Genomic DNA, 61,917 nt, shown 5'->3' with positions numbered 1-61,917 from the left:
AAAGAGGCTGGTTTGCCCTCCCTGGGCTGAGCCGTCAACCAGGGATCGTAAACCGAGGAAGTTTAGGGGTTTTTATGGTTTCTTTCTATTGAGCCCCGAAGTTCAGTCCAGTTTAACTCTTGGGGTTTCTTTATTGTTTTATTTTTCTCCGGCCACGCGAATGAAACCCGACAGAATGCAAAAACTAGGAAGCAGCCAGACGGTCTTCCAAACGTGAGAAGGGCGCCCAGAGAAAGTGCAGCTTAAAACCCCGGGTGGCATCGCGGAGGAGGGAATCTCTTGCCCAGGTTGGCAGGAGCCTTAAGGCTGGGGAACTTGGCTTCCGGGCTTTCAGCTGGCCTGGCAAAGTGGGAGAAATCCCATTTTCCGGTGCGGCTCCAAAGGAAGAAAAGCCAGGTCCCTGAACTAGACAGGCAGCTGATGGAACAGGCTAGGTAGGATGCAGGCTTTCCTTCCGGTAAACAGAGATAGCTCTCAACATTTGTGATAGTTCTCAACATTTGTTGTGACACATTTGAGTTTTGCCCCATTTTATCGCTGTTCCTTGCCACAGTCTTAAGTGAATCTGACTTCTTTCCCGTGCATTTTGGCTTGTCAAAATCGAAACATCCACCCGTTTTTAATGCCTCTTGCTGCTGCTGTGTGCGGGTGCCTCAATTTCCCCTTTCCTTGCTGTTTTTTCTCCAGGTAGCCAAGAGGGTGGGCCGCGTGTTGTATATGGCCAGCTTCCGCTGGCTTTCCCACGCCACCCGCCCGCCCTGCGGCCCACGGATTGCAACCCGCCTCCCGCGGAGCTTCGCCCACCCTCCACCGGAAGGCAGCTTTTGAAGTAATACCAAAGACGAAGCGATCCAGCGTCTGAACTCCGCTCCATGTTATTTTTTATTTTTTGGATGATACCGCACAGCCAGTCCTGTGGACTACCTTCTTTCTTTTTCTTTGACTTTCTGTTTCTATCTTTGGTGTGCATCGGTGTTGCTTTTATTGCTTGTTCCCATCCTGCCCTTTCTAGGCATTTGCTCCTTAGAAGTCCATCAGCAGCAGATTACCTGCCCAGGGAGTTGTTAGGAAAAAGATAGACAGAAACAGGTAGGATATTGTACTTGGGGGGATTCCCCAGTGCTTCCCTTCTGGATGTGTGTGTGTGTGGTGTTTGAGACTGAGACTGTGTGTCTTGGTGCCCTCTGAGGTTGCTGCCTTGCAGACATTTCATTACCCAAGTAGGTAACCTCATTAGTGCATGGATGAGGTTACCCAGTTGGGTAACGAAACGTCTGCAAGAAAACCAAACTCTGAGAGCACCAGGGGCTTGAGTTCAATCCTGAGCTACATTCTCCTCTGTGTCTTTGTGTGTGCGCATACAACACAGAGATATGCTCCATTTTAATTGGCTTTTGTGCACAAAGAATGCAGGGTTTGGTTTTTTTAAAAAAAGGCAGGGCAGCCTGGGTGAGGATATGGAATTTCACATATTCCCTGGTATCCACACCCAGGAGTTAACATGGAGCCTTTGCAGCTCTCAAATTTGTGTGTGTGTTTTTGTGTGTGTGTGTGTGTGTGTGAGAGAGAGAGAGAGAGAGAGAGAGAGAGAGAGAGAGTGTCTTGGTATCCTCTGAGGTTGTTGCCTTGGAGATGTTTCATTACCCAACTAGGTAACCTCTTTAGTGCATGGATGACGTTACCTAGTTGGATAACGAAACGTCTGCAAGAAAACCAAACTCGGAGAGCACAGGGACTTGAGTTCAACCCTGAGCTACATTCTCTGTGTGTGTCTGTGTGCGCATACAACACAGAGATATGCTCCATTTTAATTGGCTTTTGTGCACAAAGAACGCAGGGTTTGGTTTTTAAAAAAGGCAGGGCAGCCTGGGTGAGGATATGGAATTTCACATTTTCCCTGGTATCCACACCCAGGAGTTAACATGGAGCCCTTGCCAGCTCTCAGCAACATTTGTGTGTGTGTTTTTGTGTGTATGAGAGAGAGAGAGAGTGTGTGTGTCTTGGTATCCTCTGAGGTTGTTGCCTTGGAGATGTTTCATTACCCAACTAGGTAACCTCTTTAGTGCATGGATGACGTTACCTAGTTGGATAATGAAACGTCTGCAAGAAAACCAAACTCGGAGAGCACCAGGGGACTTGAGTTCAACCCTGAGCTACATTCTCTGTGTGTGTCTGTGTGCGCATACAACACAGAGATATGCTCCATTTTAATTGGCTTTTGTGCACAAAGAACGCAGGGTTTGGTTTTTTAAAAAAGGCAGGGCAGCCTGGTGAGGATATGGAATTTCACATTTTCCCTGGTATCCACACCCAGGAGTTAACATGGAGCCCTTGCCAGCTCTCAGCCAACATTTGTGTGTGTGTTTTTGTGTGTATGAGAGAGAGAGAGTGTGTGTGTCTTGGTATCCTCTGAGGTTGTTGCCTTGGAGATGTTTCATTACCCAACTAGGTAACCTCTTTAGTGCATGGATGACGTTACCTAGTTGGATAATGAAACGTCTGCAAGAAAACCAAACTCGGAGAGCACCAGGGACTTGAGTTCAACCCTGAGCTACATTCTCTGTGTGTGTCTGTGTGCGCATACAACACAGAGATATGCTCCATTTTAATTGGCTTTTGTGCGCAAAGAACGCAGGGTTTGGTTTTTTTAAAAAAGGCAGGGCAGCCTGGGTGAGGATATGGAATTTCACATTTTCCCTGGTATCCACACCCAGGAGTTAACATGGAGCCTTTGCCAGCTCTCAACCAACATTTGTGTGTGTGTTTTTGTGTGTGTGTGTGTGTGAGAGAGAGAGAGAGAGAGAGAGAGAGAGAGTGTCTTGGTATCCTCTGAGGTTGTTGCCTTGGAGATGTTTCATTACCAACTAGGTAACCTCTTTAGTGCATGGATGACGTTACCTAGTTGGATAATGAAACGTCTGCAAGAAAACCAAACTCGGAGAGCACCAGGGACTTGAGTTCAACCCTGAGCTACATTCTCTGTGTGTGTCTGTGTGCGCATACAACGCAGAGATATGCTCCATTTTAATTGGCTTTTGTGCACAAAGAATGCAGGGTTTGGTTTTTAAAAAAGGCAGGGCAGCCTGGGTGAGGATATGGAATTTCACATTTTCCCTGGTATCCACACCCAGGAGTTAACATGGAGCCCTTGCCAGCTCTCAGCCAACATTTGTGTGTGTGTTTTTGTGTGTATGAGAGAGAGAGAGTGTGTGTGTCTTGGTATCCTCTGAGGTTGTTGCCTTGGAGATGTTTCATTACCCAACTAGGTAACCTCTTTAGTGCATGGATGACGTTACCTAGTTGGATAATGAAACGTCTGCAAGAAAACCAAACTCGGAGAGCACCAGGGACTTGAGTTCAACCCTGAGCTACATTCTCTGTGTGTGTCTGTGTGCGCATACAACACAGAGATATGCTCCATTTTAATTGGCTTTTGTGCGCAAAGAACGCAGGGTTTGGTTTTTTTAAAAAAGGCAGGGCAGCCTGGGTGAGGATATGGAATTTCACATTTTCCCTGGTATCCACACCCAGGAGTTAACATGGAGCCCTTGCCAGCTCTCAGCCAACATTTGTGTGTGTGTTTTTGTGTGTATGAGAGAGAGAGAGTGTGTGTGTCTTGGTATCCTCTGAGGTTGTTGCCTTGGAGATGTTTCATTACCCAACTCGGTAACCTCCTTAGTGCATGGATGACGTTACCTAGTTGGATAATGAAACGTCTGCAAGAAAACCAAACTCGGAGAGCACCAGGGACTTGAGTTCAACCCTGAGCTACATTCTTTGTGTGTGTCTGTGTGCGCATACAACACAGAGATATGCTCCATTTTAATTGGCTTTTGTGCACAAAGAACGCAAGGTTTGGTTTTTAAAAAAGGCAGGGCAGCCTGGGTGAGGATATGGAATTTCACATTTTCCCTGGTATCCACACCCAGGAGTTAACATGGAGCCCTTGCCAGCTCTCAACCAACTTGTGTTTGTGTGTGTGTCTGTGTCTGTGTGTGTGTTTGTGTGCTTGGCCACTTGGGTGGAAAAAAGAATGCAGGGGCTAAACTTTTAAAACACCCCTGCAGTCTTTTTTTCTCCCTCCCTTAGTGCATTTTGAACAGAAACCACAGTTAAGCCAAGATAGCTCAGTAGGACCTTAGCTTCATGTCAAAGTATCCATCACTTTAAAATTAAGGCTTTCCAGCAAAGCAATTGAAATAATAAAAATGAAGAGTTCACTCAGTTTATAAAAACAGGTACGGGTCGGGGTGCGTCCTTCACAACTTAGATTCCTGGGGACAGGGAACATTAAAGTTGGGGGAGAGGGCGGTGGGTACACACAGCCCAGGTTACTTGGTCTGAGCCAGCTTAGACCAAAGCGGGTAAGTATGGGATGGTACCGGCTGTGGGAACCCCACCAGACGGCAAAGGACACGGAGAACAGGTAAGAACAGGTAAGTTGGGGGTGGAGGGTACAGGTGCTGGGAAGGAGGAGGGGGGACAGGCAGGCCAGGGGCTTAGAGAGGCAGACTCAGCCCTCCAACCACCTGGCCTGCCTGCCCCTCCCAATCTTCCCAGCACCTGCATTTCCCTCCCTCCTCTTGGCCCCCCCATCTTTGGCCCCAAGGGGTGCCCGAGGTAGGGAGGGGCAGGCCCTGGGTGCCCCCCCCAGGCCTGCCAGGGTGGATGGGGCATCTTCCCAGGGCTCCCCTCCTCTTCCCCTCCCTCCCTCCACCCCAGGAGGGCTGCTGGGGGCTAGGCGGAGGTGGGGGGAGCCCTGGAAGGAGGTTGGAGGCTGACGGGGTGGCTCCTTGCCAGGGCTCCTTGCCAACGCCCCTTCCTCTCCCCTTCCCAACTCCCCTGGTGCCACGGGTGCAGGCACGGGCAAAGGAGGGAATGGGAGGCCCTGGGGTGAAGGGGGGGGGCATCGGCAGGCACAAACTCCTCCCTTTAAATGTTGGGGAGAGCCTGCCCATTCCTCCCCCCTCCCGGGCCTCCCTTTCCCTCCTGAGTCTTTGCCACCCACGGGGTCCCTGCCAGATGGCACCAAGGGAGCTGGGAAGGGAAGAGATGGGGTGTTCGGCAAGGAGACCCCCCCCCCAGCCTCCAACCTCCTTCCAGGGCTCTCCCCACCTCCGCCTAGCCCCCAGCAGCCCTCCTGGGGTGGAGGGAGGGAGGGGAAGAGGAGGGGAGCCCTGGGAAGATGCCCCATCCACCCTGGCAGGCCTGGGGGGGGCACCCAGGGCCTGCCCCTCCCTACCTCGGGCACCCCTTGAGGCCAAAGATGGGGAGGGGAACCAAGAGGAGGGAGGGAAATGGGGGGGGAGGGTGGGGTGGGGGGAGGGTGGGGGGGGGGGAGGGTGGGCGGGTGGGAGGGGAAAGAAAGAGGCGGGATGCTGCACTTTTCACAATCTTTATTAGAGGTCAAGAAAACAAGAAGTACACCCCCCCTCTGGTTCCCCACCCCTCCCACCCACACCCTCCCCCCTCCCCACCCACCCCACCCCCCCTCCCCCCAACCCACCCCCCCTCCCCCCACCTCCCTCCCCCACCCCTTTGGCTTCAATCCTGGCCTAGAGGGGGCCTTGGGGGGGGGAGAGGAGATCCTGGGAGGAGGGGGGAAGTTCCCCCCCCTCCCAGGACCTCCCCTCCCCCCCCAAGGCCCCCCCTAGGCCAGGATTGAAGCCAAGGGCATTGGTGGGGGCTGAGGGAGGCTCAGGAGGGGGGGCGCAGAGAGAGCAGCTTGCCAATGTCTTTGGCTTGAAGTGGGCAAAATGCCCCCCCCCCCAGAGCCAAGGACCTTGGCAGCCGCCCTGCCCCGGCCTCTCAGCCTCCCCCAGCTCCCACCAAGACCCTCGACTTCAACCGTGGCGCAAGAGGAGCTGGCGAGAGAGGCCCTAGGATGCCTGAGGCTGCCCCAGGGGGCTTGGATGCCCCAGACCTCCCCAGGGCCTCCTCGCCAGCCCCCCTTGGACCAGGGCTGGCCCCTGACCCTTTTTCCACCCCCCTCCAGCCTTCCAGGGCAGGACCCACCATGCACAGAGCTTGCGCCCTCTGTGCAGCCCTTGCTACAAGTAGGCATGCACAAGTGTATTATTGAAATTAAGTGCCGAGGTCTTGGAGCCAAGAAGCCCCTGTTTTGGACACATTGTGCATGTCTTAGACCAAGGGAGGAACTGCAGACTTACCTCAAGACACACCTGTTTTCTGGCTCACCTGCCCAGTTGCTGGGGAGATTGGTGCAGGGTTGAGGTTCTACAACAACTTTTCTCAACTTTGACAAGTTTTAAGTTGGGTAGACTTTCAACTAAGGCTGAAGTCCACCCATCTTTAAGCCTGCCAAGGCTGAGACCTACCGGAGACCCCCAAGGCTTCAGGGCTGAGGTGCACCCATTTCTGGGGGGTGGGTGGGAATGGCTTAAAGAACTTCAATTCCTGTACATTTGTAGCTGTGGGGATTTGCAATCTCACAGCTCAAAGGAACCCAAGTTCTGCGCATCCCAAATAAGTGGACCTCAGCCCCAAAACGTCTAAGTGTGGAGAATGACACACCCCAACATGGATGATCTTATTTCCCAGAATTATCCAGCTACGTTGCCAAGCATTCTGGGGGCCAAAGCTCTATTAGAAATTCTATGTTGGACTTTAAAATTCCCAGAATACAGACATAAACTGGAGAAGTCTGGGTTCCACCCGTTTACCTTCCATCTGTTTGCCCTCCCATCTAGATGGGAAGTTAACTTCATTCCCCGTAACTCTACACCCCAAGGTTGCAGAGTTCTGGGAATTGAAGGTTTCGCATTCAGATGTCGCGCTTCCTTGGTGTAAGAATTTTTAGCAGAATCCTGTGGAAGCCCACCTAGAAGACCTGGGACTTCTACCTCCAAGATTGAACTTCAATTCCCAGAATTCTCCAGTCTGCGTGCTGGAGAACACCAGAGATTGAATGGCACCCATCTGGTATTGTAGGAACTAGGGTATCCTATGCCCTCTGTGATGGAAGACTCCCAAGTCCCAGAATTCTGGACCCAGAATTCAGAAGAATTGGAGACCCATCGTCCACAGGACATTGACCTGTCTCCTGGATTGGTGGAGTGCAAGCTCCAGAATTCCTAACAGAATTAAGAGTTAGAGACTCACCACTTACCTTTCATGGGATTTGTCTCCCAGATTGGCAGAATCCCCAAGTCCTAGAATTCAGAACTGGGATGCCCCACCAAGACAGCATGATTAGCAAACTTCAGTTTCCAGAATTCTCCAGTCCATGTGCTGGAGACTGCTGGAAATTAAGTCGCAGGAGCTAAATTAAATTAATTCCGGGAGTTAAAACCCATCCCTTTGAAATTTGCATCTTTCAATGGGCAAGCTTTAATTCCCAAAGTGTTTTAAAACTGATTTCTGAGAACTGAAGTCCAGCCTTCAAAGAGCCGTTTGGCTTTCCGAAAGCAAGAGTTCAGTTCTTGACATACCTGGTGGGTTTACATGACCCGGGAGATCAGGGTTTCTCCCCCTTAGCAAGATGTGTGGGTTTCAACACTCAAGAGGTCTGGAATTTGAAGTCCACGCATCTTCAAGTTAAGGTTAAAAAACCCTGATCCAAGTTCTTCTGACACCTCAACTTTGTCCTACAACCCGAATCTACACAATCCTACCAGACATCCGTAGTCTTTAACCAAGGCAAAAGCTAACAGCCGTTATGCCTTCACCCGCCCATCCAGTTTAAAAAGCTAGAGCAGCCATGTTTTCAGATTTATGGGGACTCTGCATTTCAAGCATATCTCCGTAAACCACAAAACGTGGTTCTTTAGCCAAGCTGAAGACATAAGACTCCTTCACCTACCTTGCAAATTACAGAGATATCCTGGCTAAGTTGGGGGAATCCCCTCCCGACCAATGCTATCTCCTTATCCTAGATCTGTTCTGTCAGGTGACCTCAAAAAACAAGTGTGTGGGTCTCAGTTCCCGGTGGGCACCACAGGTGGGGTGAAAAAAGGTCGCAATGCAGTGGGTCGCAATGCAGTGAAAGCTGCAGGGCAAAACGTTTCTCCATCGGGATGCAGCCGTTTTGCCCGCTGCAGTTTCAGTGCAAAGAGATCCAGGCCTTTGAAAGAAAACGACAACAGGCTGTTTTTACAAGCCGAGAACCAACGCAAACCTTCCCTTCCCATACAGAAATAAACATTGGGGGGAATTGGGGGTGGTGGTGGATTCAAAGCATGCACTGTGCTGTCCCGTCCAGCTCTTCCTGCTGGGTTTGGTCCAAAAAAGAGCCAAGTCTTTAAAAAAAATCTGTAAAAGTGTTCCGGCTGCAACTGCGGTGGGAAGTTGATCTTCATCTCCGCGTCTCCAGAAGAGGAAGGGGCAGCATTGAAGGCCGGCCTCTTTTTTCTTTTCTGTTTTGAGATGTTTTTAAGAACCCACATTATTCTAAAGAGGCAGTTTTTGCAGCCATGGGGCACAGGCTTTTTAAGGCTGCCCTGCCGGCTGACCAATTTTCTGGCCTGTCCCTCCAGTGCACAAATTCGGCTTCTCAGCCAGCTGGAACAATGCAGCCCCTTCCTCAGATACCCCAACCCTCCAGTCTGTCCATCCGTCAGTCTGCATTGGAAAAATCCAAGTCTTCCACCAGGTCCTCTCCTCCTTGTGCCAGCTGTTGCAACTCTGCCCGAGGTTTCCTCCGTTGAGGCGCGGCCTTCTCGCCTGCTGGAGAAGGAAAGAAAGACTTGGTGTCAATCCAACCTCATTGGGGACAAGGGGGGGCAGAAAGGGCAGCTGGGTGCTAATTAATGTATTGTCTGCAAGGGGGGGGCATAAGACGGGAGAGATGGGTAAAATATAAATTTTAATAAGCTGCAGAGCTGGGAGGGAAGCGGTACAAAATTGGAGCCCTTAAATTTTGGATTCTGCAAATAATTTTCTGGAAATTAATAAGAAAGAGAACGCAAAGGCACAATTGCCTGCATATGTCCCTCTGGAGGGGTACTCTTTGGGAGTTTGGGGGCCGAGGGTGGGGGTGTTCACTGCGACACCCCCTACGCCTCTCCCACCGGCCTTGATCCTGCTTTGAGACCCTCCACTGAGCCCCTGGGGGGCTTCAGGGGCTGGTGTCCCTGGCCCAGCCCTCCCACGCACAGGCAGTCCTCGACCTATAACCGTTCATTTAATGACCAAAGTTACAATGGCACTGAAAGAAGTGATTGAAACGCAAATGAGCCACGGTGAGTTGTCCTAGAGCCAGCTACACCTGTTCTGTTTGTGTTTTTTCCTAGCAGTTCAAGAGAGAAGATGGCGGTCTAAGATTGAAAGGCCATTAGGGAAAGGATGGCTCTGCGGGAGAGCAGGACAGGCTGTGGTGGGTCTCGGAAACTCTGCAATCCCCTTTTGCTGCACACGGAAAGCGGCCAGGAAGCCTCTTAATTCTTACCGTCTGAATCGCTCCGATTCTCCTCATCTTCTTCCTCGTCGTCCCCTTCATCTTCTCCTTCCTCCTCTTCTTCCTCACTGCTGCTCATGGAGACACGGTCCGCAGCCACCTCCTTCCCTTTCTCTGCAGCCAGAAAACAAAAACAAGAACGGACGTGACGTAAGGTCCCTCTGTGCATTCACGGGGAATGTAAAACAGTTCTTCTGCAACCAAGGGACGAAAACAAGCTTTTTATTATTATTTTTATTCCTGGACTTTTTAATCAAGAGAAAAGAGCTAAAAACAAAAGCGAAGGGCATGATTTATTGCAACCTGAAGTTTGCTTAGAAGACAGTGTCTAAACGTGTGCAGGAAGTCCTCAAGTTATGTCGACACGCTCCTAATTCAGATTGAAAGTATCAGCTTCTTCCTCCAGTGCCAGGCACAGGAAGAAGCTGGGGATTTGCACCGATTAAATAAAAAGAGGCTGTTTTTTTTTCAGAATGCCATTTTTTAAACTGGATCTAGAGAGACAGGTTTGGTTGTTGCTTTTTTAAAGTAAACAAAAATGAGTCTTTTTTAAAATAACAATTTAAAGCAATACAAGTTTCATTTTGTTGTTGCAATTTATACACCCCCTTTCTATCCTAGGTGGAGACGGTCTAAGTGTTATAAATGAAATGAAAATAAATGAGAAAAAAAACCTAGAAAAATAAAAACCATTAAAGTGTGTGAATTTATTTTCTGCTTTCCCTTATATCCCCTATTTCAGCTGAACAATCCTCCCAAAGCAGGAGAAAATGTAGAAGGAACTAGAAAAATCAAAATCCAATAAATGCTGTTTCAAAATAAACAAAAAAACTCTCTGGTTTCCTGGCTGGGCTGAGGTTTTTGTTTTGCAATTCTCCGGCTGCTGCATCGTGTTTTATGCCTCATCGTGTTTTGCATTTACGTTTATTTTTGCTCTGAGCAGACTCATATATGGAGATGGACAGCTATATAAATCAAAATAATCAATAAACCTCTGGCAAAGTTCCCATAGGGCAGAGCTGGGCAACAGTGGCCCTTTTATGATCTGGGGACTTCAACTCCCAGAATTCCTGGGCCTGCCAAAGGAAGGAAGGAAGGGAGAGAGAGAGAGAAAGGGAGAGAGGAAGGGAAGAATGTAGTAAGAAAGAGAAGGAAGAAGAGGAAGGAAGGAAGAGAAGGGGAGGGAGAGAAGAAGGAAGAGAAGGAGAGAGAGAGAAAGAGGGAGGGAGAATGAAGGGGAGGGAGAAAAGAACATAGGAAGGAAAAGAGAGAAAGAGAAGGAAGGAAAAAAGTGAGGAGAGAAAAGGAGAGGAAGGGAAGAATGTAGGAAGAAACAAGGTAGAAGAAAAAAGAGGAAGAGAGGAAGGGGAGAGAGAAAAGAACAGAAAAAGAAGACAAGGAAGGAAGGAGGGAAAGAAGGAAGAGAGAAAGACAAGGAAGGAAAAAGAAATAGGAAGAAAAAGAGAAAGGAGAGAGGAAGGGAAGAACGTAGGAAGAAAGAGAAGGAAGAAGAGGAAGGGAGAGGGAGTCAGAGGAGAGAAAGGGAAGGGAAAAAGAACGGAGAAGACGACAAGGAAGGAAGGAGGGAGGGAAGGAAGGAAGGAATAAAGGAAGAGAAAGAAAGGAGAGAGAAAAAAGAGGGAGAAAGGGAATGAAGGGGAGGGAAAAAAGAACATAGGAAGAGAAAGAAAAGGAAGGAAAAAAGAGAGAAATAGGGAGAGAGAGAGAGAAAGGAGGAGAGAGGAAGGGAAGAATGTAGGAAGAAAGAGAAGGAAGAAGAGGAATGGAGAGGAAGGAAGAGGAAGGGAGAGGAAGAGTCAGAGAAAGGGAAGGAGAGAAAGGGAGGGAAAAAGAAAGGAAGAGAAAGAAAGGAGAGGAAGAAAAAAGAGTGAGAGAAAGGGACAGGGAGAAAGGGAATGAAGGGGAGGGAAAAAAGAACATAGGAAGAGAAAGAAAAGGAAGGAAAAAAGAGAGAAATAGGGAGAGGGAAAAAATAGGGAGGGAAAAATAAAGGAAGAGAAAGAAAGGAGAGGAAGAAAAAAGAGTGAGAGAAAGGGACAGGGAGAAAGGGAATGAAGGGGAGGGAAAAAACATAGGAAGAGAAAGAAAAGGAAGGAAAAAAGAGAGAAATAGGGAGAGAGAGAGAGAAAGGAGGAGAGAGGAAGGGAAGAATGTAGGAAGAAAGAGAAGGAAGAAGAGGAAGGGAGAGGAAGGGAGAGGAAGAGGAAGAGTCAGAGAAAGGGAAGGAGAGAAAGGGAGGGGAAAAAGAACAGAAAACGACAAGGAAGGAGGGAGGGGAGGAAGGAAAAAAGAGAAAGACAAAGAAGGAATAAAGGAAGAGAAAGAAAGGAGAGGAAGAAAAAAGTGAGAGAAAGGGACAGGGAGAAAGGGAATGAAGGGGAGGGGAAGAAGAACATAGGAAGAGAAAGAAAAGGAAGGAAAAAAGAGAAATAGGGAGAGAGAGAAAGGAGGAGAGAGGAAGGGAAGAATGTAGGAAGAAAGAGAAGGAAGGAGATAGAAGAGGGAAAGAGAAAGGAAGGAAGGAGAAGGAGAGAGGAAGGAAGGGAAAGAAAGGAGAGAAAGAAAAAAAAGGAGAGAAAGAAAGGAGAGAAAAAAAGGAGACAGACAGGGACAGAGATAAAGAGAAAGGGAAGGGAGAAAAGAACATAGGAAGAAAAAGAAAAGAAGGAAGGAGGGAGGGAGGGAGGGAGGGAGAGACAAGGAAGGAAAAGAGAAAAATAGGGAGAGAAAGTGAGAAAGAGAGGAAGGGAAGAACGTGGGAGGAAAGAGAAGGGAGAAGAACGAGGAAGGAAGGAAGAGAAAGGGAAGGAAGGGGAGAGAACAGAACACAGGAAGAAAAAGAAAAGGAACGAAAAGAGAAAGAGAAATAGGGAGAGAATGAAAGAACGTAGGAAGAAAGAGAAGGAAGAAGGGAGGGAGGGGGAGAGGGAGAGAGAAAAGGAGAGAAAGGAGAAGAGAACAGGAAGAAAAAGAGAAGGAAGCATCACTGTCCTCTCCTGGTTATTCCCAGCCCCTGAAATCTCCAGGTAGACTGCCTCTGCACAGGGAGGCTCCATGTGGCCCAACCTCTTGGGGACACCAGTGCAGAAAGGAAGCTGTTCAGGTGGTTTCTGGAAAGCCCGGAGGGTCTGAGACCCAGGTCAAAAGCTTCCCGCGGCGTCCCTAAGACCTCGCCTCGCCCCCGTTCAAAGGCAGAGAACGAGGCTGCTTGTGAGGGTGTGCACCTACACACACACACACACACACACACTGGGAGCAGAGAGCGCCTTGTCTGAGTTGCCCCTTCCTGCAGCCGGAGACCTCAAGTTTTAATCCAATTTAGACAGGGGGGAAAAAAGAGCACTCGAAAGGATTTATTAATCACTTTAATGAGGGTGCAGCGAAGACGGGAAACGGGGAGAGAAAGAGATGGGAAATTCTCCCTGCCCCCCTCCCTCTCCAGCCTGGCACTCGTGTCTTCACCCCCAACCCCCCTCCCCCGAATGATTGGGGGGTGAGAAGGGCTGAAGAATCCGATGCCGTTGCAATTGCAGAATACAAAACAAAGGATCTGTAAGATGCTACAACGTTCAGCTCTTAAAACTTGATTTCCACCCCTTTAGGCACAGCCCACCCGGCTCTGCCCCTAATCTGGCCAGAATTACCCCCACACAAGGGGATATGGCGCCCGCCCCCGCCCCAACGTTTGAACAATGGGGACCTAGCTTTGGGAACTCACTGCCACTAGACGTAGCCGTGATGCCAAGGCAATGTTTCTAAACCTTGTTGAGTATCTTTATCGCCTTGAGTTACTGATTCAAATAATAAAGGTGGAGTAAAAATCTAATTAATTAAAAAAAAAGAAAAGGAAGTTTGCCCTGGACCCCGTTATCTATGACCGAAGCCAGGCTGCTTGAGCCTGAGTAAATTTTAACGGGGGGAATCCAACTTTTAAGTCTTTCTCGCTGCACCGTCTGGCCAGCCCTGCTACCAAGCTTACCTTAAGTAGATGTTTGGGGAAGCTGAAATAAGGCACGATGGCAGTGATGTGCCGGAGGGCGGCGGTTGTTACCGAGGTTTGGGTTAAACACAACAGAAGCTGCAGAGAGAATAAGACAAAATTCCCATCAGTCTGGCTGAAAGAATGACCACTTTCAAATCTCCCACCCTCCCTTCTGCCCCCGTCCCAAAGGTGCTTTTTCAAGAGGCGACTGGACTTCCTTGAAGACGCTTCGCTTCTCATCTGAGAAGCTTCTTCAGTTCTCGCCTAAACGGTGGCGAAGGGAAGAACTTGGCCAGAACTGAAGAAGCTTCTTGGATGAGAAGCGAAATGTCTTCAAGGAAGTCCAGTTGCCTTTGGAAAAAGCACCTTTGGGACAACCAGGGCCTGGAATGACGGAGGATCTCCACGGACGTCTGCCTTGTTCACCTGTGGCAGAAGCGATCTAGGGCAGGGGTCTTCAAATTCGGCCATTTTACGGCTGGCTGGCTGAGGAGTTCTGGGAGCTGAAGTCCACAAGTCATAAAAGGGCCGAGTTTGAAGACCCCTGATCCCTGGTCTTGTCAATGTTGCTTTTCTGCAATTTGTACGAGTCGAAAGTCAAACTAGGGACTCGCTGAGGATTCTCTCTTCTAAAGCTCTTCCAATTATCCGTCCATCCAATTATCCGTCCATCCATCTCTTTCCATCCACCCACTTGCTTCTCCTGAATTTTGAATCCCATTTAACTGCCAGAGCCTCTAAGGCAGGGGTCTTCACACTGGCTGAGGAATTCTGGGAGTTGAAGTCCACAAGTCATAAAAGGGCCAAGTTTGAAGACCCCTGCTCTATGGTGACTAAAGAAATAAAAATAAATGAAATAACTCAAAGAGATTTGCACCTAGGATTCTTCCCAAACTAAATTCACCAAAAGCGTTTCAAAATTCTCAGGTCCACAAATCACAACGGTTTTTAAAAAATCTAATTTCTGCATTTTTAACCCAGGGGCTTTCAAAACTGAGCAGGAAAAGGGGACAATATAGAAAATGGCCCTTTAGCCTTCCATTTTATCAAGGGTGAGCAGGTGCTAGGTCTCCGCGGCTAAAAATGACATGAAAATGGAGGGGAATCTTTCCGGCTTACCTGGAATTGTTTCCCAATGTTCCAGGTCTGCTGGCCTCCATTTTATATTTAAAAAATTATATTTATTTTTTAAGAAATTACAATTCATTTGCCTGCTGCAAAGAGAGCCTGCTCCCAACCGAGCTCCACCTGTGGCCGTCAGTCAAACTATCCAGGTGTCGCTCATTCCCTAACTGTCCCTCCCAATTCAGCAGGTTAGGTAGGACGAGATAAGTTAGGTTGGTCTTCAAACTTGGCCCTTTTGACTTGTAGACTTCAACTCCCAGAATTCCTCAGCCAGCGTGCCTGGCTGAGGAATTCTGGGAGTTGAAGTCCACAAGCCAAGCTCGAAGACCCCCAGCTACGTTTAATAACCTGGGTTGGATTAATTAACGGGCAAAGGAAGACCGTTCGCTCGCGGGGCGTCCCCAGAGTCTGCCGCGCGTTCGTTCACACGAGCAGGCGATGCACGCGTTGGGTCGGACACCTAAGCTTCCCACCCGGGGGACACGGCACCTGTTCCTGCCCCCAACGAAGGCAATGCCGGGCGTTGCAACACAACGCAACGCTTCCCCCCCCCCTCGGGTTGCAAGAAGAGTCGGGGCAGAATGCGTGTAAACCCGAGGAGGAAACTCACCCAATTCCCCATTCTCACGAGTTTGCGGGGCTGCCCAATCCCGGAAGGGCTCCTACCCGCCCCCCGCTTCTTGCAAGGACGCCCCACTCGGCCCGGGACTCACCCGCTGCCCTCGGCCGGCCGGGCTTGCAGGCGCCGCGGAGGAGGCGGTGGGGGCCACGACGGCCGAGCTTCCCTGCGCAGCTGCGAGGGCGACGCCAGAACCAGCCCTTCCCCTCCCACAATGCAACGGGGCAGCGAGGAAGGGGGAGCGGCCGGGCCGGATTGGCTGCGAGGTTCGCCGCCGTGATTGGACGGCTGCCGCGCATGCGTCGCTCTCCGGCGGTAGCCCGAGGGCGGGACTAACAGAATAACGGAGCTGGAAGGGACCTCGCGAGGTCGTCCAGTCCAACCCCCCGGCAAAAAAGGAAGGGGGAGAGGAACCGTCTGCAGTCGCGGTTTGCACGTTCGACTCGGCTCGGCAGGGAGGCTTGGCCGGCCCGCCTTGCCCAACCCGTGTCGGTCGCTCGTCTGAATGAATACACCGGGGTTAAACGGTGCCCGCTTATCCCGGGGCAGGGCGGGAAAAGGCCGAGCCCTTCCCCCGGGGCCTTTGCTGCTCAGCCCTGGAGGGCCCCGCTGGGGGGGGGAGGAAGAGGAGGGGGCTTCCGGCCCTCCCAATCCCTGGCGAAGAGACGGGGAAGAAACGGAGGCAGTGAGAGATTTCCTTTTCCTGCATCTCACAGCCGGGTGGCAACTGGGCACGTCCAACTGGGCAGATCTGCTCAGGGCAGCCGCCTAGGAATTGGGGTAGCAAAACCCAAAGGCACATAAATGGGAATGGGGGGGGGAATAGGCTGAAAGTCTCTTTCTAAAAGGATTTTTAAAAAAGGAAAAATCTTAACTCGGGAGAATTATCCCCTCACTATCTTTAAGTAGAGGCTTAAGTAAAAGTCAAGTTTAAAGTTTGAGTAAAGTCAAGTTTAAAGTTCTCCAGCTGGATAAGACGTCCTGTCACTCCCATTCAATTCCCTTCGATCTGATCTGGCTTCCCCACTGACTCCGCAAAAGGGGATCACGTGGCCCCGGGACACAGCGACGGTCATAAGTACAAGTCAGTTGCCAAGCATCCAAATTTTGAGCCTGTGACCCTGGGGGATGCCGCAACGGTCGCGAGTGTAAAGAAATGGCCCCACCTTGCTTTTTTCAGTGCCGTTGTTACTTTGAACGGTCGCTAAAAAAAACTGTTACAAGTTGAGAGCCAATGACATATTCTTGGAACTGGGTTTCTAACAATTTAGACTTTATTCTGGATTATTTCACATAGTTCTTAGGATGTTCATTTGTGAGCTTCCATTTTTTTTTTAGTTGGAGCCACGAAAGCCTCCCCCCCACCCCCGATTTGACTCACTACAGGAACCCTTGTAAACTTTGGCTCTGCAGCCAAAGATTTGAAATAATCTCCCCAAATTAACTTCTCCTCTTTTATCTCTGGCCAAGAGGGAATTGTGTTGGAGGAGCTGAGCTTAAACCAGGGAAAGCGGTTTCCAGGAATGAACCCTCCTCCTCCGTCGTAACTCATTGCTGCCTGTTTCAGATACCTACGAAAGGTTCCTGCGTCACGTTGCCGAGGATTCCAGAGTCGTGGCGGTTGGGTGAGTGATACCTCCTTGCCTCTTTAATACACTGGGGGGGGGGTGTCTCTGGGCAACTCACCAAGGTCAGATCGCTGGGGGACAAATCGCCACGGCCAATAATAAATGATATATGGAATTAAGGGGGAACAATTAACCCGTGGAACTGTTTGCCCCGAGACGTTGTGGGCGCTTCATCACTGGAGGTTTTTAAGAGGAGACTGGACAGCCGCTTGTCCTGGAAGATTAAAGGACTCCTGCCTTGGCCAGAGGGATAGACTAGAAGTCCTCCAAGGTCCCTTCCAGCTCTATTTTCATTGATTGGTCTAGGGCAGGGATAGGCAAGCTCGGCTCTTTTATGACTCGGGGACTTCAACTCCCAGAATTCCTGAGCCAGCTTGGCTGGCTCAGGAATTCTGGGAATTGAAGTCCATGAGTCATAAAAGAGCCGAGCTTGCCTACCCTTGGTCAAGGGCCTCCTGCTCGAGCAGGGGGTTGGACTAGAAGACCTCCAAAGTCCCTTCCAGCTCTCTTCTGATTAATCTTTTAAAAGACCACCGAACTCGTCAATGTACCACACTGGATCGGGACCCCATCATAAGCCATTTCCTGCTTCTTTCAGGGATGGACGTGGGCCAGAGGAATCTTACCCAAACCAGTCTACCATCTTCTTCCTGAAGCACGCCAAAGATTACGGGGTGGACAGCTCTCGTGTCGTCATTTCTGGAGACAGCTTCGGGGGTGCCTGAGCCGCCCACATTTGCCAGTTACTGGTGGACCGGAGCGACCTTCCCAAGATCCACGCCCAAGCCTTCGGGCTCTGGATTTGACCTTGCTGTCAGAACCCCAGTAGCCCCTTCTTGTGGCGCAAGCTGGTGGCCTTCTTCTGCTGCCGATACTTCAACAAGCCAACTTCCTTCATGGACGATCTCCTGAAGAGCAGCCACGTCCTCGAGGCCACCCGGCTGAAGTACCAGAAGTGGCTCCGCGGCAGCCATATCCCCGAGGAGTTCAACGTCAGAGGCTACACGCCGCAAGAGCCTTCCGGATCTAATTTCAGCCCTCAGCTCCACGAAGAAATGAAAGTGGTGCTCACCGAGACGTGATCGCCCTTGTTTGCAGACGATGGGGTGATCTCTAAGCTCCCACAGACCTTCCTTTTTGACCTGCGAGTTTGATGTCCTTCGCGATGACGGCCTGCTGTACATGAGGCGGCTGAAGGACAACCGTGCGCCGGTCACTTAAGCCACATAGAGAACGGTGTGCATGCCGTTATCATGTTCTTTGATTACCGCATCCTGTCGTTGACCTCAGCCAACAGGATTGCGTGTGACGTCAGCGACTTTGTCAGAGGCTTGTGAGGCCAAAATTAAACCGAGAATTAATCTTCTTCCCAAAAGGCAGAGAATTCAGTAGCCCAGATTTAGGAAAAACTGGTTAAATGCTGGTTAATGAACCCCAAACCAGGGTCCTCCCCATCCAAATGCAGCTCTTAAAATCAAGCCGATCTCTGGTTCGCAAGAACTCATGAAGGAAGATGAACTTTTCTGGGACTTTCCAGCTGTTCTATCCTTTTATATAAAAAAAAACTCACTGCAAGGCAACTGGCCATGGGAGAATTCAGCAATTCAATTTAATTATTTAAAATAATAAAAAAAATTGTCTTTCATGTTTCATTTTGTCCCTCCTTTCTTTAATGATTCTGTTCCAGTTTCTTTGATGTTACTGTAACTCTTGCCCTGCGGCAATTTGTCCTAGACCCATACGATTCAATACTGTATTAATTTTGCAACATACTTGACAGCTTATGTTTCATCCATTTCACATATACTCAGTTTTAGAAACATTTATTGGTTTTTTTCCCCACCTACAAGTGTTTACTCTGATGCTGTAAGTTCACTTGAGGTGAATGGGAGTGTTCCTAATGTCCCTTTTAAACTGATGTACTTAATTAAGTGTAGGCGTGCCCTTGTATTTGTAGATAGAGCTGTTTCTACTAGAAAACATTGTCCTTAGGCAAGTTAGAAATGAATTATTTTGCTTTCAAACTGGACAGTCAGATGGTAGTCAAAACACATATTTTAACAAATCCGAAGCAAACTGGAAAAAAAATCTTTTTCTTTTGCACTGAATAATTTTGACACAATGTTTGCTGATGTTTGTATGAATTCCAGCACCTTCAAAACCTTCCAGATATACTGCAACAATCCAAGCTTTGCTCTATGGCACACTTTGGCCATTTAGCCTAAATGCACTTAACTGATTTCGATCTAGTGCCCATTAAGCTTGCCATTAAAATTCTTCATCTTCATTCTCATTTCAGTTGCAAAACAACCTTCAAAGAATGAAAAAGATAGAAACCATTAAATAACATTATTCAACTATATTGTAACATTTTAAACTTTATCGTGTAGACCTGATTGCCCCCATATCTTCTCAATCAATCCCCAAGGTTGAATCGTGGCAACTGGAGTGAAGTTTATTAAAACGGTGATGTTTCATTACTCACAAGTTTTAATAAACTTTGGTCCCGCTGCCATGATTTTAACCTTTTTAGATACTGTGGGCCTGGACAGTTGTGTCTCCACTTATATGAAAATCCCAACAGCTTCCAACATCTATGGATCGGCTACCAAATTCTCTTCCATAAGAAAAAGAGTAAGTTTTCATTGGCTTTATGAAACAAAATGACTTTCCCCAAAGATAAGAGTAAAAATGGGAGATGCAGAAGAGTAATTTCAATTAAAAATAGAATTATCACTCAGGTTTTGGGTGAAATAAGCATTCGGTATCAAGTTGGGTATTTCCCACTATCCATACAATCACAACGCAGCCCAAAATGTATGTTGCTAAGTGAAACATTTGTTAAGTGAGTTAAGCAGAGAGACCCACCTTGTTTGCCGCTTCCAAGGCGTTTATTAGTGTCTGTAATTCTTCTTTATTCATTTCAACGGAGATATATTTGAGGTCACCCTCTCTAGACAAATCCAGATCGAGGTTTAAAAGCGGCATCTGGAGCATGGACAACTTATCGCTAGAAAGCGCAAGCTGCAAAGGAAAGCAAACACAACACAATTAAGACCTGGTGGGTTTTGTTTTTTTTTAAATCAGAATCCATGAGAAAAAATAAATTTAGCAAAAGAAATTTATCTTCTTTTTAACGTCTTGAGGAACACCGAGGATGTGTAAGTGGGAACTCTCGTTTGCATTTAGGAAAAAAAACATGAAATATTTAACAGCTCTCCTCTTTTTCCTGAGTTTAAGCGTGTTGTGCCGGTGAATGTAGCTGCGGATCAGATTCCCGTGGAATTTTTAGGCAGGGTCAAAAGTGGGAATCCGTTGCCTTTATTACTAAATGAGGAATGTAATTCTGGAGACACAGAATTGGGGGCGGAGAAAGAATCTTTTGTTTTTGCCCAACTTTTGCTTCAGAGCATTTTATGTGCCAGTCCTTCGCGGATCTCCCATCGTCCTCAGACTTTGGGATTCCTAAAATATTATGCAGACAAGCAATGAGAAGGTAAATCTAACCTTGAGCTGCCAGTCAAAATTCAGGAGCTGGGAGGAACAAATAGCATTTGTTTTTCCAATCAGGGCTTGCCTGATATCGGGCTTCCTGGCTTTCAAACAAGCCAGCATTGCTCTTTGAGTGTCGGGATTTAACTCAGCCAATGGCCGAGCAGCCTACAAAGAAAAGAAATAATTAGCGGTACAAGAGCAACGATTAAACCAGTAGTTCTTATCCAATAAAAACTAAACTATCCTAAGGCACTTGTGACAGTCCAAGTGTGTTACTTTTTGTCTCGGACTGAAGGCGCCCGTGCCCAGCTTGTTGCAAATACAGCTAATCCTCTAGTAATTACTAACTCAATGGAGAAGAAGAAAAAAGTCACTTTGAAACAGGCACCGGTGGTTCCCTAAGCAAATTTTACATGCAAATCTGAATAGAAAAACCCACAAGCAAGTTCTCCACAAATAAAACTTGGCTTATAATGTTCTTAATAGGTGTTTTTTCTGTGAAATAATTTATTTATTTAATTAGTTTTATATACCGCCCTATTCCTGAAGGACTCAACCAGCAGAATTAAGTCTCACTTTTCTATATATATATATACCTCTTCATCAGAAAGATCTTTTCCAACAGTTTTCCTGAAGTAGGAGGAAGTCTGTTCTAGAGCCTGCATCCATTCTGTTGAGTTCCAAATAGCCTTATAGTCCTGGTGCCGCGGGAAAGCAGAGCCACACAGCCCATCGACGACTTTGTGAAGGAACTGCGAGAAAAATCGGCATAAATAAAACTTTAATAGGATGATTTCTTAAGTGCCACAACTCAGCAGAAGTATAGGTGACTTACAACAGTTCGTTTAGTGACCATCCAAAGTTACGACATCACTGAAAAAGTGGCTTATGACAGTTTTTCACACAACCATTGCAGCCTCCCCATGCTCAAAAATTCAGGCGCTTGGCAATTGATTCGTATTTATGATGGTTGCAGTTGCGTCTCTCCAAACGGAAAAGGGAGATGCAAATGCAACAGGTAAGGGGCTGGACTAGAAGACCTCCAGGGTCCCTCCCAACTGTGCTATTGTTATTCTGCACGAAAGCGTATACTGCTTGAGCAGGGGGCTGGACTAGAAGACCTCCAAGGCCCCTTTCCAACTCTGCTATTCAACACAGCAAGGATGCTACAGGAAGAGACTAAGTAACACGCCCCACTACGCATGCGCAACAAAACAAAACAAAAACCCTAACCCCCGAACGCGCGCATGCGCACAGATAAGCGATTCCTGCGAACCGTTCTGCGCATGGGCAGTTAGTGTCGAGCGTTCGATGGCCGAACCGAGGGGAAATGAAAGGAAAGAAGGTGCTCCGGTCGGACAGAAACCGTCCGAAATAAAGCTCGTCCTTCTTTCCGTGCTTACCTTCGCCGCCTCGGCCTCCGGCAATTTCTCCAAGAGCTCCATCTTCCCCTGCGCAGGCGCAAGAGTCTCGCCGAGTCTGCCTCGCTCGCTTTTCTGTGTGCGTGTGTGAAAAGGACGTTGCGCGCATGCGTGGTTTCCTGCGTCCGGCCGTGGCCTGTTCTGCGCAGGCGCAGCCTTGCTGCTGGTCACGTGAGACGCATTGCATCTCGGGAATTGTAGTTTTATAACCCCAAAGCTCTTTCTTTGTCACCTGTATTATGCCTCTCCTAGTGTAGCGGTGCCAGGTGTTGCCTTTTGCCACCTTCTGTCCAGCAAAGTCAAGGGGGAAGCCAGACTCACTTAACAGCTGTATGCCTCACTTAACAACTGCAGTGATTCACTTAGCGACTGTTAAGAAAGGTGTAAAATGGAGCAACACTCACAATTGTCTTGTTTAGCAGCAGAAACTTTGGGCACAGTTGCTGTTAAGTCGAGGACTCTCTGTACAGGCAGCCCTCGACTCACAGCGGTTTGTTTAGTGACGGTTCGAAGTTACAACAGTACTAAAAAAGGGACTTACAACCGTTTTTCAAATGACCGCCGCAGCATCCCCTGTGGTCACGTGATCAAAATTCAGATGCTTGGCAACTGACTTGTACTTACGACAGTTGCAGTGTCTCCCGGGGGTCACGTGATCCCCTTTTGCAACCTTCTGACCGGCAAAGTCAACAAGCAGGGGGAGCCAGATTCGCTTAACGACCGCGTGACTAAGTTAAGAACTGCGGTGATTTCACTTGACAACAACAATAACAATAATAATAGTAAAGTTGGAAGGGATCTTGGAGGTCATCTAGTCCAACTGTGCCAAGGAAGGATGTAAAATGGGGCGAAGCTCACTTAACAAATCTCTCTCTTAGCAACAGGAACTTTCGGCTCCATTGTGGTCGTGAATTGTGGTTGTACCTGCATTTGCAAGTGGGAGGACACGTTCCAGCCGGCGGAACCCGGGAGAGCCGTCTCGGGGTTGCAACAATCCTTTGCCTTAACTCTTCTAGAACGTTCAGGACAATGGACTTCAGTTGCTGGTTCCAAAGTTTCTCCAAGCTTGGCAGGCGGGCCAGCTTAGGTGCAAACTGCAAAGATTTTAAACCACGATGGCTTAAGGAAACTGCTGGGTTTCCTTCTTTGAAACCGGTGATTGGATGTAGAGTCCAAACAAGTAAGTTCCTGTATTGTCATTTTTTTTAATTGCCTGGTGGTGTCTTTTCTATGGGGTCAGATGTGGGCAAAAACCCTACCCTGGGTAAGGTAACAGAATGACAGAGTTGGAAGGGACCTCGGAGGTCTTCTAGTCCACCCCCCCCTGCTCAAGCAGGAGACCCTGGACCATTTCAGACAAAGAGTTGTCTCGTCTCTTCTTAAAATCTTCCAGTGTTGGAGCATTCACAACTTCTGGAGGCAACTTCCATTGCACTGGTTGATTGTTCTAACTGTCAGGAAGTTTCTCCTTAGTTCCAGGTTGCTTCTCTCCTTGGTTAGTTTCCATCCGTTGCTTCCTATCCTGCCTTCAGGCGCTTTGGAGGATAGGTGGACCCCCTCCTCTTCTTTGTGGCAGCCCCACAAATATTGGAAGATGCTATCGTGTCATCCCCGGTCCTTCTTTTCACTGGACAAACCCAATTCCTGCAGCTGTTCTTTTCTCCCGTACGTTTTGTGCAAGGTTTAGAGTTGCTGCTGAAAAAGAAAATAGGACCGTATGTTTATCCACTGCAAGGCTTGCCGTTGGCAACCCCTGTTTTCACTTTTCCTTGCACCCAACACGTTCCCATTTGGACGCTCAGTCCACACACACCTCCTCATCTCTGCTAGCCAAAAAATAAATAAAAAATGCTTGGTATTTATCTATTAAACAACAGCCAACAGCAAATGCATTGAACAGGCCAATCGGGAAAGAGAAATCCAGTCATGCAAAAATGTACAGTATCTGTGTATCCGCCTCAAAAGGTACCGCACAAAACTATTAAAGTTAAGAGGATTGAATAAGAAGTGGGAAAGGACCAGGGATTTGGGTTTGCGACAATCACTCGGCTAAATATATTCTCTTACTTTTTCTTCCACATTTGCTAAGTTCTTTTTCTCAGAAGATGGCAGAAAGGCTGTGGGGACTGCGATATTGTCGCCGGTGGCTGAAATCGGCCTTCAGCAGGCGGAACAAAATTAGACCCAACGCTCCGAGTTGCGAGACTCTCTTCTTGCCTGAAAAATCGAAGAAACACAGAGTGGTTATTCCTTGGTCGGCCCATTTTAAAGACGAGCATAAAAAAGCAAGCAACCTTTACGTGAACAACAAAATACGGACTACAAAATACCGGTTTTGGTCTTTTATACCCAGGAATCTCTTTGAACAGTTCCATAGGTGACTCATTTATTTACTCATTTAATTTGAGTTATATGGCCAACTTCCCCATAATTCATAATTCAACTAGACACAAAGACAGTTTTTCCCCCCCCATGCCCTCACTCTGCTAAACAGCTAATTCCCACAACACTCTCTTATGCCCTAGAGCAGTTTTACTATTATCCTTCTCATCTTTCCTATTATCTATTCCTTTAGCATCTCATGACTATAACTTTGTTATTGGTTTCTTATGATTTGTGTTGATTGCTTTTATTTAGTATCTAGTGGCTGTCAGGCTGAGCGTTCTATCTCATCATTTATGAAGATTGTATTTGATGATTATGATCATTATCACTTGTGGCTTGTATGCACACTGAGAGCTTATGCACTGGAGACAAATTCCTTGTGTGTCCAATCAGTCTTGGCCAATAAGGAATTCTATTTCATTCCATTCCATTCATTTTCTCTTCCGTTCCGTTCCATATTCTAATTCTATATTCTGTAGTCTGTTTTGTTCTTTCTATTTCTATTCCATTTCTATTCTGGAGTCTCAACATGTTTTTTACCTTTCGGTAACCAAAGCTGAACTCTTTAAACGGAATGTTTAAGTCAAAAAAAGAAGACGACAAAAATCTGGATATTTGAGAATGCACGGGATAAACATCTACACAATGGTTTGGTTAGGCACACTGTGTCTCGTATGTTTATCTCTCTGTGTGTGTTTTGTTCTGTTTCAGAGTTGCCAATCTGTACTTCCTATTCATAGTGCTGCTTAACTGGGTTCCAGCGGTGGAAGCCTTCAAAAAGGAAATCACCATGATCCCTCTGTGTGTGGTTCTCACCATTATTGCGGTGAAAGATGGCTTGGAGGATTACACAAAGTACAAACTGGACAAAAAGATAAACAGTTTCACCACCAGAGCATATTGTAGGTCAGTCACGCGGCATACGCAACATAGTAGGACCTCAGTTTAACAGATGCCCATTTAAGGGACTGAGTCTGAATTTTGAACACACGGCCACAGGGATGCTGTGACCGTCATGTGAAAAACAGTCCTGCGTTCCTTTTTTCAGTGATGTCGTAATTTTGAGCGGCCACTAAACTGTTGTAAGTAGAGGACTGGCCTGTATCAAACCACGGCGTGCTCTCGTTTTCCGTTTGCTTCACGCTTTTTTGAGCTCCCCTCCTTCCCCCTTCTTTTCCAGAAAAGAGAGGGACTACGTGGATAAGTTCTGGAGCGAAGTCGCCGTGGGTGACTTTATCCGACTGTCGTGTAACGAGGAGATTCCGGCGGACATGATCCTGATCTATTCCAGCGACGGGGATGGAATCTGCCACCTTGAGACCTCAAGCCTAGACGGAGAGACCAACCTGAAGCAGAGGCAGGTGGTGAAAGGCTTCGCCGAGCAGGTGTGGAGAAAACACGAGTCATCCTCAACTTACAACAATTCATTTAGTGACCGAAGTTACAACGGTACTGGAAAAAGGCACTTGGGACCGTTTCCCCCCCGTGTCGGCTAGCATGGATAGAACTCTCATTATTTCTAGAAATTATAACATTCTGCACCTGGATTTTCTTTATTTTGTTTTGTTTTGATCTTCCTCTTTTGCAGGCCTATGAAATTAATCCAGAAGACATTATATGCAGAATAGAATGTGAAAGTCCTAACAATGACCTTAACTCCTTCCGCGGCTTCATGTAAGTAGTTTGAAGATGCTCTTAAACATCCTTGCTGCTGTTTGAGTAAAAACAAAACAAAACGTTGTGGTGCTCTTTTTCTAAGCAGATAGTCCTCAGTTTACAACCCTGAACAAAGGTCTCACGTAACACTCGGGCCCGGATTGCGGTCTGCGTCACGGACTGTACCAGTAAGAATTAATCTTAGATTTCTGTTACTTTACAGTGAGAATGTGGATCAGGAGCAAGTGGGCCTAAATAAGGACAACCTTCTGATGCGCGGGTGTATTGTCAGAAACACCGAAGCCGTCGTCGGGATTGTGGTGTACGCAGGTGGGTGCCACGCCTGGATTGTGCAGGAGCGAAAGAGGTACCGACCCATTCGTTGGGTAAATTAGGAAATCACAAAACACGGTTCCAGAACTTTTAGCGGTTAAATGGAAAGGATTCTATGGAAGCAAAGTTCTGTAAACTGCATGGACGTATCGCCTGTGCTGGTATCTTGGTCCCAATATTTTACGTAACGGTTCATTCGTCTTTTCACTCATTCATTCCTGGAACAATCCACCCTTCCCTTCCGAAGGCCCTTTATTTAGCAACAAAATAAAAATTAGAATTGGGTATGCGTCCTGAATAAGAGCAGGCAAATTCTTTACCCCTTGTTTAAAAGTCAGGACTGAAATGGGATTCTTGTGCCATAAAAATAAGGACTACGGGTGACCACATAAGCGTCATGCAGCGTTCCTCCCCTTCTTCCTGAGTTAAGGATTCGCTTTGCATTCCAACATCCAACGTGTTTGTTTGCTTTTGTGTGTGTGTGTGTGTTTGTGTCGCAAGGTCACGAAACAAAAGCCATGTTAAACACAACAGGAGCTCGCTACAAACGAAGTAAGCTAGAGAAGAGAATGAACGGGGATATCCTCTGGTGTGTGTTGCTTCTGATAGTGATGTGTTTTATAGGAGCGATCGGTAAGTTGAAGGCAAGACTTAACTGACGTATAAAAAGGGGGGAAGTCAGAAGGGTTTTTTTATTTTAACATTTTGTTTGTTTGCTTCTTATTTTACTTTCAGTCTTTCAAATTTGCTAAACCTGATTGGAGAGAGAGAGAGGAGTGAGCAATATACCAAGAACAACACGATAGATATTTTAATATCAAGTAATTTAGCTTAAGACCGAAACTTCTATTGTACAACATATACTTTTGATATATGCTCTTCCTTCGTTGTTTGAAAGAACAATAAATCGGGTTTATTGTTTGATGTTTCATTGCCCCCAAATCTTTATTTCTTTTCTTTCCTTAAAGGCCACCAACGTTGGCTAAGTGCCAACGAGAGACCCCCTCTCTACGCAAGTGGCAAAGAGCTCCCCGCAGGATTGGGAGGTTTCTTAATGTTCTGGACAATGATAATTTTACTGCAGGTAAAATGTCCCAGCTTTTCTGATTTATGTCCCTGTGATCCTGAAAGAACTGGGTTGAAGCAATGTTTTTCTTCTAGAGGCACTCCTTCACTTACCACTATAATCCAGCCCCAAACTTCTGTTGCCAGGGTGACATCTTTTCTAACCAGATGTGTATTTTTGTCCAAATTTTTTATTTTATTTTATTTTATTTTGCTTTAGCACACCCAACGCAATACGTGCCAGATTTTTGGTGACGTTTGCAACATTTGCTAGATCTATTTTAAAACTTTTTTTTGCTAAATGTTTAACATTTTAAAACATTTTGGGCTAGCCTAGCAGGGGGTAAGTGCCATAGAAGTTTTCTTTGTCAGAGGCTGTTGCCGTTGCCGATTTATTATAAAATAAAAATCGCCTCGCAGGTCTTGATCCCAATCTCTCTCTACGTATCGATTGAATTTGTCAAACTGGGACACATCTTTCTCATCCGAAATGACCTCGATTTATACGACGAAGCCTCCAATCGAAAGATTCAATGCGGATCGCTGAATATCGCAGAAAATCTGGGCCAGATCGAATACGTTTTCTCGGACAAAACCGGAACGCTGACAGAGAATAAAATGGTGTTTCGCAGATGCAGCATTGCGGGACTAGAATACGGCCATGAAGAAAATGGTAAGACAGAGGGGTTCCTTTTGATAAAAGGCAACTAGTCCTCGGTTTACAGCGGTCCATTTAGCGAAAGGAATCTGAAAAGTAGAGGGCAAATATTTTCATATTCGTATCAACGCTTCTGAGGTGCCCCGATTTATAGGAATACCTAATTCACTGGACAATTTGATGATTTTTTTAAAAAATTAAATTTAAGGTCAGCCTCAATAATTTCTCCTGAAGGGGGTCCACAAATAGTCCTCGGTTTATGATGATTCGCTTAGTGACCATTCAAGCACTGAAAAAGCAACCAGGGACCATTTTTCACACTTGCAACCCCCAGGGTCAGGTGGCCAGAAAGGTTGTGAAACGGGGTAAAATTCATCAAACAAACGTCTCGCTTAGCAACTGAGATTGGGGGTGCTCGGTGGTGGCTTCATAAGTCGAGGACTGCCCGTAACGCAGCTGTTTTTTCTCCACGACTAGCCAAAAGACTAGAAACGTACCAAGATTACGAAGAGGAGGAAGAGGACGCGGCCTATTTTGCCTCCTACTCTTCACTGAGGCACGCGGCCAGGGCGAGGTTCTTCAGCCGCAAATCCAGCGAGTTTCTGAATTCCCGGATCCTTCGCAGCAACAGCAGCATGGGGCTTGGTGGTGGGAGACAGCTAGCTTTCAGCAGCCCTCTGGTAAGGGCTCCCGAATTCATCTGTCTTTGCCCGAGAGCCCAGCCAAGTTGCCAACATATTCTCCTCCGTTCAGATGCTTCTTTAATGACCCCGCCAAATAAATTATTTCTCGGCCTTTTTATCTGAAGGAGACCTAAAATGCAGCTTTCCATACTTTGGAAAAGACAGGCGTCTGAGCGTGCAGAGTCTTATTGCACTGAGATAACCCAGGTGTAAACACAGTAAACAGTGGTTTGTATTGAATGGAGGCTTATCTTATACTAGCTACAATATCATAACTAGGAACAACCTGCATACATGTGCTAATGCAGCAGGATCCAACCCACAGCAGTTACAACAGGAAAAACGGAAAAGAGAAAGCAGAGCACCTGAACTCTGTCTTTTAGACAAAGGCTCTTAAAGAGACACAGACCCTGCTGGCTCTTAAAGAGACACAGACTCTGCTGAGTCATTCCCATCATTCCATCTTAAATTACATCAGGTGGTTAGCTGTTAAATTATGACCTTGACAATAGGCTTTCAGCCTCATCCTTGCTGTCGTTAGAAAGCACTTTTTAAAAAATAACAAATCGGCACAGGACTGAAATGGGGAAGAAAAAAACAACAACAACTGACTTTGTTCTTTTAATATTACCCACAGGAGACGGACGTTGTGCCAGATATGCGACTATTAAAAAAAGTGAACCGGATCTCATCGAAAGCATACTCTTACCCAGGCAAGCAGAAGCTGATCCCGGAAATAGTGTACATCGCTGAATTCTTCATAGCCCTGGCAATTTGCAACACAGTGGTTGTCTCAGAACCTAACCAACCACGACTTAAGGTGAGTATAGAGGATAGAGAATCCCAGATGTTCCATATAGCAGGACCTTGGAGGCCTTCTACTCAAGCTGGAGACCTTATACCATTCCAGATTAGCTGTCCAGTCTCTTCTTGAAAACCTCCAGGGATGGAGCACCCACAGCTTCTAGTGGCAAGCTGTTCCACTGGTTGATTGTCCTCCACGTTAGGTAATTCCTCGTTAGTTCTAGGTTGGTTCTCTCCTTGATTAGTTTCCATCTATTATTTCATTTTTGGATTATACAGCGTGTTGAGCCATATTGATTTACGACACAGGATCATGCCTCCAGAGAGACCCCCCCCAAGACTGTAATCCATTTTTTAATATGTACAGATCATTCCTTGTTTTACAGAGGAGGTGGTCTTCCATGGTCATGATGCCAGCTTTAAACCTGGGCGAATTTAAAAATATATTCCAAAGGTTGTCGAGTCGCAAAGCGAGCTTGCAAACTCCAGATTCTTCGGGAGGACAAAAAGAGAGTGCCAAAAAATCCAGGAGGTTATCTGTTCACGTGAAGTTTCCATCTTCGCCAGCAGAGTTATCAGACACCATGGAAATGCCAGTGGCGTCACCTAGCCCGAAAAAGGCAGACATTTTAAGATTACCGGATGACCACCCAGACCGATCGTCGTACGAGTCGTTAAATATTCCAGAGATCTGTTACGAGGCTGAGAGTCCCGACGAAGCGGCCTTGGTGCATGCTGCCAGGGCTTACCAATGCACCTTGAAAGCTAGAAGTCCCGAGCAGGTGCAGATTGACTTTGCATCTTTGGGAATGTTAAAGTTCCAGCTTCTGCATCTGTTGCCTTTCGACTCTGTCCGGAAACGAATGTCCGTGGTGGTGAAGCACCCCATTTTGAACCAAGTGGTGATGTACACGAAAGGGGCAGATGCCACCATCATGAATTTGCTGGATCTGGGATTAGCAGGTTAGCAGGGGTGGGGAGAAATGCTGCCAACGTGTTTGGTTCTGAAACGACGGTTGGTCCTTGAATTATTTGCCCCCCCATCTTACGACTTTGCTTGCCACCCTTCTTGAGTGAATCACCGCCGTGGATCGGTTAGTAAGTTGGTTACTAGTCTGGCTTCCCCGTTGACTTTGGTGGTTAGGATGCAAAAAAGGGATCACATGATCCCGTGGTCACCGCAACAGTCATAAATAGGAGTCAGTTGCCAAGCCTTTTGAATTTTGATCACGTAACCACAGGGGTGCAGCAACAGTTGTAAGTGTGAAAAAGGGTACTAGGTCATTTTTTTCAACTTTCTACCAAACCGTTGTAAGTCGAGGACTGCCTATACTTTTGCACCAATCTTGTTTTCATCTGATGATTGGAATTTTGGTTATTTGGACTTACATACACTGTAAGCCTCAGGGAATCAAGATAATTTATTTATTTATTTTTTCCAAAGCCTTATATATTTAGTATTCTGTCTTTTATTTAAATTCAGACAAAGATAAAATAGGGGCACAGAGGAAGATGGTACAAGAAAGAACCCAGAGGCACTTAAATGGTTATGCCAGACAGGGACTACGCACGCTTTGTATCACTATGAAGGTAATTTTGCAAAAAAATGATGAAGCCTAAAGAATTCACAAGAATCTCCTTTTTTTAAAGATTTCTGATATGAAAAAATTGACTTCATATTTTTCTCCTAGTTTAGGAAACAGCAGCCAGGGCATAATCAGACATCCCTGTTTGTTGCTGTGGTTCAATCCACGGCTGAAAATAATGGATAACATAGATTCTTCCTAGGGAAAATTGTTAAGCTGCTCTTTTGCGCCACTCTGTTATCGTGACAGAGTTGTGTTTTGGGGGCCGTTCAGGTGCTGAGCGACCAGGAGTACGAAGAGTGGCTGAAAGGACAATATGTAGCTGAGAGCAGCATAGAAAACAGAGAAGAGCTGCTTCTGGAGTCAGCAGAGAGGCTTGAAGACAAATTAACTCTGCTGGGTGAGTTGGACAAGCAAACTTGAGGCTAAACCTCAACCAGGAATTCTGGGAGTTGAAGTCCACAAATCTGAACACCGGCAGCGGTTGTATTCAGAAGGGCCACACCTTAGAACAGGGGTCCCCAACCCGCCGGTCCATGGACCGGCACCAGTGCGTGGCATGACAGCAGCTGGTCCACACAAACAAGCAAAGCCCCACCCGCGGGATGCAGGCAGCACACAAAACCACGCCCCCTCCGGTCCGCGGAAAAACCTCTCTCCACGGAACCGGTCCCTGGTGCCCGAAAGGTTGGGGGGACCTCATGGCATCGCTTTATAAACTTTGCTAGCCAATCAACGTCAGACAATAGAGTTATCACCATGTAAAGAAGAAATCAAATATTCCCGTAGACGCCCTTATTCCCTCCTCAATACATCACATCCGTGTACTTCTTTCCCACACATGCATGAAATCGGTCCCTGACGCAAACGCTGATTCACAGAAGCAAGATAGGCATAGTTAGGCAAGGCTACCCAATTTGTTTCTTTTTTTTTCCTAGTCCCAGTTACAAAACCTCTTGCATTCTGAAAGGTTTTGAGCCTCCACTTTCACGAAAGTTTCTCTTTTAAAATGCCAAAGGGAGCGGTTTGGACTATTGGCGAAAAGTGTTTTGAACCAGAATCTGAAATGTCATGCTAAAACGTATTTCGAAGGAACTAGTCATTGGAACATCATGAAACTGCGGGGGTGTTTTGTTTGTTTGTTTTAAATAGGTGCCACTGGAATTGAAGACCGGTTGCAAGAGGGCGTTCCAGAAACCATAGAGGCTCTTCGAAAAGCGGGAATTAATATTTGGATGCTAACGGGCGATAAAAAGGAGACGGCCATCAACATCGCTTATTCCTGCAAATTATTGGATGCGTCGGACAAGCTTTTCACCCTTGACAGTGAGAATTTGGTGCGTCTGCAGCTTTGGTGGAAGAACTGATTTCCCCCCTAAAAATGTTATATCTTTGTAAGACCTCAGACTAACTTAAAAAACTCACGCAATTTATATTGTCCATCTCATATACGAGGGTGACTTCAAAAGTAAAGCCAGCGGCAGTGGAAATCACCCCTTAGAGGCAACTGGGGTGAAACTTTAATTTCACTTGGTCTTTTTTCTTTTCCCATCCAGGAGACCTGTGCCCTTAAAGCCAAAAGCATTTTGGAAGAGATGGACGCCAGGACTTGCACCCCAGAGCCGGGCAGCACCCCTGGGACAGTGGCTTCCGCCAGGAGCTTTGCCTTAATCATCAACGGGCCGACGCTGGACTTTGCTCTGGACAAAAGGGTGAAGGACACATTCATGCAGCTTGCAAGGAAGGTCCGAGCGGTCATCTGCTGCAGGGCCACACCCCTGCAGAAGAGCAAAATGGTGAAGCAGATGCAGAGGGAGTTACAGGTGATGACGTTGGCTGTCGGTGAGTTGCATCTCCGAGCAGGAAGTTGTGTGAAGGTGCCACCTCTTCCAGACCTAAAATCCATCTTTTTGCACCCAGGATGTTCCATGGAATTTCTCAAATGTTTCAGCGGTGCAATTCCGGACTGTCCTGGGACACGTGCAAAAAAGGAGGAGGGTTCAGGAGCCCCTTTTACTCCCATGACATGATTGTCCTGGTGCAGCGTTGGTGAACCTATGGCACGGGGCCCTCAGCGTATAGGTTCTCCTGCTTGAGCAGGGGGCTGGACTAGAAGACCTCCAGAGTCCCTTCCAGCTCTATTCCATTCTAGGATAGTGTTTAATATTTGAGGGGCTGCCCCAAAGAAGAGGGAGGCTCAGTCTATTTCCCAGGGGGTCCAAGAGCAGTAGGTTTCTGTGGCCGTCGACTACCAGGCTCTTGTGTGTTCTGCTTCAAAGGTGATGGGGCCAATGACGTCAGTATGATTCAGGTGGCGGATATCGGAATTGGAATCTCCGGGCAAGAAGGCATGCAGGTAGGATGACCCATGACCCTATACCTGGGGTCTTCCAACTTGGCCCTTGGATGACTTGTGGACCTCAACTCCCAGAATTCCTCAGCCAGGCACATAAGACCAGGACTATTAGACAAGCACAGTAAGTACAATTGATTCGATTAATCTGTGACTTCTCTCCTATGTGTTTGCAGGCTGTGTTAGCCAGTGACTTTGCAATTTCTCAATTCCAGCATCTCAGGAAGCTGTTGTTTGTTCATGGCCACTGGTGTTACACCCGACTGGCTAACATGATCCTCTACTTCTTTTACAAGAACGTGGTACGTTAGCTACCGTGTCCTGGATTTCAGAGGCGGGAAGAATGCATGGAAAAGGGAACAGGGTTAACGAGTTCAGCTGTCAGATGCTGGCCAGGGTGATGCAGACAGGCCATCTTATCCCAGGTTAGAAGTTGCTAGGTCAATAATGTTTAGAGTCAGTTAAATGCAAGTAGTCTTTACAGGTGGGAGGGAGGGAGGGAGGGACGAAGGAAAGAAGGAGAGAGGATAGAGAAAAGGAAGAGAGGATGGAGAAAAGAGGGAGGAAGGAAGTTATAAAGGAAGCAAGGAAGGAAGGATGGACTACCTGGAGTGTTACCAAAAACGGAGAGAGTCTGGTTGCAAAACTCACCTTTGCTGTCTTTGCACTAGCATTAGGGTTGATTAAGCTCCAAAGATTAACCAACATCGATCCCTCTTTGAGCCTCAGGGCTGATTCCAGAGCTCTGGAGGAAGTCGGGCAGCCGAGAGCCATAACTGCAGAAGACAAATGCCCTATTTCTGTAGTGCCCTCTGAAGTCCATTAAACTTCTTCCCGGTGGCTCCCGCAATGCACGGTCGTCCTTCTTTTTTTTCTCTCCTTCCAATCCTTGCAGGCCCACGTCAATCTCCTGTTCTGGTATCAATTCTTTTGTGGGTTTTCAGGAACTCCCATGATTGATTATTGGAGTCTGATTTTCTTCAATCTCCTCTTCACGTCGGTGCCACCCGTCATATATGGGGTTTTGGATAAAGATGTTTCTGCGGAAACTTTGCTCAACCATCCAGAGCTTTACAAAGCCAGTCAGAAAAATGAGGTATTTTCCATTTTGTAATTTTTTTTTCCGCCTGGCTCAACTGATTTATTGGTTCTTAGTTCCTTGCCGCTTGAACCACCGTTTTAGAACTTGTTTCTTTTTAAATTTCCGAAAAAGTGGAGCTGAAAAATGTTCTTTGGTAGGTTTCTAACCGATGGGTGGAGAGCTGGTTTAGAGACAAGCAAAGTTAAAGGAAGGTTGAACCGGCCACCCTCTTTTCTTTCTTCCCGTTTCAGCCGTACGTGGGTGTAGCCTTTGCCATGAACTTGGTGGATGCCTTTTACCAAAGCCTGGTCTGCTTTTTTATCTGCTACTTTGTAAGTATGGCAAGACCGGCTACTTGTTCCCGATCTCTGATATTTTAAATTTTGTTTTTTAAAAAATAGCGCGTACTCGTTATTTGTATCAAACTTTACAGCGCTACCTATAATCGTTAGGAATCATTAGGAATTTCTGTATCAAGATACCAACTCGTTTAATATTTAATATTTCTTTATGTTATTACCACAGTTAGCAGTATGTAATTTTTATATAATATATAGATAGAGAGATAGAAATAGAGAGATAAATATAGATAGATAGATGTAAAGATGGATAGTGATAGAGATATAAAAAATAGAGATATAAGAGAGAGAGAGAGAGAGAGAGAGATTTTTGATGGTTATAAAATGGTTCCTTTGCAGACATTCCAAAATTCTGATGTAGATATCTATTCTTTTGGAAATCGTATGAACACCATCATGCTTTTCATAATATTACTACATCTTCTGATTGAAAGTAAAAATGTGGTAAGTATATTACACATTCATTCTAACATTCGGTTCACAGAATCATTTTGTGCCCTTAGCCCACTCATCAATTGCATTTGTACATAATAATAAACCCAAATTTATTCACCTTTGGCTACTAACCCTAATCTGACGGCTAAAACGTGAAGAACTTTAAATGTTAAGGCTAAGTCCTCCAGGCTGCATGGGGTTAACCCCAGCCAAAGTCTGCCTGGACCCTCCTAGAGATCGGAATGAAATTTGTACTTCCATGTTGTTGTTTTTTATTTGTTTCAGACTATTATACATTTCTCTGTTTTTGCGGGTAGCATCTTCCTATATTTCTTCGTTCTTGGGCTGCTGGGGGCTTTCTGTGTCCTCTGCAACCCCCCAGCAAATCCCTACTGGATTATTCAGAGGCAATTAATGAATCCGATGTTTTATTTTGACTTCACGATCGCAGTTACTCTGGCTTTGCTTCCAAGGTACTTTATGGATTTAATCTACCTAAATCTGCCACCCACCCGTCTTGCTTTTTCCCACACTAGCACTCATCCAGCATGATGAGCAAGCAATAATAATAATAATAATAATAATAATAATAATAATAATAATAATAATAATAAGAAGAAGAAGAAGAAGAAGAAGAAGAAGAAGAAGAAGAAGAAGAAGAAGAAGAAGAAGAAGAAGAAGAAGAAGAAGAAGAAGAAGAAGAAGAAGAAGAAGTAGTAGTTGGAAGGGACCTTGGAGGTCATCCAGTCCAACCCCCTGCTCAGGCAGGAAACCCTATACTTTCCAAGTTACTTTCCAAGTTTTCCCCAGGGAAATTGGCACGGGTGAAAACATGGAATTTTTGCATTGATTCAGTGATGAGTTTGCTTAACCATCGTGGCAAGAAAAGTCGTAAAATGGGGCAAAACTCATTTTAAGAAATGTTTCGCTTAGCTGCATCAGTTTTGTGTGGACTAGCTGTGTATTTAGCCCCATCCCTTCCCTCTCGCTTGAATATCTCCTTTCATTTTAGGCTCCTGTTCAGAGTAATCGAAACCACCGTGTTTCCAAGTCCATTATTACAAGCCAGGATTCGCGAACATCACAGCAACGCGCAACAGAAGAGTGGACAACTAACACACACCTAAGTCTACATAAAAACAAAGTGTTCCTTATGGAGCCCGGATGGTAGTATATTAAAATTTATCTTTCTCAGACGACGTTTTATTTTCACTGATCTGTAACCAGCACCCATTCTGGCCATTCTGATACATAGTGATTCTGCGATTATCACAAAAATAACAAAAGGTATTGTCGTTTTATTGAGGATAGTATAAACTTTTTTTTTAAAAAAGGTATTTACTGAGGGATGTCTCTCTCTGCTCACAAACAGGGTCTGATGCTCGCAATGTGATTTGACTTAAACATTTGTTAAGTGAATTTGCCTCGTTCTACGACTTTTTTTGTTGCTGTTACGTGAATCCTCGTGGTTGTTAAATTATTGTTCAGTGAAATTTGGCTTCCCCACTCCTTGTCGGAAGGGGATCACCTGACCCCAGGACATAAATACAAGGCACAGAAAAAAAGTAACTTATGATCCATATCCACACTTAACGACCGTCGTAGCATCCCTGTGAACACGTTATCCAAATTCAGACTTTTGGCCACTGGCTCATGGGGTGGGCTGGACAGAAACCCACATACCCAAACAGCCTTTTTTTTATAAGTCCTTTACTAGCAAATAATATTCTACATTTCTAGGTCTTCCTTTTTCCTTTTCAAAAAAACTCACAGGCTTTGGAGACAAGCAGAGCTGCCTTCTCTTCTTCAGAGGGGTGGAGGGTGAGCAGGAGAAAGGGCACACTCTTTTTCCCAGCCCAGCTACTCACTCGTGTAACTTGGGTCCCCGTTCTTTAACTCCCCACATGTGGAAATGTTGGCTGAACTGTGCAATCGGTAGACCCAACTCAGATCCAAATTGGACTTTTCCTTTTGTAGGAGCTGGAAAAAAAGGGGATTTTCTCCAGATTTGCCCCAGACGTTCAGATTTCACACCAGTCTTTCTGGGGGTGGTGAGAACCGCTCTTCCAAATGTCTGTTGACTTCTGGTTGGGGGAAAAACAAAACCTTATCCTTCACCAGTCTGTCCACATTGCAATATTTCCCCAGGGTATTTAAGAGCCCAACCCAAAATGACGCCAGGAGGAGATGGCCCCCCTCTCTGCTTGAAAGTGGAAGAAATGGTTGCTTTCACCGTGCAGGCTGAGAGAAGGAAAAAAAACAACCCACACGTGGGTCAGATAAATCCAGAATTGTCAGATGATTGATTTGAGAATTAAATTTCTACTGAAATGCATCTTGGCAGCCAAGATCCCCTATCTGTATTATTACAGGTAGTTCTCAACTTTCAGCACTTCTTCATATATTTTAGCCTTAAATCATCTTTGTTGCTCTTCTTTGCGCTTCTTCCAAAGTCTCAACATCTTATTTTTTTTTTTTTTTGCAACGTGGGGACCAAACCTGGATGCAGCATTCCAGATGTGGCCTTTATAATGTGGTACGAATGCTTCACGTGATTTTGATTCTGTGCCTCTGTTTATGCAACCAAGGATTGTATCTGCCTTTTGGACGGCTGCCGCACACGGCTGGCTGTTGTTTAAGCTGCAGAAGCTTTTCTAGCCTCTGTTATGGATGCATGGAGCGGAGAGAGGTGAGCGTTGACACTTACAAATACACTGATAAAAACAAAATGCGTAAGAAATGGCAATTTATGAGCGGGCACTTGCCCTGCACAACGGCAACTTTCCAAAATTCTGTATGTTTGAAAATCTGCCTGGGTTTGAAGCTCTTGTAGAATATTGCCTGTTAGCTGGAATGGTTGCCTGCAACAACATTGTTCCCATCCTCTCTTCTCGCTACTCACTATTTTTAATGTCCCACGCCACCGAGAATCTGGTGGAACGGGGAACTCCTTCCAAACTAATGAGTTAATTAGAGACCTTAATTCTAACCCTTCCTTACTAACCTAGGCCTCTTGTCTTCGCACATGAAAAAGACAATTAGGACTCCCAGGAACATTAGAGAACCAATGATAATTAGGGTGAGTTGAAGGAAGTAGAGCATCTTGATCTTGTTGGTCACTTTTGATCGGAAAAAATCTGCTTTCTCATCATCAATTGTAGCCGTCTGGAGAAAAAAGAAGGGGGAAAAAAGAGATTTTTCAGCGTTGTTCAGCTGAATAATATAATCCGAATATCCAGCGACAGTAATGTTCTCCTCTGTGCCCGGATAAGGACTAGCGGGCAATTGGTAATAATTTTGCATAAAACGGCGGGCCCAACGGTAGCAGGAAAGAAGACTTTTTTTGCAAGGAACAGACTGATCCAATCGCCAGATGGAAAAGCAGCAGAAAGAGGGGGACAAGGAAGTGAGATCTGCCGATGCTTCTTCCCGGCTCTGAGAATGGGGAACAAGCTCTCGGTCCCTCCGCGGTGTATCGGCGATCATTTCCAGACCTTCCTGGGAATTCCCCTTTTTTTAGCTTTTTCCCATCAACAGGGATTCCCAGATGGGTCCAAAGATGGGTCCAAACTGAAAAGGAAGGATCACGAGGACAGAACAATGCAAACCTACTCACCTCGTTCAGCCACAAAATAGGAAAGAAAAAGTAATGCTTGATGTTTTTTAGTGCTCTGTGGAAAACAAAAATAAGGGGGGGGGGAGGAGAAAGCAGCGACATTAAGACAGCTCAGTTTTGGGTAGCTGTCTTCTGAGAATGGAGAAAATGGCTAACATACACACACATACATGTACATGTACATATACACACATAACACACACACAGAGTCAGACTTTTTTCCCCAGTTCTATATATATATATATATATATATATATATATATATATATATATATATATGAATAGGTTGACCCCCCTCTTCTCTTTGACAGCCCCTCAAATGCTGGCAGGCTGCTATCATGTCACCTATAATCCTCCTTTTCTCTAGACCGGCCTGCCGTCTTGCAAATTTTCACCCCCTCCCCGGGATGCGGTTGCCCATAAGCCACTTCTCCCAACAAGCATCCCTGTGGAACAAACAATCCATCACTCAATGTTTCCCCAATGGGGGAGGGGAATAAATAACAGCCCAGACTCACGTGATTTTTGAATTTGGTTTCACCAGTAGATTAACCTGCAACCTTTTGGAATAGCCCAAGGTAAGTCCTGTGACCTAAAACAAAAGAAACGCTGTAAACTTTGCAAATGTCTGTGTGTGTGTGTGTGTGTGTGTGTGTGTGTGTGTTATAATCAAGGATGAGCAGCATTCAAGAGAGAAATAATGCATTTGGATGGTGGGTTGGGAAGGGTTAAACCAGCATTGGTGGATACTCAACAGCTCAGAAGTCTGCTTGTTTCAGGGACTCAATTTGCAATTAATTTAGACTGAAATTAGATCCGTCCATTTCTGAGGTGGCGCTCCACTTTTTAAAAGCACCTAGAATAAGCAGCAGAGCCCTACAGATAATTAGAGCCCTATAGATAATCCTTACAACAATTCATTTAGTGACCATTTGAAGTTACAACAGCCACTGGGGGGGGAAATGCCACTTAGAACCGTTTCGGCATCCCTGAGGACCTGTGGTTTAAATTCGGATGCTTGATAAACTGACGCGCATTTATGACAGCGTTCCAGGGGGTCACGTGATCCCCTTTTAGGACCGAGACGGCCGCAGATCTGGCTTTGATTTCGGTCTTAAAGCAGAGTCAAATCCTGCTCCCTTACCGGTTCCACATTCAGAAAAGTGGTGTGTTCTTCTGCGTTTGGCTTCATCCCTTCCACAAACTGAAAAAGCGTCTTACTTCCGCGCAGGAAGTGGGGCGAGGAGATGTAGACGGGTTTACCTGTGGCAGGAAAAGTGGAAATAAAGAGAGTTTGCAAAGCGGATTGCAAAAAATCCCGTTCTCTTAGTGAAGCCAAATGGGAAACTGCGGATGTCACGGACAAAGGCGAATATAATAAAATGTCCCAGGATAATGTTGGGGGATCCGATCTGGACTGGTGGTTTAATCTTCCAAGCTTTCAAACTCTGGCTGGACCCCATCCTAGGGGAAGTGGCGTGCTCTTGGTTATTTTGTGTTTCTGTTTCTATTTTATTCTGTTCCGTTCCGTTCCGTTCTATTCTTTTATTTCTATTCTATTCATTTATTTCTATTCTATTCTATTCTAGTCTAGTTTAGTCTAAAGTCAGTGGGGAAGCCAGGTTCATTCAAGAACCAGGTTTCTAAGTTACCAACTGCAGGGATCCACTTAACCGCTCCTTCCAGCCACAGAAGAATCCCCCATATTCCACTCTGGGTCTAGACAAGACCTCCTCAGCCCCCTTTTTCCATCCTCACCTTTTTTGCAGGAGCTGATATCCAGAACTCCACTTGTACAGTTCATACGTCTGTGCTCTTCGGTGCAAAAGCAGTTATTGTCGGGGTAGGTAAAGGCTGAGGCAAAAGCCAGCGGAGAGATTTTGAAGCGGTAAAGCAGGATGCCTTTCACCGTCTCCTCCCTGTCAAATCTGGCGGAGACAGACCTGTATCATAAAAATAAGACGTGTTGTTTTTTGTCTGTCTGTTTTTTGTTCCATAAAAGCCCCCCTGGCAGAGGATTTATAAGTAATCTCTTTTACCTGCAAATATCTGAGGAAAAGAAGAACAGCTTTTCACTCTTCTTGAGAAAAGGGTGGAACGAGGAGGCATCTGTAAGTTAACAATCAGAACATCTTGTGAGTTGGGAGCCTCGCGACTCTATTTATTTTGGTCGTATTTATGTAGCGTGTATCGGAGGTGGTGGCCCTTTGAGAACTAAATGCAACGAAATTTCATTTTAATCTGTGGCTATTCTATTCTATTTCTATTTCTATTCTATTCTATTCTATTCTATTCTATTCTATTCTATTCTATTCTATTCTATTCTATTCTATTCTATTCTATTCTTATTTCTGTTCTGTTCTCTTCTCTTCTCTTCTCTTCTGTTCTATTCTATTCTATTCTTATTTCTGTTCTCTTCTCTTCTCTTCTATTCTGTTCTCACAACTTCTTTTAGTACAGCAATTGCAGCCAATTTTTTCCCCGCCCTTATAAATGGGCCACTGTTTTCTTGTTCAGCCTTGAGAACCTTGCCCCCGAAATCAATGCATCTTTCGGCTTTCAAACTTTCTCCTAGCCTTAATTTTTAATGGGGCAAAGAAGCAGTGGCACGGTTTTATTTATTTTATTTGTCGGAGGTGGGATCCTTAGGGTTTTCCCAACCTGGCGTGTTTTTTTAATACGTGCCAAAATGTACCGTGTGTGTGTTCTAGGCATAAACAGACCTTTAATACTTATTTCCACTGACATCCTTACCTGTGCCATTGATCATGTCACAATAGCTTCCCCAATAGTTAAGGGTCCTTTGGAGAAAAAAAGAAGAAGAAAAATAAAGAGATGGCTGAGAGGACGCCACACAGTTTTCTTAGCTAAACAATTGCCTTCTGAATCGAAGTACGGCAATTAAACCAATTCAAGTTCTCTTAGACAGATAGCCCTCGACTTGTTGAGTTTGTTCAGAGGTTAAAAAGGCACTGAAAAAAGTGAGACGTGACCATTTTTCACACTTAACGGCCGTCACAGCGGGCCCCGTGGACACGTGATGAAAATCCGGATGCTTGGCAACTGACTCATATTTAATAATAATAATAATATTAATTTTATTTGTATACCGCCCTTCTCCCGAAGGACTCAGGGCAGTGAACAGGGCAATAAATTTACAACCGTTGCAGCATCTCCCGGGTGTGGTGGTGTGTCAAGCGATCCCCTTTTGGATGGATGGAAAAAGCTATATTTTCCCCAATATATGACACCTTGAGATTCAAGGTGCTGGTGATGACCTATAAAGCCCTGAATGGCCTGGGTCCGGGATATCTGAGGGAACACCTGCTGCCGGCATCAAGCTCCCTTCGTCCTGTGCGCTCCCACAGGGAGGGTCTTCTCAGGGTGCCGCCGGTTAAAGATTGCCGGCGGGTAACACCCAGGGATAGGGCCTTCTCTGTGGGGGCGCCTGCCCTCTGGAACCAGCTGCCCGCGGAGCTCAGGACTGCCCCCGACCTCCGTTCATTCCGCCTGAAGACCTGGCTCTTGGAGCTCTCGGGCCCAGGCTGAGAATTTTTAACTGGGGTTTTTATTTTTAGGGATATTTTAATCTTTTTAAATTGTTTTTTAACTTTTGTATTGGTTTGATTTTTAAATACCCTGTAAACCGCCCTGAGTCCTTCGGGAAAGGGCGGTATATAAATCTAATAAAAATAAATAAATAATAAAATACCTGCTATTATTAAAAGTCAGGATAATTCCTTTCTTGCTTAAATCGTCTTTCCCACTATAAATTCGGTAAGGGCCATCAGCTGTTCCGTTATACTGGAAGGAGAGAAAGAGAGAGAGAACAGAAGATTAATTTTTGATCCAACCCGGCTCGATGAATTTTTTTTTAGCGTTTTAAAATCTGCTGTACCAAACCTCAGTTACGTTTCACCTTCTTCATTTTCTGATTTTAGCAGGCATTGGCTGCTAAATCACCAGTAATTGATTTTTCCCCCTCTGAGTTCATACTTACCGGATAGAATATGCCAACGCGTTTATCCATTTTTACGATTGGGATTTTTTTCAAGAAGGGATCTCCATAACCCCAGAGTATTTCTTTCACAGTTCTAGTTTGGAGGAATTTTGAATTTGACGATTTTATCCAGACATTCAACACGGCTTGAATAACACCACTTTTATACAAAGCCGGTGCAGCCTGCAAGAAATACCAATATTCCTATAACTTTTAGACACCAGAGTGCAAAACAACGCAAACATTTAAGAAGAGACTGGACAGCCATTGGTCTGAAATGATATAAGGTCTTCTGCCTGAGCAGGGGGTGGTACTAGAAGACCTCCGAGGTCCCTTCCCACTCTTTTATTCTGTACCCAAATTTTATTGGTTTATTCTTACAACTTAATATTCAGATGTGAGAAGCCTTAAGGGAGCTTGCTTACCACAACTGCAAGGTTCACGGTGGTGAAGGTGTCATCTTCCGGCCCAACTGACATATTGGGTTGAAAACGGATAATATTTGGCTGGAGGTAAGACAGAGTGGCATCTTCATATTCACTGATGTTTTCTTTGGGCATGTAACGCATCCTTGAAGAAAAAAGAGAGTCCACTTGTTAATATTTTTCTATTCTATTCTATTCTATTCTATTCTATTCTATTCTATTCTATTCTATTCTATTCTATTCTATTCTATTCTATTCTATTCTATTCTATTCTATTCTATTCCATTCCATTCCATTCCATCCCTTTCCCAACTCAATAAAGTCTCTCTATTTGCCCTCTAAACCCTCTTCCGTGCCCTCAAGACATCCTGATCCTTAGGTCTTCACTGACCTGTAAGTGTACGGGCCTTTCTGCTCAAGTATCGGAGCAGCACCATTTTCCATTACCTCCTCTGGGTTCTGTACATCGAAAACCCAAAACTGTCGGTAAATGGGACACCCAGGAACAATCCAATTCTCGTAGGCGGTTGTGCCATTTTCAATGACAGCTTCCTGTAAAGGGGAATAAGAACGACATTTTAATGTGGTTTTTTTTTTCTTCCTAAGTCAGTCTCAGAATAGACATATTTTCTATTCTGGATAACGTTTCCTAGAAAACGTCCTCAGGTGTTTATGGATGAGTGACATTTGAACTAGATGTTATTTTTATTAGCAGGAGTACTGGACTGTGCAGAAATGGATAGAGTTACACTGAAGATTAAAGAAAAAGAAGACACAGAATGTTTTCAAATATGGGATGTATTATTTCAATGGCTGGAAAAAGCGGGTGGAGATTAGGAATTTAATGTATATTATTAAGCAAAACAAATGGACCCAAACAACGTGTTGTTTACCAAGCGCTTACGAATTGTAAATGTACAAAAGTAATAAAAAGTTATATATATATATATATATATAGGAAACAAAATGAAGTGCAGCGCTCAGCAGGTGCTCCAGATGTGGCTGCAGACCTAAGAAATCCTTTGAGGGTTTTGCTCACTGCTATTGACCAAAAACCAGAGTTCCTGCTTGAGCAGAAAGTTGGTCTAGAAGACCTCTAAGGTCCCTTTCCAACTTGGCTATTCTCTTATTTTGAGACGTATGTATGCATGTAAAAAGAGGCAGATCTTTGATCGTATAGTTATACTGACTTTTTGGACCTCCCTGCCGACAATGATACAACTTTTTTTTAAAAAGCACATTTCTGAAAGTTGCCTGAAAATAAAAGGGATTACTTTAAAATGCTCAGTCAGGGGGATTTTTACAGAAGTGAAGACCGAAAACGGTGGCATTTAAGAAATATCTTGGTGGAAGAACAAGAAAAAAGAATTAAAAGCAATTTGGGGGGAAAAAACAAAACATCAGGGAATTTCCCCTGAACAGATGCCCTAAATCAGGCAAAGATTTTACACACACACACACACACACACACACACACACACACCCTTTATGGGAGACATTTTTTCCCCCACAAATGAAGGTGAATATAAATGTCCCACGATAATTTCTTTTTCTTTAAAAAAAAATCCATTAGGTTCTCCTCAAAACACCGGCATGAAAAGGATTTGTGCAGAAGCTCTGCAGATTTTGAGTTCATGCTGGATCACAAGCTGTATTTCGACATTTTTGGAGAGTTGAAGCACTGCATATAAGAATTATGCCTCCTGCAGCATTTAAATATTGCGCCATGGAGAACAGCTGAGTAAAATAAAGTTCTTCCTGTATCTACGGGTCACCCACGTCTCCTTGCTTCCAAAATGTAGAAGTTCTGGTATCTGAATTACAAAATCCTCAGTTATAACATGATGCTTCAGCTTTGACACCCTGCAGAGAGGCGTGCTTTATGGAGCTGACGGGTTGAAAACTTGCAATCAAAATTAATAGAATAACAGAATTTCACAAAGTTGAGGCAAGAGAAAGCTCTCGGGATGCAAAAAGATCTTAACAGACTATGTGAAATTTAATGTGGAGAAAAGCAAGCTTTTGCACCTAGGCAGGAATAAAAAAAAAACCCAAAGGCACAAGTCCAGATTAGGCAAAACAGTCACCGTGAGATGGATCTTGGAGTCCAAGTGGACGATCCCTCAAACATGAGCCAGGCATGTGTAGCAGCAGCTAAAAAAGCTAACACAATCCGTGGTTGTGTAAACAGAAACGTAGAATCAAGATCACGTGAAGTATTAGTACTGCTTTATAAAGTCTTAGTAAGGCCACACCTGGAATCCGGCATCCAGTTTTGGTCACCACGTTACAAAAAAAGATGTTTGGAAAAAAAATGGAAGCTTTGGGAAAAAATGCAGAGAAGAGCAACTAAGGTGATCCAAGGCCTGGAGACTAAAACATATGAAGAACGGCTGCAGGGTTTCGGTATGCCTAGTTTAATGGGGGTAAAAGGACCAGGGGTAACATGATAGCCGTCTTCCAGGATTCGAGGGGCTGCCAAAAAGAGGGGAGGGGGGTCAACCTATTCTCCAGAGCCCCTGAAGGCAGGGCAAGAAGCGACAGATGGAAACCAATCAAGGAGAGAAGCAACCTAGAACTAAGGAGAAACTTCCTGACAGTCAGGAGAATCAACCAGTGGGACAGAAGTTGCCATCAGAAGTTGTGAGCTCTCCATCACTGGAGGTTTTTACGAAAAGACTGGACAGTCACTTGTCTGAAATGGTCTAGGGTCTCCTGCCTGAGCAGGGGGGGTGGACTAGATGACCTCCAAGGTCCCTTCCAGCTCTGTTCTGCTTGACCGATTTCTAGAAATGGTTCTGCCTAGATGGAAGGTTTTTTTTTTGTTGGAACAGCTCAGCAGTGAGATGGAATTATAAAATAAAAATTAAAAAAAAAACAGGTTAGATGCAATTGTGGCAGGCCGAGGCTGGAAGCATCGGCTTAGGTCATGCAAAAGTTGAGAAGGAAGCAAGGCAAAATGCAGGAATTACAGGCCGTCTCTTACCTTTTTAATTGTCTTCTCAATGAAATGATTCCCAACCGGAATCAGAATCCCTCCGAAGAGAGCCAGCAATGCTCCGATGGCTGCCACAGTGAGCAAGCCACAACTTTGATTACACCCCATGCTTCTTCACAGAGTTGCGGGTGGTCGCGTCTGCTCCTCCTGCTTCTTGGACCCCTCGTGTCGCCCTTATTCTGAAGCCTCCTCCGAATACATACCGTGGAGACCTAAGCAGGTTTTCGAAAGAGATGGAAGGAGCAAACAGGGCATCCCAAAGAATCCCCCGGAAGCTCACATTGCGCTCCTTAGGAACAAGCTAGACAGTCATTTGTCTGAGATGGTAAAAGTTCCCCTGCTCGAGCAGGGGTTGGACTAGAAGACCTCCGAGGTCCCTTCCAGCTCTATTCTGATTGATTTGATTGATTGATTGATATGGTCTAGGGTCTCCTGCTTGAGCAGAGGGTTGGACTAGAAGACCTCGGAGGTCCCTTCCTGCTCTTTTCTGATTGATTGATTGATAATATGAGTATCTCTTTCCTTTGCAATGAATATGTTTGGCTTTGAGCTGTTCCTCTACACCGATCTTATTGTGACGCAAGGCTGCAGCCCCAGGTACCCAACAGGCATGGCGAAAATAGAAGGCAAAACTGCACACAAACAGGTTCAATTTTAGCAACTCTTTCCTAGTCACCCATCCCAGTCACTGCTGGTTTAGGATAACCCCCAAACCTAGCCTATTTTTACTACTATCCGAAGATGCAAACTAACCTGGAGGAACTTCTGCAGGAATTGTAGAGCAGTGAAAGGCAAAAATCAGCCAAAAAAAGGAGGAAGCCCGGAAATCCTTATTTACAGAGAAAAGAAGTTGCTACAATAACTCTGGAAGAGTTCAGGGTAGCATTGTCAGACCAGCGTTTCAAGAGTCCGTCAATCTTTCATCAGCCTTGGTGATTATTATTATTATTATTATTATTTTGAAATCAATCAATCAATCAAAATGTCTCAGGAGATCAGGAAGTAGTGAAACCAGCCCGGGACGACCCAATCGTCTCCTTTAATCTTCCAGGTCAGAAAAAGAAAGCAAGAATAGAATGAAGCTTGCACGGAAACTTTGCTTGGCAAACCAGTCTGAACTCAGCCAGGAGTGCGGTCCTTCTGAAATAACCCTGGATTTGTCTAAGTAGATATTGCAAATTCCAGGAGAACAAGTTTGAGCGTGGAAAGAAGTTGGCCAAACCCATCTAAGGGAAGCTTCCCGTTTGCCAGCGCTCGGCAGGTGCCGCAATTCCCATTGTGCGTGGGAGGAAAAAATGGGAAAGGTCCACAGAGGCAACACCAGACAGGGAGCAGCTAGGAAAGGCAGAAGGACGCAGGCGCTCCTTCACACTTACGACCACAAAGGAGCCCAAAATCGTTAAGCGAGACGTACATTTAAGGGAGCTTTGCCGCATTTTAGGACCTTCCTGGCCAGAGTTATTAAGGGCAGCGAGAGGGGATCACGGGACCTAGGGACACAGCAACGGTCGTGAGTATCAACCCGTTGCCTGGATGCTAATCACGTGATCAGGGTCGCTTTTTTCAGCTTCAAGAGGGGCTCAACCTATTCTCCAAAGCACCGGAAGGCAAGACGAGAAATAATGGATGGGAATTAATCAAGGAGAGAAGCAACTTAGAATTAAGGAGAAAATTCCCAACGGTGAGAAGAGTTTAACCGGTGGAACGACTTGCCTCCAGAAGTTGTGGGTGCTCCGACACTGGAGATCTTCAAGAGGCACAGGGTCTCCTGCCTGACCATGGGGTTGGACTAGAAGACCTCTGTCATTCTGCTTATCACAGGACATTCTTTGCAGTGTGTCGTTCTCGATTTGTTGCATCACACCCGCTGGTATGAATTTTCATTTTACACATCTACAGCTGTGAGCGTTGGCTGCTCCTTAAAGTAACCTATTTGGAAATTGTTGCTCATAAAAAAAAAACAACAACAACCAACAGACATCCAAAGAATGAAGCAAGTCATTTGGCTTTAAAACGGTGGGCTAGCAACAGGGAGAATGTGAGTTTTAGTCTTCATGTCACGCATGAAGCAACGGAGGTATCCTTGGGTCAAACCACTTCTCAGCCCAACCCAGCTCACCAGATTGTCGTTGTGGGAAAACAACAGGGAGTTTATGGTTGCAGAAAACAAACCACGGGGAGTGAATAACACCATCAAACAACTTAAACCGTCCTTTAACATTCACCTTTATTGTTCACCAGAAGTTCCAATCATTTGTCTGACACGGCCTAGGGTCTCCTGCTTGAGCAGAAGACCTCCAAGGTCCCTCCCAACTCTGTTATTCTGATTTTTTTATCTTATCTTGTCTTTGATTTTTCTATCAGTTGTCTGATTGGTTTCACTCTGCCATTCCAATTCCAGTTAAAGAAACATAGAGGATAACAAAGTTGGAAGGGACTTCGGAGGTCTTCTAGTCCAGCCCCCATACCATTCTAGACAAATGGGTTGTCCAGTCTCTTCTTAAAAACCTCCAGTGATGGAGCACCCACAACTTCTGGTGGCAAGCCGTTCCACTGGTTAATTGTCCTCACTATCAGGAAGTTTCTCCTTTAGTTCTAGGTCGCTTCTCTCCTTGGTCAGTTTCCAACCATTGTTTCTTATCCTGCCTTCTGGTGCTTTGGAGAATAACTTGATTCCCAACTCTTCTTTGGGGCAGCCCCTCAAACACTGGAATGCTGTTATCTTGTCCCCCCTAGTCCTTTTTCCATACCCAAATCCCGCAGCCGTTCTTCGTATCTTTTAGTCTCCAGGCCTTTAACCATCTTAGTTGCTCTTCTCTGCACTTTTCCCAAAGTCTCAGCCTCTTTTGTTTTGTAATATGAGGACCAAAACTCGATGCAAGTATTCCAGGTGTGGCCTTACTGAGGCTTTGGTAATCTCTTTGAACGTGATACTTGATCTCTCATTTGAACTGGATCCTTAGGGTAGCTGCCAATGTGAGTTTCAGCGAAAGCTCTCCTTCCATTGGCGCGGTGCTCTCTGTGACTCAGCTACTTTCTCCGAAAGCCGCCCCACGTTTTGCAATCGGATGGATGCAACTTGCATCACGCACAGAGTTACACCTTAGCAAGGGAAGCCTAACTCTCCGGCCACAGAAGTTTAAGATAAAAATCAAATGGGTGTTGTTTTCACACTCCTGTTCTTTCGCAGCCTGTGAGTGCCTCGGAGCCATTTCCACACCTGGGCCAGAGTGCTAGGACAATAGAAACTAATCTGCCGTTTTGGGTAAACACCTCGTAGATAAGTTGGGTGTCTGCCAAATTTGCGGATTTCTCCAAACTTATCTTACCAGATTCATGATTGATGTTTCTTCCTATGCGCTTCACCCTTCTCCTTGCCTTGTCTAACATCTCTCTTTCTTCTAAAGAATCGGCCTTTCCAGCTTTGTGCCAAGTTTGCAACCCTCCACTCCCTTCTCCATGTCATTAATCCAAAAGCTGATGACAGCCCAGCACAAAATCTTGGTGTTATACACAACAGTTTCCTTCCAAATGAAGCGGAGGCGTTAATTAGTGCTCTTTGGCTGTGGCCATTCAGTCAGCTGTGAGTTCACTGTACAGCAGTATTGTCTGCCCCATATTTTAAGGAGAATACCAATAAAGGAGAGTATTTGTCCGAGAGATCAGAGCTCTCTAATCTTGGTTGTTTTCCTGCAGACATTTCATTACCCAACTAGGGAACATCATCAGTGCTAGAAGGGAGTGGGGTTTGTGGAAAGGAGGAGGAGGAGGACTGTGGGGTCCCTGGTGCTCTCCGAGCTGGGTGGTTTTCTTACATGACATTACAAATTAGGGAATGTCGTCAGCGCTAAGGAGAATATCACAAGAGACTAAGGTTTTATCAAGCTCAAGTTAAACTACGTCTACAGCATTCTCCTGCTGATCTACTAAGCTAGGAACTTGATTTAAGGAGTCACTTAACTTAGGCACTGATCCAGTGATTGGAAGACACAGAAGGCAGACCCAAAGCAAAACGGGTGGACAACATCTCAGGTTAGAAAACAGTTTGGTGAAACCCAACACCTCTCAAATTGCTACCAGGTAAAACATGTCACAGGTACATTCTAGAATTTCTAGGACTCTTGATAAAAGGAAGGTCTCGGAGAATGAAAGTATTCCTGAAGTTTCAGGAGAACATCCAGATCATCACCCAAATTAAGAACGATTAAGTTACTCGATATTTGGAGACTCCGGGAACGCAGAGAGCGGTGCGCCCACGACACAACCCACAAAAAGCCCACGTGCTTCAAATGGGGAAAATTTGCTTTTTCTTTTTCTTTTCTTTTTTAATTTACAGCAGAAAGAATATAAAGCATTCAGAAAACATTTTCCATATTTTTAAGGGCAATTCAAAACATTTTGCATGATTTCCAGCAGTTGAGTTCTTCAACAGATCCATTCGTTCAGTGATGCTTTTTAACATGCAGAGTTACAAAAATAAAACTTACAAAAGGAGACATCTATAACTAGGTTTACATGCAAGTCTCAGGGATTCCCCTTTCCCCCCACCCCAACCTCCGTTTTGGGCACCAACTATGGTGTGGAACTGCCACAAAAGCGTGCAACAGAGGGGGTTCATGTTATATTCTGCATTTCGTTCGTGCAGACTCCTTCGTTTCACACAAGCGAAGTCACACAAGGGAGCAATTCCGGATATATATTTTTTGGCAAGAGGGGGAGACACAAGAGGGTTCCCCAACCTGGTTTTCAGGACAGGAGGGGACCCGAGGCACCATCCTGACAATGGAGGGACACGCCCCGAAGCATGACGCAGTGACCGAACGGGCCCAAAGAGAGTGGCACCAGTTCCACAAAACTGGGACATGGTGCATGGGGCCTGCAGGTAGTAACATTGGTCAACTCGCCTTGCAGGCAGCCTATGGTCCACCACAAGACAGGCTGCCTTCCGGTCAAGTCTGGATCTGGAAGGAATGATGGTGGGACACCTTGAGATGCTACAACTCTCTCTGGCCAACAGGCTTGCCACTCACTCCTGAGGTCACAACCTTACAGGCAGGAAAAGCCACGTCCATCCGAAGGAAGGTAGCAGCTACCGCTCGGCAAAAATTGGGGTTTCTCCTCTGTCTGGTCGGCCACGCGTGAAGGACCTTCTTCAGATGTTGTGGCAATCCTGGCAGACACCGGAATCTCTGCCGGTATCCAGAGAGGGTTGAGGGAGCATCTGAAGAAGGTCCTTGACATAGCGGTTGAGGTGGCTTTAGCATCGTAGGCGGGGGCTTAGGGATTCCAGATCGATTCGTTTTGCAGGTTGAAATGGCCACCAACCGCCACTGCAGAGCAGCGAGCGTGTACGGCAAGACAACCACACAAACCCCCTGGGGTCTCGGTCGGTCCTGGCAGTGAACGGAAGTGGTTCAAAAGAGAGAGAGAGAGGGAAGGAGGGAGGGAGAGAAACAATCGCAAATGATAGAGAAGGCACCTGGATCCCAGGCCAAGCCAGAGGTCTCCCCCTTTGCAGTTTGAGCGATGTTTTGCAGAAGGGAAAGAACTCACTTGTCCTCACAGCCAGCCCTCCAAAGCCAAACAGAACATTTGAATCTGGAAACTGGGATCATGCAAGATCCAACGTGCCCTCCAGAAGGCCAACTGGTCCTAGCAAGCGACGCAAGACCCCAGGAAGCCAAAGCAAGACTCCGGCTTCCTCGGATGCAACTGCACCGTTCCGAGGTCTCCCGGCGATCTGCATTGAAATTTGTCCAAAAAGGATGAATTTTGAAGAGTTTTCCTTGGCTGCTCTCTCTTTCTCTCTCTTTCTCGCTGGAAATAGCAAATATACCATGACACCCCTACATATCCTTTGCATCTTTTTATTATTATCTTTCTTTTTTTCAGTTTTAAACTTTAAAAATTTTTGTGCAATTTTTAGTACATCGTCTGACTTTCAGCAGGAAATATGGACATGTGAAACTTTTTTTTTCTACTTTCATACTATTTCTTTTTATTTTTTTAATTTTTTTTAAGTTTTATGTTCATTCTAAGTGTTCTTTATCGGAGTGAGTGTATGGTGTTAAGCTAGATACAATTTTGAATTCTTATGATTATCTGCTTTGCAAAATAACTTAATTTTTTTTTGTTAAGCAATATTAGCATTCACTTTACTTGGCACCATTGGCAAAAAAAAGAGAGAAATTAAATAAAATAAGAAAAAAAATAATTTAAAAAAAAGATAACCAAGGTTAAAAGAAATTTAAAAACTCCTGGTAGCCAAAATCAAATGTAAACATATCTCTTTTTTAAAGTAATGTTACTTTGCCTTTTTTTTCCTAAGTCTAAATACATTAGCTCTTTTTGCTTCTGCAGTTTATTCATGCTTTAGCAAAATGTTCTTCTAAAGAACATTTAAAATAAAGTTTCTTATAGTGAAATAAAGTTTTTGTTTCATTTTACAGACCATAAGCCACTAATGCTTTGCGCTTTTTTTTTCATTTCTTTTCTCCTTGAATTCATGCACATCTGTTTTAATATATACAATATGTACAAACATCCACACTTTTTTCTCGTTCATTCAGACAAAACTATACAAATACGCAAATTTCTCTTGCCAAGTTATTGACCCTTTGTGAATAAAATATTTAGCAATTAATCAATATATTCCCCTTCAAATATTTATTTTTTCATTGCCATTTCTAACCTTCTCTCTATATACAGAAACTGCCTAATTTTGATTTTCTTTCTCTTTCTTTTCTTTCTTTTTCCTTCCTTTCTTCCTTTCATTCTTTCCTTTCTCTTTCTTTCTTTCTTTCTTTCTTTCTTTCTTTCTTTCTTTCCTTTTTCTTTCTTTCTTTCTTTCTTTCTTTCTTTCTTTCTTTCTTTCTTTCTTTCTTTCTTTCTTCCTTCCTTCTTTTTCTTTCTTTCTTTCTTTCTTTCTTTCTTTCTTTCTTTCTTTCTTTCTTTCTTTCTTTCTTTCTTTCCCTTCCTTCTTTTTGTTGGTTGGTTGGTTGGTTGGTTGGTTTTTGATGAAATAGCCAAAAGAATAATTTTTACTGGGCGGATTGCAGCACCACAGTTCTGCCTTCGGTGATCAGTCCTGTCCAATCAGCAAACTCTGCACTTGACTTAAGTCGGACGAGAGGTCTGCAACGTTACCAAAAATGCTTTACAAATCATCGCAATTAAATAAGTAAAAATCTTATGTGAAGTAAGGCCAGAAAATAAAGTGCGAAACATGAGAAGTGCATATGGCAGTTGATAGACTTGAAGGCTTCCAGAGAGAGAGAAAAAAGACACCGATAAAGGAACAGTTTGCTTGAGCTGTTCGCCCCAATTCTCTCTCGGCACCCCAACCCCACCCCGCATTAAATACCCGTTTGCCTTAAAAAACACTGATGCTTCTTGGAAAAAAAAAATTTTTTTAAAAAAAAATTGGAGGGGGGAGGGAAATATCTCTTGAGAAAAAAATAATAACCAGCCTCGATGGCCTTTTGTCGGTTCCCGACGAAGAACTGAAAGATGAACGAGCGAAAGGGATGGAGGTGGAATGAGCAGGCGAGACAGAAAGTGATCCGAGAGATTTCCCAAAGGACAAAATTCCCGACGTGTCTTGGAAAAGGGGAAGGGTGGGGGGGCAACAGAACTTTTGCGGTTCTCGGATTCGTGGAGAGGGTGGGTGTGGTTTTTGCGCAATTTTTTTCTTTTTTTTCCCTTTTTTGGTTTTTTTTTGGTATCGTATTTGTACAGTTCCACAACATGGATTTTTCTTTTTTTTTTTTTTTTTGAGTACAGCCCTATGTGAACAAAAAAAAAACAAAAAACCAACAAAACCCCATCATGATAAAATCGATTGGTTCTCGTGACTCTTTTTGAAGAGGAATTGAAAGAAAACTCATGGGAAAAAAAAAAAAAAACGCCTTCCGGGTGTCGCTCTTTTCTCCCCCCCTCCCCACCAGTCCCCCCCCACCCCGATGATCCAATCAAAGAGTTGAGTTCCAAAGATGCCTTTTGCTGAACAAATTAAAAATTGTCCGTGAAAGTGCAAATGTAATGACTAAACATTACCGTTAAAATCCTACAGCCGATATTTTCTCGGTTGCAGCAGTCAAGTGGTTTTTTTTTTTTGTTCTGTTTTTTTAAATAATCAAAATCATTTTTTTTTGTTGTTGAAATTGTCGTTGCATGTTTCTGCTGAAAACAGAAAAAAAAATGGAAACAGTCTGAAAACACACTTGCACTCCTACGGGGTGCTGCCGTCGCCGTGGTCTCGCTCTTCAAGTTCCTTTTTCGAGTCTTTCGCTCTGAGAAGACAAAAAAAAAGAGAGAGGAGAATGAGACGTAAGGGCCCCTTTCTTAAGAATGTAAGAAATATAACAACAACAACAACAATAATAATAATAATGTTGGAAGGGATCTTGGAGGTCATCTAGTCCAACCCCCTGCTCTAACACCCGTCTTTAACACGAGTGCAAGCGACGTGTTTTCCAGTTCCTCCCAAGAACGTTAATATAGCCAGTCCTCTCTTAGTGACCAGAATTGGGTTTGGTGTCTCTGTGGCTAAGCAAAGCGGTCGCTAAGCGGGGATGTCACATGAGCGCCAATGCGCTTTCCTTTACCCTGCATCCCAGCCCTTCAAATGTGCACCCCGGTAGTGAACAGCCTCAGTGATTTGCTCGACTAGGGCAAAGACGGGTCCTTACACTGGGCACACATCCCTTTGCTTTGCTTAATGATGGAAATTCTGATCCCAATCTTGGTCGTAAATTGAGGACTGTACCATGATTCTAGGAGGCTTGGAAGAATCCATAAGGCATAGGTAAAAATATAACTCTTTTCCCAGGCGCCTTGTAATTCCACTCAACGTCCTAGCCCCAAAGTATTGACAGAAAGGGAATTCATCGTGGTCTTTACGTTCATCGGAAAGAAAGGGATTACAAGAGAGCAAACAGACGGACACTGGGAAATATACCAGGCTGTTTGCACATCAGGCCTGCAGCGTGCTCATAGCTTGCTGTGTGCTCACAGTACCACCACATTTATTTACTTTTTAATTTATTACTTGTATCTCATCTTTATTATTTTTATAAGTAACGTAAGGCAGTGAACATACCTAATACTCCTTACCGTACCCAGGTTTAGACTTCAGTGTGAACCCTGCCTGCCGCTGTATGGCACTCCCCTTTTGCCCTTTCACCCTAGGGCAGGGGTAAGCAACCTTGGCTCTTTTATGACTCGTGGACTTCAACTCCCAGAATTCGAATTCTGGGAATTGAAGTCCACGAGTCATAAAAGAGGCAAGGTTGCCTACCCCTGCCCTAGCGGTTTCCTTTCTGTCTGATGCTAACCATCTTATTGCATTAAGGGGGTCTCCAAACTTGGCAACTTTAAGACTTGTGGACTTCAACTCCCAGGATTCCTCAGCCAGCAAAGCTCTAAGACTTGTGGACTTCTTCCTCAGCCAGCCATGTCTGGTTGGGGAATTCTGGGAGCTGAAGTCCACAAGTAGCAAAATTGTCAAGCTTGAAGAACCCTGAACTAACATCCAGAATTGAAGACCCCGTTTTACCCCCCAAGAAAGAAAAAAGTGAGGTCATCAGACATTTTGGATCCCTCCCTTGCGTTGCGTTTTGGAGGTGTGCTCCCCCATGCAAGGCCTGCCTTTCCACCATCAAAGCCCCCTGTGCGGGGCTGCAAATGGCGGATGGATTCAATCAGACATGCCAACTCATGCCAAACCAAGATTTAACAGGACTCGCCCGCCGAGCCAAGGAAAAGCTATTCATGCTGGTGGTCGTCCGGTTGTGAGAATGCATGCAAACCCTCCCAATGTTCCACGTTTGCAAGAGGGCGGCAAGTCCCCAAGTCTTTCCCAGAATGCTTGTGAAAATTGGGGAAGCTTGGATGACAAGGATCGCTTTTGCTGAGCGGAAGCAAACCCAGTTTAAAAACAGACCAGCCCCAGAGGTATGTCGATGAGGTGATGCTGAATGTCACAACTAATCCTGAATCCATCAACCCACAAAACACACCAGCAGGTCCAAACCGACAGCCGGAAAGGAATATGTATATATATGGAATATATATTGGATTAACAAGTTGCACAAACCTAGCTTATTTGGTTAGCTAACATGAGGTGAACCCAGACATTGGTTTCCTTCTGCCCCTTGGCTAAAGATGTCCACTCCAGAGGCCCTTGCAGCCTTAGTAGTCTTTGATCTTGTGTGAACACAACTCCTGTGTCCCTTCCTCAGCCATTTGATTGCCCACCCACCCAAAACCCCGACAAGCAAGGATTTGAGCCGATTAGAAATCCTTGTCCCGGGAGACTGTGTTATGTCTTCAAGCAATGGGAGAAGCAGAAGCCTACACAAGCCAGCATTGTCTGTGCTTTACAGGCCTACATTAGATCAGGAGGGTGGGGGACTCCAAACTTGGCCCTTTTATGACTTGTGGACGTCAACTCCCAGAAGAACTCAGCCAGACATGCTGGCTGAGGAATTCTGGGAGCTGAAGCCCACAAGTCATAAAAGGGCCAAGTTTGAAGACCCCTGTTCCAGAAGATAGCTGCTAGGTTGTTCCAAGGCCCAACCAATCCTTCACAACTGGAGCATCAGACAAAAACCTCACTAACACCAAACCGTTGGCTGAAGGGCCGGCTCCTGAAGCAACTCAGAATTCAGAATTATTTTAGAAGAAAGGCCGATTCAGGATTAAGCACTTTGTTCCTATTGAGAGATACTTACCAGGATGTGGGCATGACCGGGCAACAAACAGCCTCGTCAAGAGCACCCAAGAAGACTTCATGCAGACAAGGCTGATATGAACACTTAGACCAGGGATGGCCAAGCATGGCAACGTGGGAGACTTGTGGACTTCAACTCCCAGAATTCCCCAGCTGGTTGAGGAATTCTGGGAGTTGAGGTCCATAGGTCTTAAAGCTGTCAAGGGTGGGCACTACTGGTTTTGGGGAGAATGCCACATAGGGGTTCCCTTGGCCCTTTAGCCAGATATATTTATTTATGGATTCAGGAGCCAAGATTTGGCCTCAAGTGAGAAGGCCGAGTGGAAATGAAAATAATCTCATGTGGTGTTTTGAAGAGCAAGGATGAGGCAAGGATGGGGCCCTTCCTCATTGGCCAGACAGATTAGCAGTTGCCATGATACCGCAGCCAATCAGTGGCTGGGTAGCAGGAGAAACATCTATTGAGGTTCCTCAACCCTGGCTTCTCCTGCACTGGTTCCCTAGCTTTCTCAGCCACTTGATCGATGCAGAGAGCTTGGAGGATGGATTGATGAGGCTTGCCCCCTAGATATTTGCATTCACACAACATGGCTGACTAGGGAGAAGAGAAAATTTAACTCACAGTTGTCCCTTGACAATTTTAGATGCTCAGAGTTGAACGACTGGGTTCCTGATGTTCTCTGAGCTTGGTTGCTCTTCTGTGGACCTTTCATGACCAGACTAGGAAACGTCATCAGTGCCTGGGAGAATGAAGCATGGCTTAGAACACAGAATAGGGCTGGAAGGGGCCTCGGAGGTCTTCTAGTCCAACCCCCTGCTCAGGTAGGAGACCTTATACCATTCTGGACAAATGGCTTTCCAGTCTCTTCTTGAAAACTTCCAATGATGGAGCTTCCATAACTTCTGAAGGCCAGCCTGATGAATTGTTCTTACTGTCAGGAAATTTCTCTTGTTCCTTGACAGTTCTTGACAAGAGTATTATTACTTTTCTGATTGCTTATCTGGTGTGGATTTTTGCACTCCACCAAGAAGCCACACGCCAACCAAGATTGGCATAGCTAGCTATTATATATAAACCACCAGCGAGTCTTCTCTCCCAGGTACTGGTGCAATTATCTGATAGAAACATCTAGAGAAACAATCAAGCATATAGGACCCAGAGAATTCAACAATTTTAGATTAAAATTGACTCTCTCTGCCCCAAACATTGTTTGGGCTAGCATGCATAAGCAATGGGCTATGGATTCTATGCTTAGCTACGCAAGCTAAGCTAGAAAGTGGGTTCGAGATGCAACCCACTTTGAGATTATGTTTAGATTATACGTTCTAGCTGGGAAGTGGGATTGAGGGAGATGGAAGGAGCAGAGCACGAGATTCCCAAAATTGCTTTAACCATCGCTTCGGTCAGTTTAAAGTGATGCCCTTTAAATAAACGTTTCTTGGTTTTAATACAAGTAAAAATAGGGTTGAAACTTTCACAAAATCTCCGGTTTCTCCCAGAGGGTGACCTGGGTTGCTAGTCGCTGGAAGGCCAACCGGTCTGCTCTGTTTGTGGGGAAACCCGTGAACATGGCGACGGGGAAGACTGTGGGAAAACGTGGCGGTGAGATGCTTTTTCCCAACCCCTCTGCTCTGTTTGTGGGCAAACCCGTGAAAATGGTGATGGGGAAGACTGCGGGAAAACACGGCAGTGACCTGATTCTCCCCAGGCATTGCAGGAAATGTCACGGCGTGACTCGGGGGCAGTCTGCATGCACAGCAAAGGCCTTCCTGCCCCATGTGAGAATCTTCCCGATGGACATCTATCATGGCCTCCCCAGAAGAACTGCCCAGTTGCGCTCCCAGTATTAACAACAGTGGCTGCCAATAGGTCCACGCGGCTTTATCCCCAACTTTATCCCTCAAGATTTGTCCCATTTGGGACATCGGCTGGCCAGCCAACCCAATTCCCCATCCTCTGGATAACAGAAAGAGGGTCTCAGCCCTCCCTCTGGCTCACTCAACGCCCAGACGCCTGCCCGGAAGTGCTCGAGATTAATTCTGACCCGCCTGGCCACCGAAACCGAGTCCCCTCTTGCTTTGTGCCATTTCCGCACGCTATGAATATTCTGTATGGTTGACAAAATGCCATGCTGTAGTTCTGGCGGATTCAGTCTGGTTCCGAAGGATGCTGAAACCATACAAGATTCCTGCATCCCCTTCCTTCCCGCCCCATTTCTCTGCATGCCCCCATGATGGATGGACAGATCCAATTGCCCGCTGCCCATTTTTTCCTTTCATGCACCTGTTGCACCTCCTGAAAACCGTTGGAAGCAGCAGCTGCAACGGAGTTAAGTCTCCTTGGGCTTTGGCAACTCGATGGGATGTGAAAACTCAGTGCATTCTCATCTCAGCTGCAGCCCCCATGCAAGCAAGCAGAAAGCGAGACCCCGAGGCATATAAATATATATATCTTGAGATATATATAGATATATATTAAATGGAAGAGAAACAGTCCAGCAGGCAGCTAAACTCACCCTTTTGTACCGTCTATGGTCCATCAGAGGGCTTCAGATGAGCAAAACAATAGCAAAGAGCTATTAGCATATGTTAGCATTATCTGCAGTAACAGAGACTTTTAGAAGAGAAGGTTTGAGAAGGTTCTGGCTGGGCAGGACGAGAGGCCTTTTATCCAACGAGGACCCACCAAGGGACCACTTTGCAATTATGGGGACGGAGGTATGGAGAAACTGAGTCATCGAACGCAGAATCCTAGGTCTGGAAGGGACCATGGAGGTCTTCTCACCCAACCCTCTGCTCAAGTAGTAGGAGATCCTATCCCACCCCAGTCAAATGGTTGTCCACTCTTTTTGTATCATGGTGACCAGAACTAGACACAGTGTTCCAAGTAACCTGTTCTTCTCTGAGGTGACCAGCTCCACACCTACGTACATCAAGATTGCTCTTGTTACTTTAGCATGTCAAGTTCCCATTTCACTCTTATTTTTAATTAGAATTATGCCACCTGGTGGGATATGGAGCCTGGCCAATGAGCACCACCCTCCTGACCTGAGTGCCATGGGAAATGTAGAATGGGCACCCACATCCTAGAACATAGAATCCTAGAGTTGGAAGGGACCATGGAGGTCTTCTAGTCCAACCCTCTGCTCAAGGCAGGAGCTTTATACCAACCCACTCAAACAATTGTCCACTTTCTTCTTGAAAACCTCCAGCAATAGAGCAACTCCAGCAGGCAAGCTATTCCACTGATCAATTGTTCCCATTCTCAGGAATGTTCTGCTCACTTGGCCCAAAGGTGCTTTTTTTTTTTAAAAAAAAAAAAGGCAACTGGGCTTTCTTTCTCGCATTTGTCGGTTTGTTTCTTTGAAAAAGTTTTACTTCTCATCCAGCTCAGTTGGCTGAGAAATGAAATGTTTTCAAAAGGGGGGGGGGAAATCAAGAACTTCCGGAGCGGATTTGTACCGCCCAATTATGTGTTTAGATGCTCAAGAAAAAGTTTGTGGTATTCCATGATGCACCAGCAGCGAAGATGATCCGTTAATCCCTGGAATCACAAACTGGGTTTTCTTTGAGCGTGTGTGGACTTTTATGAATGTTTATTTCCGGCTGGAGGCAAGAACTAACGAAGCAAGGAAGTGACTGCTCTCAAAGTTCTCCACCATGGCATGGTTACCTCCCACGTTTGCTCAGATACGAATAATCCAGGAATGTCCCCCATGGAATGCATGAAATAACATGATTTCGCCCACCAAAAGACAAATGAAGATGGCTTCACATTCTATTTACTCTGAGCGATCGCAAAGATGAAAAATTCTGGGCAACAACCCAGCCGAAACTAAACGCAAAAAAATATTCGTAACTAATTGAAAATAACAGTGTGCCAGAACTGACTGTTAGACAACAGACATTTTATCAGCTAAAGCTATTTCGGGACAGCCTGTTCCAAGCGCTGCTCCTCGCTTTCCCCCAAGCCGGACCAAACCACCTGCAACTCAAGGAAGCTTAAAATACAGTACTATACTCAGAGTAGTAAGACCTAAGACATAGCAGGTGGGGAACAGAGGAGTGGTTCTCTGGAGCGGTTCCTAAATTTATGGAGATCTCCTATCCTGCAGAACCAACAGGGCTTCAGAGCTGCCAGGTGTCTGCGGATTTATCTGAGGACTTGCTGGTTGGCCAACATCTCAGAAGCCGGAGACACTGAAATCCTCCCATCTACTGTTCTTGGATGCTTTCTTGCTCAAATCCTTGTGTTTTATGTGCACAATGGAATCCTACAGAATCGGAAGGGACCTTAGAGGTCTTCTAGTCCAACCCCCTGCTCAAGCAGGAGACCCTGGACCATTTCAGACAAATGGTTGTCCAGTCTCTCCTTGAAAACCTCCACAACTTCTATTCCACTGATTAATTTTTCTCACCGTCAGGAAATCCTTCCCAAATTCTAGATTAAGTCTGCATTGGAGTCTTCCCATTACACTTGCAATGGTTACAAAGTGGGCTAACCCGCGCGACCGTCCCAATTGTACGACCTTTTCTGGTCCTTAAGCAAACGCCACCATTGTTAAGTGAGCCCATTGTTTACCATGAGGCATTTTTGCTGAAAATTGGAAGCAAACGCCGGGGTTTGGGGCAAAAAAGTTGTAAAACTGCCTTCGTGCAACTGCGGGATGCTGCAACCGGTAATAAATGGATGTGAGTTTCTGTGGCGGTCAAAATTGGGTCATAATTATTTTTTTTTGGGGGGAGGGGGGCTGTCCTAACTTTGAATGGTCGCTAAGCAAGCCGTCTTAAGTCCAGGAGTAGCTGCGTAAGAATCTCTCTTGTGCATTTAAGAAAGACGGCCTTGCCCTGAAGGAGAGGCTCCACTCGGTCGTGGAATTAACCTGGGTTTGGACCCTGCCCTGAGTAACGACCTTAATAAAATCAGTTGAACAGAACAGAGCTGGAAGGGACCATGGAGGTCTTCCAGTCCAGCCCCCTGCTCAAGCAGGAGAACCTCGACCCTTGCAGACAAGTGACTGTCTGACTGCAGCTACAAAAAT

The 61,917-nt window shown here is 45.6% G+C and overlaps 6 protein-coding genes and 1 long non-coding RNA gene across 13 annotated transcripts in view; 4 read left to right on the top strand and 3 right to left on the bottom strand.

Moving 5' to 3' along the window:
• Nucleotides 1–18,375: 18,375 nt before the first annotated feature.
• Nucleotides 18,376–21,830, bottom strand: COMMD8 (COMM domain containing 8). The gene is made up of 5 exons (XM_083375852.1): nucleotides 21,689–21,830; nucleotides 20,882–21,037; nucleotides 20,298–20,450; nucleotides 19,659–19,814; nucleotides 18,376–19,101 (listed from the first exon to the last, which is right to left on the bottom strand). Exons 1-5 carry the CDS (start codon nucleotides 21,728–21,730, stop codon nucleotides 19,081–19,083), a joined length of 528 nt encoding a protein of 175 aa, XP_083231978.1. The 5' UTR covers nucleotides 21,731–21,830; the 3' UTR covers nucleotides 18,376–19,080.
• A 1,942-nt stretch (nucleotides 21,831–23,772) lies between these two features.
• On the bottom strand, nucleotides 23,773–46,251 carry LOC310647896 (platelet glycoprotein 4-like; the record flags this gene model as incomplete). Of its 3 annotated transcripts, none has more annotated exons than XM_083375462.1 (13): nucleotides 23,773–23,923; nucleotides 38,109–38,269; nucleotides 38,721–38,775; nucleotides 39,239–39,312; nucleotides 39,865–39,983; nucleotides 40,479–40,663; nucleotides 40,760–40,829; nucleotides 41,475–41,521; nucleotides 42,433–42,524; nucleotides 42,721–42,903; nucleotides 43,146–43,290; nucleotides 43,537–43,697; nucleotides 46,132–46,251. In XM_083375462.1, 13 exons carry the CDS (start codon nucleotides 46,249–46,251, stop codon nucleotides 23,791–23,793), a joined length of 1,545 nt encoding a protein of 514 aa, XP_083231588.1. In that variant the 3' UTR covers nucleotides 23,773–23,790. The 3 variants fall into 3 exon arrangements, with proteins under 3 accessions (XP_083231588.1, XP_083231590.1, XP_083231589.1); XM_083375463.1 differs by lacking the exon at nucleotides 23,773–23,923 and adding an exon at nucleotides 27,851–27,892; XM_083375464.1 differs by lacking the exons at nucleotides 23,773–23,923; nucleotides 38,109–38,269 and adding an exon at nucleotides 26,680–27,892.
• LOC310647991 (phospholipid-transporting ATPase VD-like) lies at nucleotides 23,941–27,419 on the top strand (the record flags this gene model as incomplete). Its single annotated transcript, XM_083375623.1, has 8 exons — nucleotides 23,941–24,083; nucleotides 24,803–24,997; nucleotides 25,272–25,476; nucleotides 25,680–25,765; nucleotides 25,971–26,077; nucleotides 26,582–26,713; nucleotides 27,049–27,164; nucleotides 27,366–27,419. Exons 2-8 carry the CDS (start codon nucleotides 24,882–24,884, stop codon nucleotides 27,417–27,419), a joined length of 816 nt encoding a protein of 271 aa, XP_083231749.1. The 5' UTR covers nucleotides 23,941–24,083; nucleotides 24,803–24,881.
• LOC310648196 lies at nucleotides 28,424–29,800 on the top strand. The gene is made up of 3 exons (XR_014494033.1): nucleotides 28,424–28,483; nucleotides 29,124–29,306; nucleotides 29,677–29,800. It is a non-coding gene; the product is annotated as an uncharacterized lncRNA (long non-coding RNA).
• LOC310648065 (phospholipid-transporting ATPase VD-like) lies at nucleotides 31,042–33,571 on the top strand. 2 transcript variants are annotated; one of them, XM_083375727.1, is made up of 5 exons: nucleotides 31,042–31,276; nucleotides 32,029–32,213; nucleotides 32,433–32,718; nucleotides 33,156–33,353; nucleotides 33,453–33,571. In XM_083375727.1, the coding sequence occupies exons 2-4, from the start codon at nucleotides 32,112–32,114 to the stop codon at nucleotides 33,239–33,241; spliced, it is 474 nt and encodes a 157-aa protein (XP_083231853.1). In that variant the 5' UTR covers nucleotides 31,042–31,276; nucleotides 32,029–32,111; the 3' UTR covers nucleotides 33,242–33,353; nucleotides 33,453–33,571. The 2 variants fall into 2 exon arrangements, with proteins under 2 accessions (XP_083231853.1, XP_083231852.1); XM_083375726.1 differs by lacking the exons at nucleotides 33,156–33,353; nucleotides 33,453–33,571 and having other exon boundaries at nucleotides 32,433–32,958.
• LOC310647897 (phospholipid-transporting ATPase VD-like) lies at nucleotides 34,135–36,881 on the top strand. Its single transcript, XM_083375465.1, has 5 exons — nucleotides 34,135–34,325; nucleotides 34,562–34,642; nucleotides 35,009–35,113; nucleotides 35,390–35,577; nucleotides 36,117–36,881. Exons 1-5 carry the CDS (start codon nucleotides 34,182–34,184, stop codon nucleotides 36,229–36,231), a joined length of 633 nt encoding a protein of 210 aa, XP_083231591.1. The 5' UTR covers nucleotides 34,135–34,181; the 3' UTR covers nucleotides 36,232–36,881.
• A 5,191-nt stretch (nucleotides 46,252–51,442) lies between the features above and the next one.
• Nucleotides 51,443–61,917, bottom strand: part of CAMTA1 (calmodulin binding transcription activator 1) — a 31,453-nt gene continuing 20,978 nt past the window's right edge. For 2 of the 4 annotated variants that reach the window (XM_083375859.1, XM_083375861.1), the window contains one exon: nucleotides 51,443–54,434. In XM_083375859.1, coding sequence (XP_083231985.1) covers nucleotides 54,374–54,434 — 61 coding nt within the window. In that variant the 3' untranslated portion in view covers nucleotides 51,443–54,373. Of the gene's footprint in view, nucleotides 54,435–57,497; nucleotides 57,616–59,391; nucleotides 59,423–61,917 lie in introns of all 4 variants that reach the window. The other 2 variants (XR_014494021.1, XM_083375860.1) reach the window with 2 other exon arrangements.

Source organism: Vipera ursinii, assembly GCF_947247035.1.
Source record: "Vipera ursinii genome assembly, chromosome: 17".
Taxonomy (NCBI): domain Eukaryota; kingdom Metazoa; phylum Chordata; class Lepidosauria; order Squamata; family Viperidae; genus Vipera; species Vipera ursinii.
This window is presented reverse-complemented; position numbering and strand designations above follow the sequence as displayed.

What these genes read in the sequence shown, in the direction of transcription:
- LOC310647897 (XM_083375465.1), top strand. Translation starts at nt 34,182, where the DNA reads ATGATTGATTATTGGAGTCTGATTTTCTTCAATCTCCTCTTCACGTCG. An exon ending in GCTTTTTTATCTGCTACTTT is followed by an intron (nt 34,643 to 35,008) that starts GTAAGTATGGCA and finishes GTTCCTTTGCAG; the next exon opens with ACATTCCAAAATTCTGATGT. An exon ending in TGATTGAAAGTAAAAATGTG is followed by an intron (nt 35,114 to 35,389) that starts GTAAGTATATTA and finishes TATTTGTTTCAG; the next exon opens with ACTATTATACATTTCTCTGT.
- LOC310648065 (XM_083375726.1), top strand. Translation starts at nt 32,112, where the DNA reads ATGCTAACGGGCGATAAAAAGGAGACGGCCATCAACATCGCTTATTCC. An exon ending in CCCTTGACAGTGAGAATTTG is followed by an intron (nt 32,214 to 32,432) that starts GTGCGTCTGCAG and finishes TTTCCCATCCAG; the next exon opens with GAGACCTGTGCCCTTAAAGC.
- COMMD8 (XM_083375852.1), bottom strand. Translation starts at nt 21,730, where the DNA reads ATGGAGCTCTTGGAGAAATTGCCGGAGGCCGAGGCGGCGAAG. An exon ending in ATTTTGACTGGCAGCTCAAG is followed by an intron (nt 19,815 to 20,297) that starts GTTAGATTTACC and finishes TTTCCTTTGCAG; the next exon opens with CTTGCGCTTTCTAGCGATAA. An exon ending in CCTTGGAAGCGGCAAACAAG is followed by an intron (nt 19,102 to 19,658) that starts GTGGGTCTCTCT and finishes CATTCTTTGAAG; the next exon opens with GTTGTTTTGCAACTGAAATG.